Source organism: Epargyreus clarus, unplaced genomic scaffold (assembly GCF_041222505.1).
Source record: "Epargyreus clarus isolate Ecla_fem2 unplaced genomic scaffold, WU_Ecla_fem_2.2 ptg000005l, whole genome shotgun sequence".
NCBI classification, from domain to species: Eukaryota; Metazoa; Arthropoda; class Insecta; order Lepidoptera; family Hesperiidae; genus Epargyreus; species Epargyreus clarus.
Window position 1 is genome coordinate 6,688,025 of NW_027332213.1, and position 72,089 is coordinate 6,760,113.

Genomic DNA, 72,089 nt, shown 5'->3' on the forward strand with positions numbered 1-72,089 from the left:
TACAGTTTCAGAACTGTTTTAACGTTTCAATAATGCATTCATTCTAAAGATTTATGTCTCTTCAATTTATAGCTCTTACATTCCAGAATATCAATGATAGTATCGATATCAACATCAACGTAGAATGTGTGAGACGTCTTAATCTATTCGAATAAAACATTACGAGCGACAATGTTTTAATCGGCCCAGATTATCTACAATACTCTATTTACATATTCTATGGTTGGTTCATTTTATGTATTTTCTGGTAAAGGACAGTAAAATATCGAGACTCCAGTGTAAGAAGCGCTATCTCGTCTCACATGTCCCAAGTTATACCTTTCAAAGGAGTATTGTGTTCGTGTTATGACAGACCAATATTTACTGGTCGTTACCCCCATTGCGAGTGTAGGCACGTCCCGAGCCACCGACATCCGTGTGGCTACTGTATTTCCACACTGATTACAAATGTGCCGAATTTACTTTGTAAATATTCATTTTTATGAAACTTTCATACAATGTACGACGAAATTAGTTTTGAGAGGAAATGCCGAAGCATAAAAATGAGTGTCTTATTGTTCTTGTCACTGTTTGTTATTACATTGTATACAAAGGAAGGTAAGTTATTGTTTAAGTTGTTCTTGCATTGGAAATGCATTGTTTTCAGCTAAACTGCGGGAATAAATGTGCATGCGGGTTTGCGGTTATTAATATTTGTTGTATTATTACGTAAGAATTGCACTTTGAACTGTGTATACTTTAAGAATGATATACTTTTATTAATTTGTGTTATTTTTTACGTAGCACATGCTTAGCACGTGTTTGTGAATGTTTATTGATTCAGCGGATGTAAATCTGTTAAGATTTTTGTCATAAATATTATAGAACTAATGTTAAAATTAAACTTTAATAAGTAAGAAGGTATTCGTTGCTACGTAATAATTGCAGGACTTTTAAGTACCTATAAGATTCAAATACAGGATTATTACGATTATCGAATGATAATCAGAACACATTATATGAATGTAGCGATATTTTTATGTAAATTTACGTGCAATAATTACGATCCACATTAGAATAATAAATTCATATCGAAAGTCCTTTGAATTCCAATCGACAGGAAACCTTATAAAATAATGCGGTTATCTCAAAGAATTAAATTAGTCACGGCCAACCACCCGAACAACTTGCATACAAATGTCTTACTAAAACTCGTCTCTACGTTCTCGATAACGCATAAAACGGTAGAGTGGTAGAGTTCGACAATTAACAGATACCTTTAATTAAAGAGAAATGAGAAGTCTCGGGCCGTTCCATTAGCTTGTCAGAGCTTTTATATTAAATATTAATACGACTTGACGCAATTATCTTTTAATCTCCGCCGTCCCGGCCGGGGTCCTTTCAAAATGTAAATTGAATGACCCAATAATTCTCTTCATTTTGTTAACTCACTGCCGCCATGTTTGTTCTTTCAGCAACTTACACTTTCACTTGTTTCGTGATTTTGTTGTTTCCAGTCCGTTAATTTAATGTACATTGACATTAACTTACGTACCTACTCTTGAATATGTTTTATTAATTTATTGCTTCTTTTTGTATTTTTTGTAAGATATCTATAGTACGCAAACTGCTAGTCCGCTCTGAAGTTTTTGCGAGCAGGTGTAGTCATACAATTTGCTATGGTGACGCGCTTCATTTCTATATTCAGAGCAGACTAGCAGTTTACGCGGACTATACTTAATCTTACAGCTAAATATTTAATGTGCATATGTGTCTTAATAGACTTAAATTAAGTTCGGTTCCTTTATAAATATAAAGAAAAAGAAGTTTCTTAAAATTTGTACTGAATATTGTTTTAAAACCTTGCAATTATATTTTGCTATGCGTAATTTTATTTCTAGCTTCATTTGGATTTACTATTTTTGGTCCACGTTGATCGTTTTATAATGCTACAAAATTGGTTATTGCAAAGAGAATATAAGAATATAGAACAACATCTTCCAGCTCAGAAAGTTTTTTGAGTTCATTTTTACTGGATTTCTGTTGGCCTTATCCAATTAACTGAAGAGCGCTACTCCAGTACAATGTTAATGTCCTGTTCACGTTTTACCTTGGGTCCAGTCATTAGCCCGTCTTGGTTTATTACCAAACAATATTTTATGGGCACAAAATAAAAAAGTTCGAAGCGGCCTGGCTCGCCTATTACACTATGCTGTATGGGTGCTATTGTGCGAACTGTGAATGACCTCTTGAGCATAATAATGGGCAAGGGATGCGCAGGAGCGCGTGCGGTGAGGGGCGACCGGTTTGAAATTAGAACGTTTTTTATTTGAGCAAAGCGCCTTTGTCGGCGCCCGCCCGGTGCGCATGCGCTAACTCGACAAATACGTCAAATGAAATAAGCCGTATTTTGTTTCGTTTCCTTTTCAATGGCCTTTTAAGAAATCCGAGGGATAACGGGCCATACAAAAAGGCCATATGGTGGGAACGACGCAGTGAACGTACGCGATTTCAAAATCAGACGTTCTACATTTAGGATTTAACTCTTATGTAGAGCTTACCACAGGGAAGCTTTTTAAAATTTTGTATAGTCCGCGCCAAACTGCTAGTCTGCTCTGAAGTTGTTGCGAGCCGGTGTAGTCATACAATTTGCTGTGGCGACGCGATTCATTTCTATATTCAAAGCGGACTAGCAGTTTTTAGTAGCAGTTTTACGCGGACTATACCAAGTGGCGTTGGAAATTTTTAAAGTTTAAACATACCTTTCTCACAGTTTGAATGATTTTAAAATATACATGTGAGATTAAGTACGTAACCATATTACGTAAAACATATGAGAGGATTAAGCAACCAAAGTGTCCAACTTGAGGTATGATCAATTAAAGTTCGAGGCCGTGGATATGACATACAAGTTCATTACACTCGAAGTTTATTTACATAAGGTTAAACAGTTGTAATATCCCATAAGATCAGCGTGCCGGCGCCTTTGTATCCCCCCATTTTGGAGAGAGTAAACAGAGATGAAGGAGGGAGGCACGATAGTGCGATCCGAGCCTCGGACTAGGTCGGTCGTGTCCCGGACGGTTCTCGCGCGATGCCGCGTAACGAACTCGCTAACGAATTCAAATTTAAAAATAAAGAATAGAATGACTTTTTCTTTTTAATAACGGACGCAGCTCTCTCCAGCCAGGATTTTAGTGCGAAAAAATAATTTTAGTGCAATGTTAAACATGTAAATGATCGATGGTGTGAAAATTAAGTGTAATTCGGTGGCAGTATGGTGGATGTCGGTGTTAACGAGTGTGATAACACCATAAATGGGAGGAACCAATTTGTACTACTCGTTTTTGTGCATTTGCTTCTGATTGGACTGAACGGCACTAATGGTAAATATTTTATATATTTTGATATAAAAAACTTTTTTGAGAGCATGCTGTTTTTATTTCGCATTTTTTTCTTTCGTAGTTAATTTGAAATTTGGCGTAGAGAAATAGTAGAGAAGTAATTTTGCGGTAGTTAAATACATAAAAGCTTTGGTTGTGCAAAAAGAACAACGGTTACGCGAATTATATATTCAATAGAATCGTGTGCTTTGAAAGTTTCGTGAGCTTTTTAATTTCTGAAGCTTTGATAATTTAATACTTATTGAAGATAAAGTTTAATTCATTTTTAGTTTTTTTGGTTGAAGTGTTTGCTTCGGACAATTAACTAGTGATATTGCATTGATATGATTTACTAGTATTTTAATATTTCAAAAATTACTTCACATATTTATTTTTACAGCTGATAATAGAGTTTTTGAATGTTAGTTACACTATAACTTAAGTTAGTTCACATGAAAAATTCAGCTGTATTGGAGTAGCGTGTTAGAATGTTCATTAGTTATATTTCCCCAATAGTGGGGAGGATCCTATGCCCAGCAGTGGGACTTAAAAAGGTTCCCGCATATAATTATACAATTTCTTAAAACCAAACAGTTTTAAGATTTTTTTAACTCTTTGTAGGCATTCTGCTACATTTTTATGAATAATGGGGAGGAACAAAGCTTGCATTAACCGACATTTAATAATTCATATGCAAGAGCAGATGCCGTTAAATTAAAAGGGTTTTCATGTTAAAACAAACGATCGAACGAATCGAGTGAATAATGCATTTCTTTTATTTCAACTCTATCTCGAATCAAAGCTAATAAGATTGAAATAGACTTATGAATAATACATACGTTTGCTTACAATAGTGAAAATGTTTTTTTTATATAGAAAAGGAAATGTGTTAAGCACACATGCTTGGCATATCTTCATCGAGAAGTCTCTATTACTGCTTTATTTATGTAATACGCTGATATGCATATAGGTTTTAGAAAGTCAATGTTGAAAATATTTTTTTTATTTGTCCGTTTGACTATAAGAAAATTCTCTCCAATTATTATTAAAGGAAGTAATACATTATGTATAGAAATAAATTTCTTGAAATACACAGGATTTATTCTTAATTGTGTTATCAACTTCTGAATATTCCTAGTATTGTAGAGTTATTTTGTTTTGTAGTATGAGTATCCAATAAGCCTATAATTGAAAGTAATAAATTGGTCTTAAACATTTAGCCGAAAGAAACATTCACATCTGGGACAAATTTTTGAAATTAAACGCTTTCTACACTCACAGCCCCACACTAGGATTCCCTGTGTCGTGGGTGCCATGGACACATACATAGACAAATACACAAACACCCAGACCCAGAAACAGAAATCTAAATTCATCATTTAGATATCTGTCTGGCCAGGGATCGAACCCGGGACCCTTTGCGCGTCAGACCGGTATGGTGGCCGCTCCGCCACGCGGGCCGTCAATTAAATGAATTTATTCATTATGGATTATGAAGATGCCTTTAATACCTTGTGTTTTTGGGCGTGACTATAGGCTTCATCCCGATTGATAATGCTAGTAAAAACGTACAAAATTTGATAAGACTAAGCTGTTTGGGATTTATATCATTGGACTCTCACAATCTCATGAGTGTATTTTGTATCCGCTACTTAAATATTAAGTACTAAGTATTAATTAATTTGTTGTAAATAACAGGAATGATTTTAAAACGAAAAATAATTATAACTTATTTTTTACTGTACACAATAATAACAGACCTATATATGTAAGAACGTAAGCAATTTAACTGGGTAGGTAACAATTTCCGTAGCTCACAGTAGCAACGTAATTAAAAGCACCATAGAGCCAATTAACGAAATGTAGTTCTGTTAACGTAACAATGGAGGCTTATTTTTAACTTGTCCTTAATGAGCAAAACTGTTTAAGTGTGCATGAACTTAATCATAGCTATTTATAATTGTGGGTTATTTTTGACAACAATACGATTACAATTTGGGTTATGGTTGGTTAAGCTTTTGGTTTAATTGTATTGTGAAATTTAACTAATTTTGAACGTGATATGTCATAATGAAGATATACATATAATGAAGCTAAAGTAGTGAACAGGCAAACTTTTTGATATGTTGTCATTGGCGCCCATAGACATCTACTGGATTTCAGTCATACTTGAGTTCGGACATATGTATATGAAAAGCTAGTTCAGTATTAGTAGCAATACCCAAACTTAAACAAGTTTTGTCTACCGACGTTCGAAACTAGTCGGTTATTTTCCTACTTAAATTGTAAAATTTTGAAGTATCCGAGAGCCTCGTGTCAATATTTTTTCGTTACAATATCTTTTAATTACAAAAATCGGGTGTGGCGGCAGGGACTCTAGCTACAGAAAGAAGACGTTGAACTATGTAGTACTTATAGTATGGACAATATGAACATGAAAAAGAAGAGATCTACGACTTAGTACGTAATAGGTATTAGTTATTCTGAATTCACACTGGTTTCATTGGGAAGCGGGAAAAATGTTGCCCAAAAATTTGACTATTTGACCAAATGGCCGCACTATTACATAGGAGCTCTATGTAATGTTAATCTTATTGTATAGAAAAGGATTCTTTTTAAATTTCAAAATCTAATTCATAAACACGTTCAAAATAAAAATGCAATTAAATTAAAAATAAACAATAAATTAATTCATTAATTATGTAATGTTGTCGCAAAACGAGGTAAATTTTGTGGTTGAAATATATTCATTTATGCAACCACTTGTCTTTTCCGGTTCTCTTTTACACATACTTTCAAACCGGTCGTTAGTTTTTAAAAATGGTAAAAGTGATACACGACGGAAAGAATGTTTGTTTTAATAATATATTATGAGTTAGGTTCACCTTAATTTGTGACTAAGTTTTTTATAGTTAAGGTTAAACATTATACATTTTGTGAAAAGGTAGAATTTTTGTTAGTACGCAATACTTCAATTGGAAACCTTGATATAAAAGTCATGGATCGATTTTGATGCAAAAAATATTTAGCAATGATAAAATAGACAAAAAAAAAATCGTGAAATCTACTACCGAAAAATGTACCTAATAGATAGAGGAATCTTTTATTCAGTAACATATCAAATGGAAAATTCCAGAACATATTTTCCCTTATTTATCCTTCGTGGTTTGACTCGATAGTCATCACTGTTACACCTATTTCTGCCTTATAACAACAGTATTAATCGCTAGTGCTTTCTGCTTTGAAGAACGTGGTAGAACAGAGACTCCACTTCTATCTAGAGTTATGTACAGATGTCCATGCGTCGTAGCCATCAGCTGGACTGTTTTTTTGTTTGCTATTTCTATATTTAAAAATAGTCAATATTTCTCATATATTAATAAAAAAAGTCTTTTGTGATCATCTGAAGTAAGATTTCTGTTTTATGCATGCTCTCCTGTTTCTCGCTTAGCTGTCAGCTTTGCGACAGTGATCACCTAACGTCAAATGGGATATATACTCTGAAAACCAAAAAATACATGAACTAGCTGTATTAAAACATTATAGTTACCTATTTTATATCCTTCACATCAACTTCATAACGAATTAGATACGAATCAATCAAAAAACCGACGAGTCACTATACAGCAGCTGGTATTTGAAGATTTTATCACGTTTAATTACAACATGTGATTAATTTAGTAACTCTGATTAGATTAGGAACTCTCGCTAAGTTTATTATACGTGTACGTATTATTTTTTCCTATTACATGCCATTAATTTTAATATTTAAATAGTGTACAAATATTACAATAGATACTACGTTTGTGTACTTGTAATTAAAGATTACTTATTAAGCAATCTATGAAATCCTTAAAACATGTTTAATAGGAAATGAATTAATGATTTTGAAAAAACAATGCTCTTGAAATTCCAATAATATGTGTAAAATAGGGTAAAATTGTCGGTGTTCTGTTTTAAAAAAGAAAGTACAAATCTTGACCCAGACAGATAGATCTAAAATAATAATTTAGGTATCTGCCTGACTGAATGTTGAACCCGAAACCTGCGTCAATATCCATCGTGAATGATGATTCTTAATTTGTTTCATTTTTGGGTGAGTTAGGTTGACAGATTACATTGCAATCACAGTGTATATTGTAAACAAAACAAATATAGAACATAAAATAAGGCGTACTAAATACGTTACATATTTATTTTTGTGAACAGTAATTAAAAAACAATATGTGCTACAAATACCATCGGCATGTTTCTTTATTGAACTCAATACATAATGCTATGTATTAAAATTGACTATGAATAATAATGAATTTTAATGTGAATCAGGTTATTAACCTGAAATACAAATGTCGAGCATTGACTTAGAGACTTATTCTTCAAATTTATGTGCGTATTACAAATTAATTATCACTTGCTTTAGCATGTAACGGTGAAGGAAAACATCGTGAGGAGACCTGCATACCTGAGAAGTCTTAAAAAAAGTTTTCAGAGGTATGTCAAGTCTACCAATTTGCACTTGGGCAGCGCGGTGGACTTATGGGCTAATCCTTTTCATTCTGAGAGAAGACTCGTGCCTAGCAGTGTTACAGTAATGAGTTGATAATGATGATGAATTAAAGACGAAGAAGCACTACACTAAGTAGGAACTTAGTATTTCTTCTTATATCTTGGAATTCAAAGGAATTCAAATGTATGAAGAAATCCTAAATGTATGTTTCTGTTTGGATTTAGGTGCTAATTATTAGCAAGTGCATTACCACAAAGTTAATACCTCAACCAACATTTCCACAAGATTGCACAAAGGCTGACTATGTAATGACAGAAAATTAGTATGGGGCTTACCTGGTTTTAGCTGGTCAGTATTGCCCGCGGATATCAGTAACCGAACCGGGTAGTAGGTTCAGGTATTAAATAGAATATTAGTACTACCTACGTTCGATCACATAATATATTGCTGCTCCTAAGAACTAATAATATTCTTTCCACGAACTTCGCCGCCAATGGGAGTTTCCTCCCAAAAAAAGAAATCTAGCCGGAATACACTGCGCGCGTATTTATTCATGCATACCATGAAGCAAGCATGGCCCCGCGGCTTTGCAGATCTAGAAGGCTACAAAGTTAAGCAACATCTTATGTGGTTGGAACGTGGATGGATAAGCGCTAGTGGCTAAATATTATGGAAGATTCCGTATTTTTGGCGGCACATTAAATCTTAGGTCCCGTTTATCATTGCCTAGTAGTCGTTTAATAGTAAACCTTGTTGGAGATATTCTGTCAGAAAAAAATAAAACAAAGTAAATGAAGAACATTAACTTGCACTTTTTCACCCTAGAACAGCATGGTCGAATATTCTCCACGTCTCTCCTATATATTATCTTTCTCTACGATGTCCAGTTGTAGCACACTAAAAGGCTTAAAGTCAAACAATCAACACCTTATTTTAGAAGTATTTTGAGAGTAAAAATGCCTAATGATTACTTGACTTACATTAACTTATATCAGATATTCACCATTGCTTGTCAATAAAGAACTCAAACCTTTAAAATGCTCGACTTTACCTAGTATGCATTACAATCATGCCAGTGCAGCTGCAAAAGCTAATATAACATATTATATTCGTTATTCTTAGTACAATGAAGCATTTATAGCATGTATCAATCTTCGCGATTACTTCACGATGACATTTATGAAGTCCTGCTGACGTAAGTTCAAAGGGACTTGTGGTTTCGTCCTCAATTAGTTATGCAGATATTGTTATGAAGACAGCACTCGAGATTATTGCGAGTGCTCTCTGTGAATATATTTTGCGCTTAGTACAGAGTTCTATGACTTTAATGCTAGGTAAATTAATTATTATTAATAATATAAAGTTGAGGTAAAGAAGATATGAGCATAACATTTGTTATAATTCCGAGAATGGAATTAAGATTAAGGCACTACCACACTTATTAATAATAAAATGTTTCATATAAGTACCTAATATTATTTAAAGTTGACCTGTAATAAGAAAGAGATGACAATGCCAAAGAGTTTATTTAACTTATGAACATTATAATTTAAACAGAATTTATTTATTACATTGTTTTTAAAAGTTGTACTATTATTATTTTTTCACAATACTAGTTTATTAAATAGCATTATTAAATAGTCAAGTAGCCATAAAACAAGTCAGCTAATATATTAAAGTTATAATTATAGTATTAATGAATTACTTCCACAATCAACGTATTCCTAGATTAAATAAACAAAAATATGCCCTACATTTTATATTAACTTTAACTTTACAAATAACAAACATACGATAAATATTTTATTAATTCTCCCGATTACGAGAGCCCGTTCAATGCTCCCGCGGGGTGTACATAAAAAGACAAATACGTCAAGATAACGCGAGTACGAGTACCTGATTATCAGTGACAGAGACAAGTATTAATAAAGGACAACTACCGCGCTTGACCGGTCACGAGGGCCCCAGAATAAAAAATAAATCAAAATTAACACAATACACCGCACGCTTTTATCTGGAGCGATCTAAATGCAGCGAAACGAATAAAGTTTACGTGTCTTATTAAGAGAGAATAACGATGAAGCTGTAGCAATTGAATATTGTAGCATTGAGTCAACCCATAAACTTACATTTTTTCTCTAAACATGATTATAAACCCTTAGTATGAGTTTTTACGTTTTTACAAAAATGACTGTTTTGGTATTTGTTTACGTATTTACCCATACATTTCCAATCAGTACCCTTACCATGAGTTTCCAAAACGTCCCACAATTATACGTTACGTTTACTCAATCCATTATTCTGTTCCGTTTGCTTCAGTAGACTGAGTAAACGTAAGTGTTCAAGCCTCTTTGTCTGCTTCACATGTTCGCAAAAAAGAGAGTCAAAACGTAAAGCGCCATTTTGTCAATTTAGACATTTAATGTTACATTACTGACACTATAGTTCTGATACAATCCGCTAGGGGCGCTGATTGGAATTTGTATGGGCAAATACGTAAACAAATACCAAAACAGTCGTATTTGTCAAAACGTAAAAACTCAATGTAAGGGTACAGGGCCCGTAGCGGATTGTATCGGAACTGTAAAAAAACCTGCTTACATAATTTTACGCTTATCGTTCACGCTATCGCAGTGTGACATTCAAAGTTCTCAGTAATAGAAATCATTGAGACGTTTGTAGATGACTTTTTCGATTTTTTTCAAAGTCCATTTAAAAGGAATTTGCCTTTTGAAAGTGTGGAATAGCGAGCGAAAGCGTTATTTAGTAAAGAATGAATGTTTTTTCTTTTTGATAGGTATTACGATTATTGTAAGCGATTGTTAAGCTTTAAGGTTAAGAAATCGGATTTTTTTTGCCTGGCTTCGAAAGTTTAATAGGTTTGGAAAGTGTTAAACTTTTTAATATTGCACTAGACTACAAATGAATGCAAACTGACTAGCAATTTCAACCATGCCATATACGGTACAGTTACGGTAGAGTCAATACTATCAATTTTAACAAGATTATTTATTCAAAACTAAACACAAGATTATATATCTTCGAGTTACGCATATCAATGCCTAACCTGACATCTTGTTTGCATTATTTTCATTTTTATTTTTGACTAGCTTACAAATTTTTCAATAACTCCATTGTAATCGAATGTATATTGATAAAAAAGTACCATAATTAAATTTTCAAGCATTCCACATACATTTAATCCTACTTGGTTCCTTTGTTAAAAAAATTAATATTTAAATCGGTAACGGCACTAATGACTTATATTCGAAAAAATAAAATGAATACATTCTTTACTTGTATATTACTGTACATAACGTGTACGTTTCAAGTACCTAAATAGCAATAATAGGTGTGACTTCAAGTATATAATACTTACGTTTGTGCACATCAGCGTAGCGAAAGTGCAAACTTGATTAGAACCATGTTACTTACATATCTAATATAATTTATGTATTGTCCGTAGCACAAAACCGAGCGCCACGTATAAAGGAGCATCCATCAAACACAGTGTCGGGTCGCAGCGAGCCCGCCACGTTGCGGTGCGTGGTCGAAGGTCGACCGAAGCCACTCGTGCAGTGGTTCAAGGATGGCACGCTCTTGCTCCCGGCTGAGGACGGTCACCGCGTCCTGTTGGAAGACGGCTTGTTGTTCCTCAGGTGAAGGATTGTTATTTTATTGTTTGTTTCCCAATGAAAGAGCTCGCAACGTTGCGGTGTGTCATCGAAGGTCAGCCGAAGCCATTCGTGTAGAGGTTCAAGGATAGCTCGTCCTTGCCCCCGGCAGAGGACAGTCACCGCGTCCTGTTGGAAGACGGCCTGTTGTTTCTCAGGTGAATAATTGTTGTTTTATTGTTTATTTCCTAATGCGTAAATCAGCTACATCGCGGTGTTTGGCCGAAGGTCGGTCGAAGCCACTCGTGCAGTGGTTCATGGCGATGGCGCGTCCTTGCCCCCGACCGACGGTCACCGCACCCTGTTTTAAGACGGCCTGTTGTGCTCAGGTTGACACTTTGGTCATAATTATTTGGTGATAATTTAATGATTATAATTTGACTGTCTTTGTCTCTTTAGGTAATTGTTTGTTATTTTCAGTACTTAGCGTATAAAGATAAACTTCTTTCTAAAAATCTTCTTTCGAAATATAACATAAGATCTTATTATTTTTTCCATTACATTCAGAGCCATTGTATATTATCAAAGTTACCTGTATATGTATATATTGCATTAGTGTATTAAAATAAAGTATTTATATCGTAGGGTAAACAGAGCTAAGAAGGAAAGCGACGAAGGCATCTATTGGTGTGTAGCACGGAACATCGCAGGCGAGGCTGTCAGTCAGAATGCTTCGTTAAACGTTGCCGGTAAGTTTACTTCTCAAACAATCTACAAACATTGTATAAAGAAGCGTAGTAAAATGTTGTTTTTGTTTAGTCTGGGATACATAATCGATGTAATGTTTTAGTTCTTCGCGATGAATTTAGAGCGGAACCCAGAGATGTTCATGTAGCTGCAGGAGAACCAGCGCTTTTAGAATGTATACCTCCTAAAGGAGTTCCCGATCCTTCCGTACACTGGCTCAAAGATGGATTGCCATATGACGTAGAAATGAATGGAAGGTAAGGAGAAATATTCGACACTATCTAGTACATAAAACATTTATTATAAACGCAAGGACATCAGAATTATGAATGGTGGTCTTACTTTTTTGCTTTTAGGGTAACAATAACAGAGACAGGAGGCTTAAAGATTCTCGAAACGTTACCAAATGATAGTGGATTGTTCCGATGTGTAGCATCAAATATCGCAGGGGAGCGACAATCGAGAGCTGCAGCGTTAATTGTTTTAAGACGACCACATTTCGTCATAAAACCAAACAACGTTACGGCCCTAGTTGGGCAGAACGTTGAATTTAATTGTCAGGTTGGTACAACTTGACTCTATTAATGTTTTGTTTATGTCGTATAAGATAAGGGTAATGTAATAAAACGTGAAGATTTATGATCATACTTTATTGTAGAGTTACGATTCGAATGTAAAAATAACATGGGTGAAGGAGGACGGCGTCCTGCCTACCCATGCAACAATAATCCGGGGATTATTACGGCTGGAACAGGTGTCTGCAACCGACGCTGGTGTCTATTCCTGCCGCGCCGATAGTCACGCCGGAACGAGTATAGCGAGCGCATCCTTAACCGTTTACTGTAAGCGTTATTACTCAGTTTCATTTTATTGCACGATATTTTTGATGTCTGTTGAGAGCTATTTTAATACGGCCATCTGTTTCAGCGTTGCCGCACTTCACACAGATACCATCCAATTTAACCGCATGGGAGGGTGATGTGGTGTCCATTCCCTGCGAGGCTAAGGGCTTGCCCACACCGACGACTTTTTGGATATTAGAAGGGACTGAAGATTCGTTATTATTTCCCGAGTGTACGAAAAGCAATACGAGTTTATTGTACTTGGACGGTGCAAAAGTAGAGCATGGAGGAAGGGTTATCTGTACGGCAGTAAATGCCGCTGGCAGTGTGATGCAAGAAGCTTATCTCAATGTATTGAGGAAAGGCACCAACATTCTAAGGAAACATTCTTTAGAAGAAGACTTCGGTAGCAATTATGAACGAGATACTCACATGACAGAGTACGAACTCGTTCAAGCGAGAAAGTATTTGCAACAGAATGTTTTAGTCTTGCGGAGGGTGGAAACTTTGTCCTCAACTTCGCTCAAAGTTGTTTGGGATGTACGTACTCGTATCTTTGTACTTGGCACAAAATTTTATCGTACACTTTTGTACAGTCTGCTAACATTTTCTTTTAATGTTTTAGGTATTGACCGATTACAACGAATATCTTGAAGGCGTTAAAATCTGGTACAATGGTACATCAGTTAATTGGCGGAATAATACTCTTGAAGAGACTGATATTTTAAATTCTTCACATAGCGAAACTTGTTCCAATGGTTCTCTAACTAATGTAGATAACAGTGGATCATCGAGCTATATACTTTCTGGATTATCAGCGTATACACAGTATGATATATTTTTAATGCCATTCTACAAAATGTTGCTTGGAAAGCCGTCGAATTTAATGACGGGGTATACTGATGAAGATGGTAAGTAGATAACTAAAAACATATATTTTGTTTCGCTGCAGTAGTTATGTTAAGTAACACTTAGCTACTTTGATTGATTTTTGTAGGATTTGTACCTACAATTTAATTTCTCCTATGTAACTTAAATACGAAACAGCTTCCATTTATTTTATATTACTGTACAATATTTTCCCATTTAAAGTAACATAAATGAATTGTAATTTCATTAAGCTATTACGTGTTCAGTGTATGGAACTTAACATGCAAAACTTACCCTTTGTTTACACGACCATAAGTATCGATTACTGAGAACAGATAATTGTTTTAGTGCCATCGGTGCCTCCCCAAAGCGTGACGGCTGGCGTAATTAATGCAACTTCGGCGTGGATACGATGGGAACCGCCACCTGCCAGCTCGTGGAACGGGGAACTCACTGGGTATTTGGTAAGGCCTATTTGTAATTGACATTCGATACGGTTTTACGATAGAAGTAGTGATAGTGTAGCGGTTAGAAACTCAGTCGTTTCGGAGCGTCCATATCACAGGCTCGCATCATTAATGATTTCAGAAGTATGTGCATATTAGAAACTAGCTATCATTTGCAACTATGACGGATGAAAGAAAACGTCGAGAGGAAACATAACGCTAAAGATTTCCAAAAAAAAATACGTTCTAAAGGGCCTCAGGCCTGAAAGTTGAAAAAAAAATTTGGACATTTGGACTATGGCCTCAATTCCTCCGTCTAAGAGGAGACCGTGCCCAGCAGTGGGCAGTAATGGATAGACGACGCTTCATAACGATCACTAGTCTATTAAAATGGTTAAAGTGGGAAGTGTTGATGGAGTATGAAAGCTTGTTATTATTATGTTTCGACGCTGTGTGGCATTTACTTCGTTGGAGCCAAAGCAACTCGATGTTGTCATGTTTAGTCTAGGCTTAGTGAGGCATCAATTTACGAGGAGCCTTTGTTCCTTGTTTGATAACTTTGCTTCGTAATTTTGTAGCGTGAGTAATAACACGATATCGACTGCTTTGTAAAGTAAGTACTGGTATTTCAGGGTATAAGATTTGTATTTTACAAGAGTTAACAAACAATTTAGAAAATTATACGATTCCACATCATCAGCAACCTATTACTATCCCACTGCTGGGCACGGGTCTCCTCTAATAATGAAAAGGATTAGGCCATAGTCCACCGCACTGGCCAAGTGCGAATTGGTAGACTTCACATACCTTTGAAAACTTTTTTTTAACTAACTAACTAACTTTTCACGATACGATTCCTAAACTATAATTTAACGAGAATAAAATACTAATTATAAAAACTTAATAACAAAATGTAATATCACGAATCAATGATCAAAAGTTAATCCTTTTAGGGGATTAAGAATAAGGATTATTTTTTGTACATAAGATTCATATTTTTATGACATCAAGATACGTATTTTTAAATTATTTTCCTGCGCTTTTCATTCCATAAATGATCTCTCATTAACAATACTCTTTTAAATTGCTCTACTATATTCATAAGCTACAACGTATCAAAACAAAAAAGATATACAATCACGCTATATAAAAACAAACAGCGTCCAAATAAATTAGACTAGTCACAAAAAACCACGACAGCTCGCACCCAAAATAAACGTTTTCTTATCACGCGAATACCACGCCGTGCCATCAATTCCACGCTTATCAATATAGAGCTGTCTTGGGACAGTGATGTGAGAATACGATTTAATAACTTAGTTGGTTCAATTTTTTGTGGTATTTTTTTAGGGATCCGTAGCTAAAAGGTGAAAACAGAACCTTTTTACCAAGCCTTCGATGTCTGTCCCTCTGTTACAGGACTCTATATCTTAAACCTAATAATAATAATTTAATATTTTTAATAATAATAATAAATATTAAAAGTTAATAATAATTAATAGTTATTTTTTAATTTTGTATAACGGCGGTTGCTATAACGAAAACTTCTAAAATATATTTTTTTTATAATAATCGCCATACAAAAAACCGACATTTTTCGGCGTTTTTCGTTTTATCTATTGGACTGTAATAAGTAGAGAGTTATATTTTTCCCAGTGCATTTACTTCTATGATACCTGCTATCATACAAAATACTAACAAAATATGGTACAGAACCCTCAGTGTGCAAGTTCGACTCGCACTTGGCCATTTTTTTATTATCAGTCAGCCATACGTCAAAATGCGCCAATCTTTCAGTTTGATCGAATTTGTTTTGTCAGGCAGGCAGAATTCATCATACTAATAAGCTTAGATTCTTAGACTTCCGGTCCGTTATGCTTAGGCTGGATCATAAATAACAGGCCAGTAACCTTAATTCTAATGTATGTCTATTTGCATTTTAATTGTTAATTTTATGGTCATTGCCATCAGTTTGACATCTGTTACCAACTCAATGTACAATAGGGCGTTCTACCTGAAGTCAATTACAGACGCATAACCACTTCTAAAGACAAGGGTAGTCTTCGCATTCTTCCTAACATAAAATGCTATCGAAGCATTTCTAATCGAGTCGTAGAAATACTACGAAATACGGAAAGAAGAGGAAGATAAAGAAAGAAATAAATAAAGAAACTATTCATTTATTTTATTTTCCAAATATTTAATTTAAAATAGTACTTGAATACAAGCTAAAGCTAATATGAAATCCCCGAACAGATCGAGATCCGAGTCGGTACTGGCACAAGCGGTCGAGTGGTAGGGCAGATGTCCTTAGGGCCCCGCACAAGGGCAGCGGCTGCGAGCTCCCTCCGCACCGGCGGAAGGTACAGCGCGCGCGCCGCCGCCGTCACACGGAAAGGACATGGGCCCTTCAGCGCCCCTGCGCAGGTCCACATGATCCCTACGCAATCACAGCGACATTACGTACAGTAAGTAGAAAGGTTTTATTGGTATTGTACTTTAGGCATAAAAGTTTTATAATTTTTATCTTAATATCAGTGGATTTGTTGCTAAAAATTAAAGATGAATTGAATAATCTTTGAATAATAATTACTTACGTTAGCCTTACGAAACTTACGTAATATAGCCTTACGAAAGCATTGGTCAATTTTCACTTCAAGAAAAAATAAAAAATAGCAATTTTCATTAATGAATATGATGGTTTAAAATCAATACATTGGAATTTAAAATAACATCTTGAAAAATTATTATTATTATTATCATTTTAACAAGTAGTAGTATGTAGTTAATTTGTGTAACACAGTCAAATGAAGATTATAGTATTTTTAATTTCCTCTAGGACTGAACCTCCAAAAGATACCAGTATTCCTCACATACTGCAAGAGACATGGCTTTTGGCGCTCGGTCTAACTTTATTCTCCATTATCGTCATTGGTATATTCAGTATTTATTATATTAAACGACGAAACAGCATTCAACGGAAGAAATCTACTGGTAAGTAAAATTCATCTTTGTCTTACGCAATGAAATGAGTTCTTTCTTTAACAATGAAAATGTTAATTAGGAAGCTATAATTATACACATTTTATAGTTAACAAGAAAAATAATACCTAACAAGATAGATAAATCGATAGAAACTAAATCATAAAAAGACAGTGAAAATAAAGTACCGAATGGTGATAATTAGTACGGCATAATAATTAATTAAAATGAAGTAAAGTAAAAAAAGGTAACCTTATTATTTCATCCATAGTATTCTGACTTTATTTTTAGGATGAAACGAATCAATATAAATTTCCATGAAAATGAATCCTTTAACAAGACCTAAAACTTTAAATCAATACTTAGAGTTCTCGCTTGTGTTCCTCTTTTGTGATAACGTACAACTGCCATTCGTACCAGGTAAAGACCCCACTTAAATACGGGCACATATTGATACACTCATAGTTTATGGAGTAGGCGTAATTGAAACGTTGATCTCATTTCTAGGTCAGTCAATTGTCACGGCCCAGCAATGTCTATTGAATAAAGACACTATTTGGTTACGTGACCGGCCCGTGTTTGCTGCGCCGACCGATCCCTCTTTAGACGTAAGCAGCTGTCATCAGAGCCTTTTACAAGGTAAGTTTATGTCAGTGTAAACAGACTATTAATATCATATTGTTAAATATCGGTTTTTAGATGAAAAGGCCGAACCATAGGCAATATTCTCAGATTTTCGGTAGGTATGTTTTCTTGCGCAAATGTTTACGAAAAATCTAGTAATAAACTGGGATTTGATTCTGTGCCCCTAGAGATGCTGAAGTCCGTATTACTGGGCTATTTTTATCATGTAATGTTTTTGGTTTTATAGGTATTTATTAAATAAATAAATGTGTATACCTTTAACATGGTCTTAGTATAATTTGATATTCTTAACATTCACATTATCAGTATGCGTAGCTAGTTTTATTACTGACCCTCCAATACTTCGAACAATTGAAAGTCGTAAATATTGTTATACGTTATACGTAAATATACTTAGATTTACTTAACAAAACACTCTTCGAAAGCTAAAATGGAACGTTTTCTTTTAGGCGGACAATCGACAAACATTTTAAACGTAGAGCCGGAGTACTGTCTGCCGCAGAATTCAATTCAAGGGCTAGATGCATCGAGTGTGGATAGAATGAAGCGAGGCCCGCCGGAACCGTACGCCTCCAGTGCTATTTACACTGAACTCAATTTCAAGGTACTCCCCGATAAGCGATATGAGAATTTCGTTGTTGATTTAAGATAAGCCTCGGTTTGATTTGCGTAAGTTAACGCTATCGCATTTCAAATACTTGGCATCCTCGAGTGTGTGATTGTAACCGTAAATCTGATTCCCGACAGGACAGCAACGACGTCGGGGACCTGAGAAATTGCTCGGAAAGACGATCCCACAACAATAGCATTGTTAGATCGTGCAACGGTAGCATTCAGTACTCGAACGGTGAATGTTCTACTTGTTGCCATAGCACTTCGAGTCGATCGACGAAGGACTACAGGGAGCTAAGACACGAGAATGTACATAATGACATGAACGCTATAGAAGATGATTGCGCGTCTTGTCACACGAATAGGTCCGGCTCTCGTAGCAGACAGGACAAAAGCAAAGTGTGTCCAACAAGTGATTTAGAGTACGATTACCCGCAGTGGCATTGGCTCGGCAGGGAGAATAGTTTCAAAATTCCAATTCCGACCGGCAGACATTCGAACGTAGCGAGATCGGAGCAGGGCTGTCAAATAAATCTGTGTGATATACTGCCGCCACCGCCGTATGAGGTAAATTGAAATTGTTCACGATTTTTATGTAAAACAATGCAAATATAAAAGATCAAATAACTTTTTCTGTCTGTTTTCAAGTACTAATAGATGATAAACAAATATTAAACGTATGTAACATTGAAATATAAAAGTATAGAATAAAAATTAAATTGCAGACTATTTGATATTAAGTGATCATACCTTATACATATTAAAGAATTTAAAACGTGATCTTATTTAAAATTTTCTGAAATATAAGGATAAAATTTAATATTTTCATATTTTTCAGAGTCCTGAAAACAAGAAATGAAGGTTAGTGCCGAAGATGCTAATTCTATAATCTTTAGGGATAAAAACGTAGAGCAATAACTAATATCAACTTTGAAATATTGTTAGTAGTATAGGCAGTGACTTATCCTTCAGTTTTTAGGTAAATATGTTACTTCTATTTGTATTCTATCAGATAATCTATTTCAATCACCTGATTTGCAGGTTTTGTCAACATTTTGATTTACATACACTTTCTTTAATGTATGTAACGAGAGCTTTGTATGTTTTTGACAGGTAACATTACTGTATTTTAAAATAAAATTTTGAATTTCAGTTTTGCAGCAATAACTTTCGTGAATTGATGTATTATACCTATAGGAACAAAATATCTTTATTTAAATGTTGTCATACCATTATAAATCTTTTCTTAATTTCAATTTGAGACTAACTTAAAACTTAATAGCGTTACTGTAGTTGAATAATAGACAACCCTAGGTGTTAATAAATGTGTTTACCTAAAAATTAAGCCATAAACCTGTAGTCAAATCCAGTAGTAGTCGTGCTTGTAACGTAGGTAACCAACTTTTGTAATTATTGTACTCACTGTGTGGTCGATGAAAAGGTACATAACTAGTATTACCCTACAACTGTGTGAAATTTTGTATCTATTTGTTTAATTCAATGATATGTCATAATTCATATAACATGACAAATTTGTTCCAAGTGTTATAATACGCTCTTAACCGACAGTTTGTCTATGATCATTAATTATTTATAATAGGGACGGGCGTCGCACCCCACAAATAGGGCACATATATACATATTGAGCACATAAAATATATAAAAAAAAACAAAAACTCTGATTAACTAAAGAAATTTGTGCACAAAGACGAATGCACAGACGCCAAATTAATTTTTTTAAATTTACTTGACCGGGGAACGAACTTGACGCTCTGTACGTGACAGATGCGTCATGTTAAAACCATGAAGCCGTTAATACACTGAATAAAAACTATAATTATTTTTAATCATTTATTTATTTTTACTAAAATACTGAAGTATTCTTTTCATCGGCAATACAGTATATTTATTCCTAATTCTAGTCACAGTGTATAGACTAGCTTCACCTTTTTGATAGACATTTTATGGAAACTATTCCTATAACATTAACTAGAATACTTGTAACTAAACTTTTATACGATAGATCTTCGCATAAATTTCAGATAATCTCAATATAAGTTGTGAATTATAGCCTGCATTTCACTGCCATTTACACATAGAAATATGGTTTTAATGTATTGTCTTACCGCCAGCGATAGAGCGGCAATTGATCAAAATCATCTAATAATAAGTAAATAAAACAGAAATACTTTATTAAATTTGTTTATTATCTTACTTAGATTACTTAGTAACTTTATTGTAAACAATATATTATATTCCCGGCATTATTATGTCCTATTTTAACTTTTCATTTGCTCCCAATTTGCCTGTCTAATAAATATATTCTTGAATAAAAATTTACGTGAAAAATTATATAAAAATCTTTAAAAGATTCAATTTGTTATTTTTATCTATCATTCTTGTAAGCTCTTCTTTCACATTATTTATTTTCTTGTCGATGTTGTTTCATCGATTTGTATAGTTCATCGCTGGCGGTGAGACAACTTCTTTAGTTGTATAATCTTCGACTGTGATACTTATATTAAATTGTGTATTAGATGTAAATGTAAATTAGTGTAATTTATGCCACGATTTCAAAATTTTAAACTGTTTAAAACTCACGTATTTAAACCATGTAAAGGAAGATACTTTTTGTTTTTGCCATCGAAATATTTTCAGAGCCAGTTGTGTTGTATAAAATGAAATATAGCTATTTATAAGATTATGGTTGTTTTATTGAATATACCTCAACTTGTATACTTTATCATAATGTCGTAGGGATTCCAAAGCATTATTATCCATTTATGATTCTCATAATACATAATTATAACCTCATGGCTGTAACGCCCTACGTAATGTTTGGCAGTTACAGATCGAAATTTGTTAATTTCTAGTAAAAACATTCGATAAATTCATTATTTATTAAAAACAGGCATAACTCTACTGTAAGAGAAATAATAAATTGAACACACATTTTTTTAAAGTAAATACTAGCCAGTGCTATGGTGGTTATTCTATATAATCTTGGAAACGAAAGTATTGATGTAAAAGAATTAGGCATGGTAAATGTCTTTATATATGTCAGGATGTTTATCAAAAAATAGTTACATAAAAAAAATAACACAAAAATAGAACCGACTTTTATGCAAATAATAATTCAAATAAACGTTGGTTTAAAACATAGTTCTGAAGTCGGTTCTCAATATATTTCGTTGGATAACAACGTAAACAGCGGGTCCAATATGAGCGAACTTAATAAACATAATGAGAACTAAATTTTAATATAAAGTCATAAAACACGATCAAACATATTAAAAACCTACAAATTAATTAGCTTAAGTAATCCCAGGGCACTAGGCCATTAAAAGATAAGCGTAAATACAGATTTCGCGTGTCTACTAAAGTTTATATAGTGTATTAAAGCAATGTTAGAACGACATAAATAACACAGTGCTTAGTAGAGTTGGTAATGAAACACGTCGTTACTTCACTGTACCGCGCCGACTCATAAACCAAAAACCACTTAGGAACGCCGCACACTCCACGTTTAAGTATTTTGGTAAACAAAGAATGTTCTGTCGTAAGCGTATCATACGTATCGTATCATATAGGTAGGACAAGTATTTTTTTCGATGTTATTTCTGTAAGGTAACTAGAAATGCCACTGTTCAGTACAGTACGATAATGATTAACATAAAATTACTTACCAAAATGTCAAATATTTTACTTTTGAAATGTATCAGTAGTAGGTGTATTACCTAAATAAATGGCATTGATTGGTAATGGTATGGTGATATTATAAATGGTTTAGTCCGCATAAAACTGCTAGTCTGCTCTAGCTGACTATAGAATATAGAAATGAATCGCGTCGCCATAGCAAATTGTGTGACTACACCTGTACCCTTACCAGGAGTTTTTACGTTTTGACAAATATGACTGTTTTGGCATTTGTTTACGTATGGGCCAATATGATTTCCTAGTTCTGACACAATCCGCTAGGGGCGCTGATTGGAATTTGTATGGGCAAATACGTAAACAAATACCAAAACAGTCATATTTGTCGAAACGTAAAAACTCCTGGTAAGGGTACTGTTCGCAATTACTTCAGAGCGGACTAACAGTTTGACGCGGACTATAATTGGTATTACCTAATTGCTCTATCGTTTTGTATGGAAACCTGGAAAGTAGTTTTCTTAACATACCTAGATTGCTTTTACCAAAATGATATTAGCATATGCCCAAAACCACAAAGTAGTATGTCTGCCGTAACCCTCATAACCGTCTAGACCTCTAGACTAATGAAATGCGTACTAAGCGTTAATTTTAATAATAAGTTAAGATTCTTCGTGCTAATGTCTCCATAATCGTATATAATCATTTATTCTGTAGCGAAAGTAAGAGTCGTGAACTAGCGGTTAAAATTAATCACCAGACATTTAACCAGTTAGCTTAAATAAGACATAAAACTTCAACTATTTACTAACGAATTTCAGCAAGAGGTTACTTTGAATATTATAAGCTATAATTGATGATACATGACGGTTCTTTTATTTAAATAGTAAGGTATTATCTAAAGGTAGTAATCACTTAGCGTGCGTAGTTGTCTAACAATAGGAGCCGAGGTTTAGATTCTAGGTAGCACCATTAATTTTAGTTTTAGACTTTGATGAATAAAGATATTTCGCTGTCTTGAAATTGAATGAAGCCGCAAAAGACTGATTTGTCAGTTATTTTTTTCAATTTTTGTCAATAAAAATCATTTTAGAGAAAATTTACTAATAAGTAACTAATACTTACGCAGTATTAGTTATTTATTATTAAATTTACATAATAAATAAATATTTCAAATATTTTAGGGACATTTTAGAACGGTGACGTGGCGTAACTTTTTTAAAACTGGTTACATTTTTTTGTTAGGAGTGAGTAATCTTTACTAATCTATGGTTTTAGATATAAACTATAGTTTGCTTTTATAGTGAAAAAATATGGTGAAAAGTACATATTTGCAAGTTCTTTACAAAATTGTCAAAGGTGTCTGACTTCTATAAATCTGCATATTGCCAAAATCTGTGAGGAAACCGGTGCACAATTAGTGTAACAATTATAGGTTAAAGATAAAGTAACATACATAAAGAGTTAGATACTCGTATATTTACTAATCTTAAACATGACTAGGTGTATCACAGATCATAAATTCTAATCCTACTTACAGATTAAGCTGATTACTAAAATGATTACTAAAACACCTTATACCTTCTAATAGCCCTTCCATAAATTCCTTCCTATTATAAAAATTGTTCAATTAAAATGTTCTCCAACGACACTTTTGCTTTTAGCTTATAACTTTGTAGTAATAAATTAATACCTGTAGCTGTCGTCTTAGTGAAGTAAGTTCACTAAGTCGACAGGGATTACAAGTTGGGTGTGTTAAATAAATATTTAGCACATTTTAAGGCCATACAAATTACACCAAATAATTTCCCATAAAATGGTGTAGCACGTATTATTAGAATGTTTTAATAATAATACTGAGTTTGTTTTATACTTTCAAACGTCTGAAATTAATGTTTTAAAAGTTACAAAATACTGTTCATCATGCGTAATTGTGAGAATAAAATCATTTTCCTTAATTCAAGTTATTCATACTATTATTATCTGCTTATTTCCAACATAGATAACGGAGATACAGAGAGATTAAATTTTAATTTTGGAATTTTACTCTTTAGAAAAACTGTACTACTTATTTTATACTTTTTGTATTAATAGAACATAATAACTATTTTATGTTAATACTTAATTATATATACAAGTTATAAGAAAAATATTTAGTCTGTAACGGTTTCCTTAGTATTATTTTGGATTTATTTGTCCTAACCGGTCTACAACGTTTACTCAGAGCGGACTCATTTCCTACAGTAGATTGGGTTTTGTGTACAAAAACAGTAAATGTTCAGTAAATACGCGATCCTAATATGGATCTGTTACATCGCCGCCTTAATAAGTTAAGCAAACTAAATATAAAATGACCTTATTACGTAATCATACAGCTTCAGTCATTATTTTTTATTTTCTTGCTATTATTAATTTAACTTTTTTTATTTAGGATAAACAGCCATACACATTTGTTATCGATCCACATGATAGAGATTAACATTAAATCAACTACAAATGCGTTGCTATTACTAAAATTAAATTGACTGATATGGCCACGACACTTATAAAAAATATTTTTATGCGTTTTTACGACTATCAGACTAATTTCCATGCATTTGCTAGATTTACATAGCTATATAATAATTCAAATTGTATTTTTATTTTACATTTTATTACTATTTTATACTTATTTTTTATTATTATTAGTTTATTTTTTAATTTACTATTATTTTACCGCTTATCGCGCACATATCTCGGTAAAACAAGTGAAAAATCCATGAGCTTACGAGCATTATCCTTAGTCCATTCCGACTAAAGAGCATTTAGGTCTTACGGTAAAATACAGCAAAGCAGATTCCATCCCGTATAATGAACATCTCGTGTAATGAAGCCTGAACAAACACCTATCTTAAGGCGCTCGTTTCAGCGTTGGAATCTTGACTTGAGTGGGAAATGCAATACCCGTATGTGTACGTATAAATGTAAGTATGAACTTAGAGCTGAGACTATTTGAATTTGGCCTCTTAATCTGGGGGTCCGAGTTTGAATCTCAGTCATCTCAGATTTTATGTTTGAAGCGTGTTAGAAATTATTTATCACTTGTTTTAACGGTGAAGAAACACCACGAATAAATTTACACGTCTGAGTTCACATATAGCTAATTAATACTTGAGCAACAAGATAGACTAAACTCCTCACACTCTGAGCGGAGACCCGTGACCAGAAGTAGTGGGTTGATGACGAATATACCTACTTATATCCATTATATACTTACATAAGACATGTGTATTTGTGAATGTGTGGGATTTTTAAATATTCGTAATTGGAAGGTAGTAGTACTAAGTGTAAACTTTTATAAGTTTCCAAGTTTCTTAATAAATTGTACACATAAAACTATGTTGTAACGTAGCTTAACATTGCTCTGTTATAATAATTCTCGTTGAACATTATCCCATGCTTTCAATAGATTTAAGCGAAACATCCTTAAAACATAACAATATATATCGTATAAGATAAACACAAGAGCGTTAATCCCGAGCTCATTTGTATTAACTGTATTAAGGTGCTTAAATCCGAGTCATTAGGGACTGCAGCTTTATCCTGTAGTCTAGAAACAAATGTGCATACTTAGCTAGTGCCTAAGAAAATAGATTTTCTGCTTCACGCTAACGATTAACGAATAATGACGAATATATTTAGTACGTTACTATAGTTGTAATATAAAACTTAGTTTACTGTAGTTTTTATTTCAGCTTAAAATAATAAAGTTGTAGTACCTAACTTACAATATCCATACGTCATTATTTGTTTCACAATTGAGTTGTAGTAATAACTTAGTGGTATGAAAAACAGCTTTTCACTGAGAATACGAGGTTTGATTTTTTTTTTAATAGTGATGGTGAGTGGCTACTGCCTCCCATAGACATCTGTAGTCGACCCCAGATAGGGTTAAATATTCGTACGGATGCGTCGCTACCCCTGAGGACTAAGCTGGAACGCCTCGTAAAAAGTATGTCTCCCTTACCACACCTTTCAAACAAGAACACAGCAACGCTTAACACTGCTGTTATGAGGTAGAAGTAGGTGTAGCGGTGGTGCCGCCGTAGTCGAACCACCAAGGGTTCTTACACTTTTGAATCCTTGGCATGTCTCATTTTACGAAGTTACGTGTCATTGTACGTATTAAAAGTGAATCATCCCTTTGCTTCAAGAGTGGAGAAAAACAATGTGAGGATACCTACATGTTTCACTCGTAAAACACTAAATATATGTGAAGTCACAAATTCGTACTTTGTCACTGTGATGCACTGTTGCTTAAACCTTCACACATAGACTGTGCCCAGTATCACTACACAAATTACACTTCATAAGTAAATGTATATGTTACAACGTATTTAAAATATCCTCTCAACCCTGGTCGGCGCTGCTTAAAATGGATTAAAAAACTTAACTTCCTACCAGCCACAAATAAATCCAATTAACAAACCCTAAACGGTTTTCGCAATCCATTCCGTTCGTATTCCATTTTCTTATTCCAACAAAAATATCAGTCCAATTGTACATCCAATCCTTCCAAGTTTGAAGTCGTGATTTATCCTAATTAATGGATCTGTCGGGTAGCAATAAAGAAAATGAAAACATTTTACCAAATCTCTTCCAAAGCTTCGGGTTAAGAGCATTCGGTAATAAATCGTGGAGCCCAATTTATTTCCGTCTCTATCAACTACCTAGATACCTTTTCCGTACAAAATGAGATTTCCCTTTATTCGAATATTTAACGAACAAAGAACCATTCGATTCAAATTACATTCGAATTTGAATTTGAATTTAGCGAGCTAGAGCAAAGCTTAGGTAGTTTGTTCACGTGGCATATTTTTATTATATATAGGAGTAGCAAACGAGCATGCAGTCCACCTAAGTGGATACTGCCGCCCATGAATATGTGTAATCAACAATGAAAACGTCATATTTAAGCAAAGCTGCATTATTTTTTAAGCAGAATACAATAGCGTTATTAGAAATAATACTGTGAAGATAATCTCGTCCATGTGCCTGTGACGTAGACGCTTCACTTTGCAGTTAAAAATATACGAGTATTGTAGTGAAGTTTCGTTTTAATTAACGCTACAAAAGAGTTTGTTCAAGTGAAGCTAAGCTGGATAAAACCCCGTATAATTTATTTTCGTATCTTTTAAAAGAATTTAATGAATTCACTAAACCTAATGACTATTTAGTGTGTAATTAAGCGACGTATTACGTTGAGATCTACAGTTACGGTGCAATCTCACTTTAACGTTTAACGTAGGTACTACACAATATTGGTTTTTGGTAAACGTATGGTGTGTTTTTAAGTAAATTTTATTGTATACTAAAAATAAAACTACCTACTTACACAAACAATTGAGGAAAATAATAATTATTTAATTAAATTATTTAATTTGCCCAAAATTAATTCAATAAAATATTTTTGTGTGACAGTTGACACGTTAAATTAATTATTATATTATTCCTACTCTAGATCTATGCATCATCAACCCATTACTGTCCCACTGTTGGGCACGGGTCTCCTCTCAGAATGAGAAGGATTAGGCCATAATCCACTGCGCTGGCCAAGTGCGTATTGGTAGACTTCACATGCCCTCTTAGGTATGCAGGTTTCCTCACGATTTCACCTTTCACCTCACAGTTTTACCAAGTGATAATTAACTTCTAATACGCACATAATATTGAAAAATCAGAGGTCTGAGAGCGTGCCTGGGATTTAAACCTCAACCCCTCGATCAACGTCCCGCGTTTCTTAACCACTAGGCTATCACTCATATTTTATGCGTAACACCACTCTTTATCTATACATAAAATACACGTCAAAACGGTGATAAAAATCCACGAGTAGCAAGCTTTCTCACTGCAACATTACGTAAAAAATAAATAAACTAAGTCACCTGACCTTACAATCGCAACGGTAGAAATCACGAAACGGGACCATACGTAGATAAAATCGTAAATTTGCAAGACTCATTGCTTATTAATATATCACGAATGCAAATGTACTTAGTAAGTTAAAGCTCCATCTGTGAGTATAATTTATGTTAATATTTATCGACTCCTGGTACATTTCCATCGTAGCTACATTTATCACGAGATGAAGATCGGTGTAGGACCAGCTTGCAAATAGTTATACTGGTTGTCATCTTGACTTAACTAAATTACATACTACAGTCTAAAGTTACTTGGATCCTGTCGCTTAGAGTGCAGCACTCGGATAAGATATTGTTGCATAAGATTGACATAAACTATTTGTGTAAAGGAAAAGGAATTAATCGCTGTCGAAAGCGGAAGAAATGTGGGCAAATAAATTTAAATACGTAAACCCTGAGTTATAGAAAATAAGTAGAAGCTTGCTTTCATTCATGAAATGCTTTCATTTTTTTTTATAATAGGAGAAGCAGACGAGCATTTAGTCCATCTTTTGTTATAATGGCTACTGCCGCCCGCGTTCATCTGCAACTAATCCCAGATAGGATTAGTCCTACCTGAGGTCGGTCACAGATGCATCGCTACTCCTGAAGACTAAACTGGAATGCCTCGCAAAAGTATCTTTCCTTTACTTTACTTCTGCAATTATAATGTTTTTTAGGTTTTTTTTTTCTGTGTGGCGGCGTTGCTCCCGGAATCGAACCACAAATAGCACCACATTTACCACCTTCAAATAGATGTTGAAGTAATTTAACTAGTATCGAAATAATCATAGACAAAACGTCTGACGACAAAATTACTTCGTCTTATCGTATTAATTCTCTGTGTTAAGTTTCGTCTGCGATAATGCTATTATTATCTATTTTTATATTATACAAAATGAGTTAAACATTCAAAAACGCATTAATAACTCATTGATAAATGGGGCGAGATTTTCTTAATTAAATTTAGCTTATGTCATTTAGGTTATTCACGCTTAAGACTGTTTGTCCACTGCACACCGTCATCGAGCTGATACCGAGAACGAGATTATTACGGGCCGATTTTAATTATGTCGTGACGGTGATAGTTTGTCCACTGCGACCGATATCGGCGGTTTATTTTGTTCCAGCTGTCACTCGTGTGACGGCTGTGTATGGACAAGTTCCAATATGTTATACATTGCCGGCACATCGGCATGTCAAAAACTCGGTGCCGATCTAGCGGTCACGCTGATCTACTCGGAATATCGGCGGCCGGGATGACGGTGCTCGGGTGACGGACATTCGGTGGACAAGTTGCTATAGTAAATGTATGTACGCTACTTCGGCGCCGTCATTAATTATCGGTATCGGCTCGGTATCGGTGGTTGGTGGACAGCGTAAGAGTCATTTTAAGTTATTATTTTGTCAAATTTAAAAGGTCAAATTAAAACATTACGACACGATGCACGATTAGGTGCACCACGATTCGAGCTTTGTTCGCAAATGCCAGAAAACGTAATAGTCATTTACTGGTATTGTTTTAATATTTATTAACGGGAATTTCAAAACAAAATTCTGGGTAAAGATCAAACAAACGTTGTATTGTCACGATCGACCTACGTATTCATAGGTTTCGGTGTCCTTTACAATATACGACCATGTCCTAACGACTTGCATTCGATGATCTGTCGCATTAGTAAACTGTTCTTATTGTAATGTATGACATTTCGGTAAAATTCGTTCAATATTACGTGCAAATTATTTCTCCTGTGATCTTATAATTATTAATGGTAAGTTTTTTGTTGGTGTGGAATAATGCGTAATGAGATACGAGCTACCAGACAAACATAACAATGAACAATTGCTTAACCGGTGAATGAAAATATCGTGTGGAAACCTATACATCTGAGATTCCTTAAAATGTTCTCAATCGTGTGTGAAGTCTACCAATCTGCACTTGTCCAGCGCGTCCACTATGGCCTTAACCCTGAAAGGGTTCTAAGAGGACCCATGTTCATCAGTAGGACAGTACTAAGTTTGTCCCTGTAGTTCCGGGACCAGAATAGGGCTACGGTATCCCCTGCCTGTCGTAAGAGGCGACTAAAAGGGGCTTCCGGGGTTGCGGGCGGCAAGAGTGGGAGCTCAAACCGCCCGGCCAGCAACCCCGAGAAGGACGGCGGTATGTGTGGTCGCATACCGTCGTGCACAACAGACGGTGCGGCGAGCGGCATGCTCACCTGGACGGAGCCCGACGGGGCAACGCGCTAAGAGGACTCCGGTTGCGTTCCTCTGGAGATCCCGGAGTCCTTTACGCAGCGCCGAGGACGGCCACCGGGGGGGTTTTAGTGCGGTAAGAATCCCACATAACTCTGTGTCGCTCCCACGGCACCGGGTACCTTTCGAAGGTTTCCCCCTCGAAAACAAAAAAAAAAAAAAAAGGACAGTACTAAGTTGACGACAAATCGTGTCATAAAAGTCTACAGGTGTGTTTTAATATGGAACGTATACGCATATCGTAAGTACCCGTAACGTATAAAATGTCTCAATATTATTAGGCTTAAATCATAATATACTCGTATGTTGCAGAAAATCGTACCGCACACGTCACGTACCCGTAAGGCGCACTACACACGAACTACAGGAACGTCCATTCCCCCACAGACCGAGACGGCTTTAATCCATTAGCTTTACATGAAAAGTTAATACACAAATGCCAATAAAACCGTCAGGACAGGTATTATGGAGCACCCCGAGCTTGGGGTGCAGTTCTTGCTTATCGAGAGATATGTTATCATTGATTGATATTGAGCCTTACGAAACCTTGGTTTGTTATTTAGATACGTGCGTTATCTCGTATTTTATTTTGGATTTCTTGGTAAATATTAAAAAGATTATTATGGTATAAGTATAAAAAGGAGTAGAAATGCCTTTTCCTCATAGCTTAGAAAGTAATGGGATTTTCTCCGTTTCTTATTTTATAAATGGTTTGTTATTTAATTAGATCAGGTGGTTAGATTACTTTACTAATTTATCAATCTTCATTATTTAATTAAATAATTATGTTCATCTCACCTTTCTACCACTTTTCAATCGTTGTATCGTTTGAAAAGTGGTAGAAAGCTTGTGGTTTGACAGCGGCACCACGGCAACACCTATTCTTGCCTAATGACAGTGTTGAGCACTGCTGTGTTCTAGATTTAAGGGAATGGTAAGAGGGACATTATTCTCCGTTCCAGCTTAGTCCTTATGGACAGCGACGCATCTGTGACCGATCTCAGATAGGGAACTAGTTATCCGGGATTAATCATAGATGTCCCTGGGCGGCAGTAGCCAATAGCCACTTACCATCAGGTAGCATGCTCGTCCGTTACTCCTATATTATAAACATTATGAAGGTTTATTTGTGCTGTTTCCATAAAATAAAATTTCGGGTACATTACTGAAACGGTAGTGAATGGTATTAACTTCATTCTGCACTTAGAAAATTATTGTTCCTAAGTGTAATTTTTAATTTCAGCCACACCTTTCGTGTTGAAGCACTTTGTTTTTAGCTGGACTGAAAGCGTTCGGGAAATGCACTTTACTTATACAGAGAGACATAGTATAACGTAATAATTTTTGCTATATTATATTAGCAATGGAAACTTTTGTACATAAAAGTTTAAGTTTTAAAACTTACTTAAGTTAGTTAATTTATCTAAGTTTAATGGCTTAGGAGCCTCAGTGCGATGTAGCTCAAAGAACAGTGTGGTTTTTATGAAAGGGTAATTTCGTAGTACGTTGCTAGTACATTGCGGTAGTAGGTACAGCGAGGGCATGCGAATTATGGGAAAATCACATTTGATTTACACAGGACGAGGCCTCTAGTGAGAGATTTGATATTAAAATATATCTTTAGTGTATTTATTTCGAATAGAAGAGTCCCATTATTTTTAATTCGTGATGGATAAAATTGAAGTAAGTACATTAAAATAAGCGTTAAACATGTACCTAATCTTCTTCATTTTAATGAATTTCTATGTCAACTTCTGCCGTGATATTCTTACTCAAATTTGGTCAGACGCACTAGCCGACAGCCGTGAATTTAAATTGAGGAAATTCGAAAAAATATTTCAAAAAACAAAACATTGCAGCACAACAACAAAAAGTGAAAGCATATGTAAGTAAATAATGGATACTTTAAACTGGGATCAGACATCTAAAATTTCACTGCGACTTACCCCGACCGACCCTTCTTGATAGTGCTTAACCTTTGTTACGTCCGCTAGTTACGTTCCACGAAACAATTTAGCTTGATGATTATACGAATATCGAGTTACGGACAACCCTAGGCCGTGTCAGTATTTTAGAGAGGTGTAGTGTATGAGCGATAGCGTATTGCGAATACTAAGTGTTTTTAATGCTAAGTGTATATTTATCTCCCTGTAGTTCCGGGACCAGAATAGAGCTAGGGTATCCCCTGCCTGTTGTAAGAAGCGAGTAAAAAGTGGCTTCAGGGTTGTGGGCGGCACGAGTGGCAGCTTGAACCACCTGGCCAGCGACTGGAGGTATGTGTGGCCGCATGATGTTGTACACACCAGACGGTGTGGCGAGCTGATGCTCAACTGGGAGGAGCCCGGAGATCCCGAAGTCGTTACCGCAGCGCCGAGGACGTCCACCGGGGTTTAGTGTGGTATAAAATCCCGTTTTCCCCTAGAAAAAAAGTAGGTATAATTCGGAATTTCTATCTTTTAACTACTAACACTACCAAATAATATATAGTTTTCACAACATTTTCATACCAAAAATATATACCAATCAATAACCAATCCTAGACTTCCGCTATCTCTTATCAAGAAAACCGCTTCCTTATAGAGGAATCCCATGAAAGGCTAGGGGGAGTGAAGCCTCGTTGTTACCGTGAATTTCGTAATTAAACGCCTCGTCTAATTGCGACCTTCGCACGGTCTTCCTTTACACTCCGTTACACTTTGATCCCTGTACAGAGTGGCTATTCAAGAGACAGAGACAGCCTTTGTGTTTTAAATAGACCGCCTAAATGGGATACGGAAGGCTTTTGGTAAGAAATTTCAAAAAAGTTTAATAGTAGTGATGATGATGACACAGGGTGAATTTTTCAAATAAGCCTTCAGGGCCAAATCTGAAAAATGCTCTTGATGATGATGAAAAATGAAAATGTTCGATTCCCGGGTAGGGAAAAAGATACTTTAAATAACTAATTATGCAGTCTGTAGCAAAATTGGCCTCGTAACTCCTTTCAGCATTTTTCGCTAATCCTTATAGATTCGGATTTGACCCTGAAGGCACATTTGAAAAATTCACCCTGTATAATATGTTTACATGTTTTATTTGAAAAAGTAAATTCCCCTTCAATTTTAATTGGATAGAAAATTTCTTAGCTTATTGTTTCCTGTTCAACTCGCCATCATCAACCCATTACTGTCCCACTGCTGGGTACGGGTCTCCTCTCATAATCAGAAGGCCATAGTCTACCGCGCTGGCTTTTTTTAAATATAAATCTCTCAGATATGCACGCTTCCTCACAATGTTTTCCTTCACAGTTTAGCAAGTGATAATTAATTTCTAATACGCACATAACTTTGAAAAATCAGAGGCCGAGTCTCTTAGCCACTAAGCTATCACTGATATTACTCAATCTTCTTCATCAGTGCATCTTCTTGCAGCAAATCTTGCAGCAAAGTAGTCAAATAAGATGTGTAGGACTTGGAATATATTGTAAAGAACTGTCAGACAAATAATGATAATACGATTACATTTTCAATGATGATATATTACATACCTACCTTAAAAAAGGCGCTGCCATACCAAAATAATACGTATAAATTATATCGATTATCGACTATGTTGAAGTGCCTCTACAAGGTCTTAATAATTATGCACTGAATATTTTGAAAATATAACATCATAGTCCATTTGTTACTTCATAATAAGATCGTAAAAGTGTTTTCTGTCATAACGGCTCTCCTTCATTAAACTCTTGACTTATACTGACCGAACAAGACTTTTGTTTTAGGGTTATAACCACTTACTAAAGTAGGGTAAATTTTTCATAATTTTTAAGAAGTGTTAAGTTTACACCTGATAACCCGTTTTTAAGTAACGAGACCTGTTATAACGTTTTAGCACCCTCTACTCCCATTTTAGGGTTAATATTTAGCTGTCTTTGAAGTTTTGAGAGCTATCAAATTATCTTTTTAATATTTAGGGATTTTGTACGTAGGATACTTCTTTTTACTAGTTTATATTTATTTCACTTTAACTTACGGCTTTGTATAGTAATAATAAAGATGGTGCACTAAATACTAAGTCCCTGTTAGTGTGTGAGGAGATTAGTGCCCAATAATGGGACAATAATGAGTTAATGATGGTGCAGAAAGAGTACATGTAAGTACTTTTAAAGCTAGTAAATATTTTATATACTTACTTTATTATACTTACCTTTACTATAATTTTACTATTATTAATATTGATATTGACATGTATTATGTAAGTACCGAAAGGTACACCCTATTAAACTTTAATGTTTATAATATACCACGTTTAAGCATCTGTATAACAGGAAAGGCGTAGAGACGGCGTTTATGTAAATTGCTTCCGTTCGAATTTCGCAAGATTTATGCCTCGACGTCAACAAAAATTAAATTTGGACCATGGGTCCTCATGGTGAATAAATTACCCGTGTTCACCCATTAGCATAGCCTGATAAGGCTGGCCTAACGCTGACGGAATACGAATCTACGATCGATAAATAATTTACTATGTTACAATGATAACGGTTCTTTACTGTGACTTTTTAATGAAACCTCCAAAAAATGCATTTATATCACGGCGTGCGTAAATGGACGTTTTACGCACGCTTCGCGTGCGCAAAACCCCCATTTCCGACCCCGTAATATAAAATTTTATACAACACGCGGACGAAAAATGTTTTTCTGACTCGTGTGATTGCAGTCCTCGCCTGCGGCTCGGCCTGCAAACTCACACTTGTCAGAAAAAAATTTTTCGTCCTCGTATTGTAATGTACTATTATTTTACTAGTTATGAAACCGGGACTTTTGTAGCGAATTTCGCTGTAGTGATAATGCCTTTAAACAACATAGCCTTTAAATAGGGTAATTATTACAAAAACAAAAAGTTGTAATGTTTAATTTGAAGAAAATATATAGCCTAAGTTATTCTTACAATTGAGACGTATTTTAAAATCCGTCAAGCCATTTGGGTTGCAGTGCTGCAAACGTACATACATACATCCAAATGTTCGAATAACATTACCCTCCTCAATCGGGTAAAAATATCTTATAGAAATATCATTTTTTTATCCACTAGTACTCACTTTTCTTGCACATTTTGACAATGAATAATATTAAATATACGGTTATTACTCGTATCATGCACAGTAGGAAAATAGCATAGGAACTAACTTGAGATGATTGATCTTACTTATTTGATGATTGTATCTATTATAATTACTATAAGAAGCAATCAATTAAACTTTGATTCATCACTCGTAAAATTCCTAACTGCTAATAAATCTAAATTCGGATTCAATTAACTTCTTTGTGCGGCAATAAAATTCGCAATAAATTGTTTATAAGATAGAATTAAGCTTAGTAATAAAGTTTGTGCAAGAAAAATATTAAGAACTGCAATAAAATTTTGAGTGCAATGTATGCAGTCTGGTTTTATGTGCAGGCCAGATGGCTACCACGTGGGTCTGCGTTGAAATTTCTTGGTATAAATTCCAAACGATTTGTATGCAAAGAAAGTAAATATTTTAATAAGAAAAATAACAAAAGAACGAAAGTGTTTTAATTAAGTTTTTTAGTACTTTGCTAAAACGGTTTTATGTTAAAGAGTTATTGTCTTTATATGTAATAAAATATCTCTTCTTCACTATTTACAGTAGTGGGGAGGAATGACTTCAGGCTGTCATTTGCGAAAGGCATTTATAGCCGCTAAAATTCAATATAAGAAGTGTCAGAAATATGGATTTACATTAAGTAAAAATAATTTTAGTAAGTAGTTCGTATAATACAAAACGTTCTAATTGTTAAGTTCAAAACAGTGCAAAGACAGAAAAGGCATTCTAAAGCTTAGTGCATAAGTAGGCTTCTATCATACCTACGGTTATTTTATAATTTAATACTCAGCAGTAGCTTAATAATAGTTACCATCAATATATTGTTAGAAATCTATTGAAATTATTTTATGATCGTATTACTTTAATTAATTATATTGTGCTATTTTCATGAAGTATTTTTTTAACACGCTTTTATTTTATAATAATAACTTCTCATTTATATTGTCGCTGGCTGGTACGATTGTAAGAGTTAGCATTAAAAAAGAACTGTGGTATTTTGCGCAGGAAAAATAAAAGTTGTAAATTTGATTAAAAAATAGTTTCAATATGTAGATTTGATCGTAACTGTCCCGTATAGCTAGATTGCCACTTCTACATATATAAGGATAGATGTGGTAGGGGAAGTAGTTAATTACTTAATATTCGTGATTGCAGCTGTAAATTATTACAAATGTTACCGACAACAATATCCATCGCGTTTAATCACATCGTAATGACTTTTATTTTTAGTTAATTTATCCAACACCATAAAATAACCTTAAACTGTTATTGCTATCCATTCAATCTTCTAATATCTTGCCCGTCAACTATAGACTCATCAAAATATTAATCCACGATATTACGTCCGAAAATTATCCCTTAGAGTCGATTGTTGCGTCGAAAATTGTAATTTTAATAACATTATGATAAAATAAACACGAGATTGGATTTTAATAAACGCCCCGATGGGTGTTACTTTACCGTGGTATGTTATTATGAACGCTGCTTTAATACGTTCTTTATAGTCATTTAAAATGCGTATAACCATGATTTTAACTTTGATGCAATTATTAAAAAACCTTTATATTATTAGTATCTACCTTCTCATTTCGTACGTATAATTTTACTTTGAATACTTATATACCTACGTACAATATACAGGGTGAATTTTTAAAACGGGCCTTCAGGGCCAAATCCGAAACTATAAGGATTAGCGAAAAATGCTGAAAGGAGTTACGAGACCGATTTTGATAAAAACTAAAACTGCATCATTACTTTTTTAAAATATTTTTTTCCTTAGCCGGGAATCGAACGAGTTCATTTTGAAAAAAATGACACCTCTATATTATTCCACTATCTGATAGTGTCGCTTATAAGGATCAAATTCTGGGAAGTAATGTTATGTGACAAATTAAAGGAAAAGGAAAGTTTTGAAGAAAATACGTATTTTTCCATACATTGGCATACTAATCCTTAAGGATTATACATAACAAATGATTTATGTATAATTCTTTAGAAACAGACATAAGTCATACCATTGAAGAATTTGTTGGTTAATCAACTAATTATTCGATGTTATGACTATGACATACGGCTTAGTATAAGAAAGTAATAGTTTGGCAAATAAGTTACCGCCGTTTTATTTTTTAATGAAAATAGATAACTGAATAAATAGTAAATTCTTATTGTTTGTTGTTTACAACTTCGTTTCAACGTTAAATATGATTTTCTATATCTCTTTTTTTAGCAATCACTCGGATTTGACTCTAAAAAGTAATTCTCGCAAATTGTCAACTTTACATCTGTATTAAACGAAACTCCGCCCATAGCAAGTAAATCTATTATAATGGTCCTAAAAATAACCTTTGCTAAAACGGACATAAAAATATAAATTATTGGGAAACAAAACGTCCATATCGAATGATTAGAAACATTGAGCCAAAAAAAAAATGTTTATACACGAAATGTTTAAATTAATGAATGGCGGGAACTTAACTGCCAAATTAACATGAAAAAATATGTATTTTCTTAAAATTGAGGCTTTTCCTTTAGTTTGTCATTTATCATTACTTTCCAGATTTTGATCCTTATAAGCAACACTATCAGATAGTGGAATAATATAGAGGGTGCATTTTTTTTCAAAATGAACTCGTTCGATTCCCGGCTAGGGAAAAAGTTATTTTAAAAAAGTAATGATGCAGTTTTAGTTTTTATCAAAATCGGCCTCGTAACTCCTTTCAGCATTTTTTGCTAATCCTTATAGTTTCGGATTTGGCCCTGAAGGCCCGTTTTAAAAATTCACCCTGTATAAAAGAGAAGTCATGTACTCGTATTTATTTCTTTTTTCCTTTTAAAAAAATCTCTCAGTGATAGGGAAGAGATGTCTTAAATAGTGGGATTTTCAGGAATGTAACAGCATTTATTTATATATTATAATTTATTTTAGTTTACTTTTACGGCGGCTTAAGCACTTTATGTATGGTGGTACTTTATCCCACATATGGGTTTAAAGAATTTATTTTTTTCTCATGAATACTAACATTCACTTAAATGAGAACAATTATTTAATTCACATCTACATATATTAGTCGTTCGTTTAATGAACGGCAGCTGCTACCCTCATTTAATGCATTTTATTACTATCCCATTGATAAGCAGTTTCCACTCGTATGTGGTCTTATAAAAATCCTAAAGTATCATCTAAGTAACCAACACCTTTATAAATAAATATGAATAACGAAAGTTACCCAAATTGAAACATCACGTGTTATCGCGTTATCTAAAGAAGCGTCATACGTCGGAGGCAGTTCATAAATCATCGCATTTTTAATTTCGCCGAAAGACATTCACCGTACATTTAACGTCGTGACAGAATTTCTTCCCTTTCATTTTCTATTCGCTTCCCCTCGACGTCATAAAACATAGGCCGTGACGTCTATACCTAAATATAGCTTGTCTTTGAATAGGGATTTTCTTTAAAATAAAGGACATTTTGGGAATCTATGAAAATTTTAATGCTTTTTACATTTAACATATTGCGGTTTTTAGACGTTTTAGACAGGTGTTTTAGGTTTTGAGACGATAAAAATCGCTTACCAAGCTTATGAATTTTTGATATACTCAAGAATTGTAAACTTGGTAAAACCCTTCTATATTAATGTATTATACCTTCCTACTTATTGTACAGCAAATTAAATGCTTAAGAAATCAATACATAACCGCCGTTAAAATATAACCTTATCGTTATAATAATGTATGAGATGACTTAAATTTAAAACTTTAACGACTTACAAAATATTTTATAATAATAATTGCGTGTAATATATTTCAAAAACTCTCATTTAAACGTTTAAAGGTACACTTTAAAACCTGATTGCCTACAAATCCGAAACAAAATGTATTTTTAAAGCATAATTTGCCATTTCTACAGTCCACTCACGTTATGGCCGCTATAACTCCAGCCTATTACACACCTCACAATTAACATATCCAAGGGTGTAATTTAGATGATTTCACGCCGTCGATTGCCGCAATCTGTGGGGTTGTCAAAGCAGTTTATTTTCAGCGAAGAACACCATAAAACTTGTCCGCGTGGGCGGCTACAGATAACACTGGCCTTAAAGGATCTTAAGCGTTATTTGTTACTTGTTACTAACATAAAAATAGTGTTATCATCGACATTTGTTCTACAACTGGATATGGGCCTCCTCTGGGCCTCTTTCCCAGTTTAAGGTCATAAGGTTCAGGTTAAGTTCGGATTGGTAGATTTTGCACGCAATTTGTTTACGAAAGCAACTATATTCTCACATTATGCATGTATGTAATACTGATATTTTTTTTAAGAAACAGCAAAATGATAATGATAAGAACTTCGATACGTACATAACTTTGAAAAAAATATATGTTTGTTTTAAGAACTTTAACTATTTCACATAAATGCTATAAAACGACGTAGGTATCGTTCTCTGAAATTCCGGTCTTAGCCACTCTAGTTTTACATAATCAGGTAGACAAAAATAATAAAACAATATTATTTTTCATATAGCCATAATAAAAAATATGTATAAGGGCATTAGCTTAAAAATCTGCAGTTATTTTTCAACAAACTGACACATACATTTTTATTGGTAAATAGGTATTGCTGTGGAGTTTTGTAATGGTACCCTGGATAAAGGGTCCTGGCTTCGGATATATAGAACACCATAAACTCGTTCGCGTGGGCGTTAGATAACACAGAGCTAAGGATATCTGTTAAGCGGTAATTTGTTAGCCTATCCTCTGATAAAAAAAAGAAATACGGATCGCTCGACTTGGATAAAAAGTTCAAGGTAAGCTCTGTTTAATGTCGAGAGCTTTTTATGCCTCATTTACTCGTAAATATAAGTTAGAACGACAACTTGAGATAGGTAGTGGTATTAACTTGGTAATTTAAGTTCAGTATTTCTAGACGTTAAATACTTATTAAATTTCTATTTCTGTCCTATTGAAAACTTACAGGTACATTAAGTAGTTTGGATGCATATATCATCATCATCATCAACCCATTACTGTCCCACTGCTGGGCACGGGTCTCCTCTCATAATGAGAAGGATTAGGCCATAGACCATCGCGCGTATGGTAGTGCGTATTGGTAGACTTCACATACCTTTGAGTTTTTTTTTGTATAAATCTCTCAGGTATGTAGGTTTCCTCACGATGTTTTCCTTCACTGTTAAGCAAGTGATAATTAATTTCTAATACGCACATAACTTTGAGAAATCAGAGGTGCGTGCCTGGGATTTGAAACCTCGGACCCCTCGATCGAGAGGCCGAGTTTCTTAACCACTAGGCTAGGATGCATATATATTTCAATTTTTTTATTAGCTCTGAGAATGAATCTCAAAAGCTTTTTGTTATTTTGACTGACATTCTGAATGAATAAAAGAGGTAGAATAATATTAAATTTGTAGCATAGTTTTTTTTTTATAATTTAACAGAAGATGCAAAATAGCGTGCAGTCCACGGAATAGTAGGTAATCTGTAATCAAACCCAAATAAGATTGTAGTCTGACCTGAGGTTTGCCGCATATGTAATGGTACCACTGAGCTTTAGAAGCGGCACTGAACGTAAGTGTCAATTCATCGATGGTAATGCCCTTAGTGGTTCAACTTCGGAGGTACCACCACACCGTACACCACATCGATTTCTGCTGAATAACATCAGTGTTGAGCGCTACTGTGTTCCAGTTTTAAGGTGTACTTGAATGGAATTGGGTGAAGGAGTCATACTTATTCGTGGCGTTATAACTTAGTCCTCAGGGATAGCGATATTGGTAGCCTACGTAGGACTATTATATTAGGGGTTGCTTGTAGACGTCCAAATGTGTAGCCACTGACCATCAGTGATCAAATAGACTGCGTGCTCGTTTGATACTCTTACATTACAAAAGCTGCAGTAACTATTTAATATCAGAAGAACTTCCGTTTTTCATAAATAAATATATCACGTTCTATACTCAAACAAACTAAAATTGTAACAAGTAACACGAATAAGTGACAAAAACTCAGCCGTTTGATAAATATCTTAAAACATAGTCGTGTACCATGAATACAAATTGCAGTACGACGAATGACTTTGTGACAAAAATTAACCGTGAAGGCATAACCTTATCTGTTGGGCTGTTAGAAACACGTTTTCTTTTTGTCGCCAAATGTGATCTTACTGGCTTGTTTGATGACAACTGGGTAGGCGACGACTTTTTCGTTTTGTGTCAAGTAATGTTTTTTGAGAACTCTTGTTTAATATACGAACATAGTTTAGTTTCTGAGCCAAGTGTCTTTACGAACTATGTACCAAACATATCATTAGCATTTCAGTCCACCTGATGCTAAGTGGCTACCCACAGTGGCGGCTATGGGTGGCTAGTGGGCGGCCCATGGACATCTGTAATCAACCCCAGATAGGATTAGATATTCCTACCTGAGGTCGGTCACAGATGTGCCGCTATTCCTGAGGACTAAGATGGAACGCCTCGGAAAAGTATGTCTCCCTTACCACACCCTTAAAACCAGAACACAGCAGCGCTTAACATTGCTGTTATAAGTTAGAAATAGGTGTGGCTGTGGTGCCGCCAGAGTCGAACCACAAAGGGTTCAAAGCATGTTTTAGATATTGTTAATTTCAGGCGACTATAAACTACTTGTTTAAAATAATTTTAAGGAAAATTTATGGGTCTTACAATTATTAAGATCCTAAAAACACTATACTCAAAAATCCTTTTAAGAAACTATTTATACGATCTTCAGAAAAATCGATTAAGAAAATCTTCGTTAAGCATACAGTGTTATATAACAAGAAGTTTTGTAGGATTGTTAATCTTGATTTAGTATAGTTTAACCTACTTAATCGTGTATTGTTATTCCTTAGGAATCCGTTAATAATGACAATAAGTCTTTAACTATTGATTCAAGCCTTAATTTCCCTTAAAACTTCGTAACTATACGTAACGTGCAAGTTTTTTTAAATATAGTTCGTTATCGCTCGGCGTCGGTGAAACAAGTTCCTAATACACAGGTTTCTAAACGTGCTCTTATTTAGTGATAAGCAAAACGTCGGAAACGAGAACAAAAAACAATAAAGTGTCATGTGTCCACGAAAGAGCAGTCATTAAACAGAACAATACTTCAAAAGTCCAAATAAAGCATACGGTGAAGATTGTTCCCGAAAATATTCGCTATACTTCTGAAATGCGGTTCGCAATAAGAAATCAACATCAAAGCGCTGAGGCGATCCGGTGGGGACGTGATAGGTTTAGAAATAACTAGTCGACTATAGGGATGTCGATCTGAAGAATTAGGAATTAATTTTCTTAGATCAAATATATTGATGTTTTTAATCGATATCCAACAATGAATCGATGTAGCAAATGCATCTTAGATACCTAGAGATCGATATTCGATTTTTACAGTTGCAAAAACATATAAATTCATTTCAAAATCGATCCTCCAGTCGTCAACATTTTTGCCAATCGATCTTCAGTGTTCGATTTCAATCGATTTCAAAACCGATCTTTTTAGGAAATAATCCACATCCCTAGTCAAAACAGAGTGAGCGAAGACAGGCCTCACAATGTTCGTGTCGAATTGACTGTGAATTATTTCAGACACCACGTACCGTTTCAGTAAGTTGTGCTTTTAAATAAATTCATGATCTCTCGGCTGTCTGCGCGAATTCGTTCGACCCTCGCCTCATTAAAATGACGCATGTTTTTACTTCCACGCCGCTTTCGTTTGTTTTTATGAAACGCTAAGTTATGAATGTTATTTTTTTGTAAAAGACCAAATAAGTACTTCGTGTTGTAATGATTTTTATTAGAGAGCATTGCGAACTTTTCTGCAAGCTCCATTTTAGTTGATAGTAGAATTTTATTTCTTTCTGAATATCATATCAGTAGAATTTGATTTCTTTTTGAATATCTACACTTAAATTACTGGCACAGAATTATTTATATGCATTTTAAAAGGATTGTCATACTCGTAATTTTAAATCACTTTTATACTTAATACCTTTTTACTTTTATTTAAAACTTACACCGTTTTCAACCCAAAAACTTGAAATATTCCAACAGAAAATCAAAATATAACATTATTTCGAAATTATTCATTAATTCACATACCGTGGCCACTATGTCGTTTAGCCAAGTACGATATGTTACGCTTAACTCTTTTTCAATTCAATTTATACACCTGAATTTGTTTAAAACTTCAATGTAAACGTTTATAGCAAATTTACCTACCTTACGAAATAGTTCAATTTATCAATATCTGCGTAATTACACAGTAAACTAAGCTCATACATTTTCATGTGCCGCACGCACGAACTAGATTGGTTGACTATTTAAATCGCGTAATTAGAATTCCCGACGCATACAAATACGCTACGGTTAGCCTATTGACGGCTTTTCTGAAATAATTACACGTTACGCGAGTTCCGAAATTACTGTTTCCGTGGGTGCGATCGCATAGAGGATGCAACGGGTACGGTGGTTCAACTTGGTATTAAACTACGGATTGTTTTCACATCGAAATTCAATAAAAAGCATTTCATTGGATAATTTGAATAATGTTGTTTCAGTATCCACCAGTTTTTATTTTTGCCTTAGGAACAACCTTATTATGGTTAAGTTTTTGAACGGATGAGTTTTGCTTACTGAATGGAGTACCGTGCTTATTAACTCGAACTGAACGATTATCTATTTAAAAGGATTTAGTGTCATATTTTGACCATTAATATAAAAAAAACTGTCACAACTAACTGTGTTGCATTATGTATTAAAGACTCGTATTTTTGTTCGATTTGATTATAAAATAAAATACTTGAGATGTTCCAGAAACTTTTTGAGCTTCGTCTATAAAAATAAACAGTTTAGTTGCCAAAAAATAATCCTTCCCACTGAAAAAAAGTGTCGGTAAAACGCCAAGTATGAAAGATCTGTTCTTACACCTTATTTTATTTCCACATATAGTTTTGTACAAATTTGAAGTACTGCTCAAACGTTGACTGCGGCTACAGCGAGCGTAATGGCTCGTTAAAGTTGATGAGAGGCTTGCCGCCTCAGCGCCTGGTAGGGCTTTGATATTTCGACAGCTCTCAACGCACATAATATTTGTATCATAATTCTGTATTACAGTTAGTGTGTATGCTTGGCGAAATAAAAATTAAGTGTCTGTAAATATTTAAAAAATCGATTTGTTTAACGAACGTTGCATGTATTTCTAAGGTTATAATTATAATCAATAATTAGTTATTTAAATCCCCGTTTCCTTCTTTGTCCATCCGTCTATTTATGAACACTCCTACTACATGATGTAGAGGTGAAGTTACTCCAGTAGATTTGACTAATTTTTATTAGATATATTCAAATTCAGGAGCAAATTTTATTATGATTTTTATAAATTAAGAAATGTCTTACTTGCCACGTTTATTCTCGTATACAAAATCTTCGTGTCACAATGTTAGTTACCGTACTCCTCCAAAACGGCTTTATCGATTTTCACCAAATTTTATATTCAGTATATTCAGCATATTCAGTAGATCTGAGAATCGGCTACTATCTATTTTTCATACCCCTGAGTGATAAGGGTTGTTCAACCTTAACATTTTTTTATTTATATGGCAACACAACGTTTGCCGGGTCAGCTAGTATTTATATAAAATTCCTTTTACCATTATTAGTAATATAACATCGCTTAGTAAAATATCCAGTAGTGTTACGGCTGGTATATTTAAAGTTTGTCTACCACACAGAAGCGTCTATTGTTTCAACAACCCAGATTGACTCATTGCACGCTCTTTTTATTAGAACTTTATTTATAGTCTTGCTCTAATGGAAAGATCAAACGCATGTGCAGTTAATTTTAATGTCTCGGTGTAGAGCAAAGCCCGTTAGATATAATTAGAGGCATCGGTAGAAGCCGCCGCAGATATTTTGATCTTGCTGACATTTATTATGTCACCGACAGAGCACCATAATGAACAGGCTTTAAGTACGTTTGATATTTGCGTCCTGACTTTCGTACCTCTTGTTAATGGTGTTTGTATATAAGCATAGATATACGAAAGAGGGTATCAAAGTAGATCTTTTTATATCAAGGAAATAGCAAACAACATGCAGGCTACACGATAGCACAGATTAATAAATAGCTACTACAAATAGTCAAAGGAAACTGCCACCCGTGGACGTTAGATGTGTTGGTACCACTGAGGATTAAGTTAGAACGTCTCTTATTAGTGTTTCTCTTTTACCACACACTTTAAAGCAGAACATAGCAGTGCTTGACAGTAGTTGTTACAAGGCAGTAATAAGTATGGCAGCGAAGTCTCGAGGCGAACCACGAAGAGTTCGACCACATTCCAAGTGAGAACACTTTAAACGAAATTCTAAATTCTAAAGTATAAAGTATAAAATTGCGCCCTCATTTAATGAAATTGAAAATGATTTAACCACTCCTTATTTTGAGAGAAACTGGGTAAAGTAATAGGTAATTTTAAACTAAAGGCCTATTCTGATTCACTATCACTGTCTATGTTATTGCCTACATCTAAACAGGAATTTTGCCAGAAGATACAAGAAACATGTAAAAATGAAAACCAGTCCAGTTAGAATGGAATTTCTTCTATTCCGATTTCAGTAGCTAATTTTAAGACAAAATCTTTGACTATTATAAGCCAAATCGCCGAGTTTAGGGTCGTGGAATGAAATATAACGCTCCCAAAGTAGTAAAAGAAACTTCCCGATAATCCATTGGTGCGATAGAAGTTATTAACTCGGAACGACCAGATTATACAATCGAACGTTCAACTTCGACCGTTCACTTTGTTCTTTCCAACTTTGTTACTTCGAAAATTGTGAATGCCAAAGTATCTTTGCTTGATCCTATTGAACGTGAGCTTTTATTCGGGACTGTCTACTTACATGAGTTTTGTATGAAGAAATTTGCAACGGTTATAACTTAAGTTGGTTCATATTTTGAATCCTTACTAGGTAATAACCTTTTTTAAGTGCTATAATTGTAATGTATTAAAATTTAAGCAAGTTTCAATAACGGCTCTCGGAGGTTGTACTGTATAGGTACTAGCATCACATTTCTCTCTGTCTTATAACAGCAATGTTAAGCACTGTGTTGTTCTAGTTTAATATGCGCAGTACTGACCACTAACTATACGTGGATTATATGTTCCGCTTAAATTTCATAAAAAATTTTGCACGTGCATTGTAAAATCAAAAGAGAAATGCACCAGGTAAAATTGTATTTCATAGAACCATTACTTCCCGGATAGCAATTTCACGGTACAAAAATCAGCAAAGCAAGCTGCAATTGGACTAGTTTAATAAATTGGCGATAAGAAAGAACGAAGAAAGGAAAACAAAAATGCGAAGGAAAAGCAAAAACGCGACACGATTCGTTTGTTCCAGTCGAGATAAAACTCGCACGCGTTGCATTGTTCTAGAAATGGCGAACAAAAACGCAAAATAAAAACAAAAGATGGCGTGGCGTTCACGGGCCCGACATTGGTCATTATTAATTATAGCCTTGACGTTGCAGAGAAATAGAAAATATCCGTTTAGTAATCCAGTCTAGCGTGTTCATTTAATATCATAGAACTCCGAGATATTTCTTTTGTAATATAGGAGTAGCAGACGAGCATGCAGTCCACCTGATGGTAACTGGATACTGCCGCCAATGGACATCTGTAATCAACCCCAAATAGGATTTGATATTCCTACCTGAGGTCGGCCACAGATGGGCCGCTACCCCTCAGGACTATGCTGGAACGCCTCGGAAAAGTATGTGTCCCTTACCACACCCTTCAAACCAGAACACGATAGCGCTTAATGCTTCTGATATGAGGCGGAAATAAGTGTGGCGATGGTGCCGCTGGAGTCGAACTACGAAGGGTTCTACCACCTTCAAAATGGTTGCAGAGATTTTTTTTTAATCATTTTTTTTATTCAAAATAGGTTTTTTACAGAGCACTTTTTATTCGTTTAGTAAGTCAGTCTAGCGTGTTCATTTAATATAATAGAACTCTGAGACATTTAATTAAGTCATTTAATTATGTGAAGCATTTGAACTTCTCAGGACCTCTGTTTTATTTGTAGTTGGTTACAAATTTATTGGTCGTAGTGACCACTTAATATCAAGAGAACAGCTTGCCCTTTCCAACTTCTATTACGCAAAATATCGTAATCCTAATGTATTTGAAATACCTTACAAATTTAAGAAATTACTTAAAATAGCAATTGTTACAATCAAATGCTTTCAATTATATCGTAATTGTTAAGTGACAAACTTTCATTGTGAAATAAATAACTTTACATCATTATTTTCATTAAGTATTTCCTCATATGTAAATTGATATATTTATGATGATACATATAGTTGGCCCGGTATTTTAGTATCCTTTTAGTAATTTTGAGTATCTGGACACTTATACCATCAAAATTAAACATGCTTAGACTTACAATGAACCAGAAGATTTAAAGGTACGTCTAGATATAATGTTGAGTAACGAAAGTCAGATATGAACTCACCTTTCTAAGAAATCATTAGCATTACACAGTACACAAGCACCGCCTGGTGAAATGACGTTTTATCACCCGTCGCGGTATTCATAAATAAATTTTAATATCAATAACGTTGCCGCGACGGAAATGTCCCATTCGCGGCCGTAAACACTGGTGACGACTTTAAGACAGAATAATTAAGGCACTTACTTATACGTCATCCGATCCGATAACCGTATCGGAACACCATTTGATGCAAGGATCAATGTAGACAAAAAGTATGTCAAGGAATAGGAAAATTGTGAAGCAAATACTGAGTGTAATCCAAAGGGACTGTAATGAATCTGTGATCCAATTCTGATAGAACTCTTCTTTTATTTGAGTTACAAATGTCAGTTGACTGTACTGTCTACTTATAGTCGGACACACTACACTAAAATTCTGCTTTTATGAAATAAAGAATAAATATTTGAAAATATTTCTGAGACGATTCATTAAATGTCAAGTCATACTAAATATTTCTGCCGTAATATTAGCAAATGTAACGTGTAGGATTTAGAATGTAAAAATGTAGCTCCAATAATGTCACTATCCGATATCGTTTGAAAATAGAAAATCTCCCTTATACTTAAGCAAGAAAGTCGACTTAAGAGAACTTAATAAAATGGCATGAGAATAAAATTATGGGCAATGCATTCTAAGAAGGTGGAAAATTCATTTTCGCGTCGTGTGTCACGTGAAATGGAACTTTTGAATTACTTTAGGATCCGCTAGACTTCATGAATTAGAACTGAAAATTCTGAGTAAGATTTTTAAAATTTTCGCTTCTAAAATCTTCTTCGCGTGGCCACGCCTCCGTGCCCAGGATGCACGCCATTCCATCTCTTTTACACATATTAGGTATATTAGTATAGTACCCAACGGTATTTTAAGTAAATTCCTCATATTTAGTTGATAAGTTTCTTTGAAATCAATCCAATACGTATTGGATTGATTTCAAAGGCTATCGCCTAGCGGTTAAGAAACTCGTCCTCTTGATCGAGGCATTCGAGGTTCAACTCCCAGGCAAGCACCACTGATTTATCAAAGTTATGTATGTATTAGAAACTAGTTATAACTCTCTTAAACATCTTGAGGAAACGTGTATACCTAAGAAATTCCTCATATTTAGTTGATAACTTCCTTTCAAATCAGTCCAATACCTACTTTCAATTTAACTTTTATTTTAAAGACTCATATTTGCATTACACAATAAATAAGCATACTTATTGAGCTTTTGAAACAGCAGTCATTTTGAACTTACTACTTAAGCGACCAACATTTAAATTTGATTAATTTCAATTAATCTTATGTATTACCTGTGTTTTACAAGTTCGATTTCCTACTCATAATAAACAATGTGAAAAAAAGGCATTTTTATAGAATTTGCCTATAATAAACAACCTCCTGAAACAAAAATATAACATTATCAATTTTAAATCAACATAAACCAAAGCCACATGGAGCTGAAACCGCATCACACATGAGGGTTTGCGGCGAGGAATGGATTGAAACTGTCGAGTTTGCGTTTTCTATTAATACTGTTTTGTCGACTGTCGTTCCATAATTCAATTTATTACGCAACATCCACCAGTACTTGTGATTTATTGTTTGAATGTGAACTGACTGTTGAATATTAAATATATAGAGTAACGGCGGGTATAAAAATGGTGAGTAGTTTTCAGAGTAACAATTTAAAAATAGTATGTTGGTTTTGTTTTAGCTATGAAAACAGTAATAGTTTAGAGAAGTAACCCCTTTGTGGTTCGACTCCGGCGGCACCACCGCCACACCTATTTCTACCTAATAACAACAATGTTAGGCGCTGCTGTGTTCCGGTTTGAAGGGTGTGGTAAGGGAGACAGACTTTTCCGAGGCGTTCCAGCTTAGTCCTCAGGGGTAGCGGCGCATCTGTGGCCGACGTTAGGTAGGAATATCTAATCCTATCTGGGGTTGATTACAGATATCCATGGGCGGCAGTAGCCACTTACCATCAGGTGGACTGAATTCTCGTCTGCTATTCTTATATTTTAAAAAAAAGAAAGACGGCGAAGATTGGCGCCACTCGCTGGCAACAGTTGACGAACGGCGAAATGAGTTGTTGCTCATACATTAGCTCCTAATTATAAAATTCGCCTGACATAATTCAAAAACTTCCACTGTCTATCCTAGTGATATATTTTAAAATTAAAACGAAATAATAATATCAAAGTTCTTTCAATTTCAATGTCTGTTGGCATCGTAATACTACGTCGCAGTAATATAACACAGCACAAAAACAAATACATTCAATCGTTTCTTAACGTACCTTAAAACATGAAACAAAAGAATTACAAGAGCAATGATACACGAACATAATAGTCTAGATACGAGCTCTCTTAATACAATAAGGACTCCGTTACAGTTATCGACTTGGCCAATGGTCCCGTGTCTATGAAGTGCCAGAAAATTATTCGATCATAAAACAATAGCTACAAAACTCGTTCGGGTAACTTAATTTACTATCAGTGAGTATTTGATATCGCTACATAAATAAGTTAGAAATAGATCGGAGATTTGTAACGTAATAAAGTCGATTGATTTACTTTGGATTTATATTACGTGATAAATATAACGTTTAGTTGCTATTATTACTTTTACTTTTCAGTTTACTTGATACGTTTATACGAGTATCGCGCAAAAAATGGAGGAGATGATGAGAGTTTTTTTTATTTTTATTTTATTTTATAGTATTGATTTGGTTTAAATTGTATGTAAAGATGAGATTAATTATAAGTGTATGTTCATGAAACGTAAAGTTAATTACAAGTATGAGTATGTTAAGGCAGACATTTAAATTTATGTTCACGAGACATTATTTACATTAAATTGTATATTATTAAATTATAATTATTAATTAAACCTGCAATTAACTATTGATAATTTAATAGATAGTGAATTGGCTTTAATTATTATGTGACGTTTTAACCTTCGTCATCAGGGGAGGCCTTCGTGTAGTAATTGTACTGTATACGAGTATCTTTACGAACATTAATATTTTAATATCACAACTTCCGTTTAACATTACCACTGTACTTAAATCAAGGCATCGTAATTATTAACTTCATGAGCCACTCAGATTAAATTCACTTTATTACCCTGAAACAATGTTGCAAACTTATTATTAGTATTTGATTCCAGTAATGCAGATTCATTTGCCTATAAAAGCTCGTTTCGTTCCCGTTTATCGTCATGGACTGCGCTTCCAAGTAGAGCGTTCAATGTTAGCTCTCGAATTATATTACCTCTCAAATATCCGAAGTGCCGTGGCCTCATAGTCTCCTAGTAATTGAGCTCGTAAAAGTCCAGTTTTTGAGTACAATATAACTAAGTATTATTACTATGAAAGCAATACACATATTTTTAGGTTATGTATCAAATACTTTACTTTAATATATTTATCATTAAAAATTAATTTATTAGGATAAAGATATATTTATTAAGAGAATTATTATGAAAACAAAAACTGTTAAACTGTTTAAAAATATGTCCTATGTCACTTCTACAATTTATACGAATCCACTAACACCGCATAGTACGTTGAAACCCGTCAAGCTGTAAGCTGCATGGCTTCCAAAGAGTGAGACAAATATACATAAATATTTGATAAATATATAAAGGTTTGATAAACATTACCCGATACAGTCAGTTCAAAAGTAGAGGCCATTGTTACTTTGATTATTCACATTTTTTAAGTTAAAAAGTTCATCACCATTATAATCTGGTGACCGTCTGCACTGAACCAAAAAAACAAAATAGCAAAAATACAAGCATCGTGTTAGCACGCCAAGTCGTAAAAGAAAATCTAATAAGTATCACTCGTGCTAGTCCTCGTCGCATAGTCTGCTCGTAATTGAGCTAATAAAACTCGTAGACCCATCAAGTCTACACGATTTGCGGTTCAAGTGCATTTCGATCGAACCGGTTCTTTAACAGCGCAGTTTGTTCTGTTTGCAAGAATTAACTTGACTTTAGATCTATTTATAGCTCTATTTAATGTTGGCGACAAGAAACAGTGTCTTTTTGTTAAAGATCAATAAATTACGAAGAGGTTAATTTTTTATGTGTTATTGTTTCACTGCTGGGTACGGATCTCTCTTAGAGTTTAAAGCATAATGTACCGTGCAAGTACAAATTCGCATATCTTTGGTAGCTTATTTTTTTTCTAAGACACACAGGTACAGCAAGTGATAAATACATAATTTCTAATATGCACATCACTTGAAATCAACATAAAATATGATTTTCAATTTTGAAGTTCCAACCTCAGGTTCAAACCTAGGTGCCCCTGATATAGACGTCGAGATTCCACCGCTAAACTATTACTGCAAATACGTACTTGCGTATACCAACATCCAAGACAGAGTTATCACGTTGCTAATTATGTAGTCTTAATGCTGGAAATAATTTACGTTTAACATGTGTTTTTAATGTCAAATTTATTCAAATCATCATAGGTATTTGAATAACGAAGCTCAAAAACAATCGAAAGTCTAATTTGTATTTTGTTCTTGAAATTATCTAAGATAATAATATATTCAGAGTCTATGGTTAAAACAACTATTTGCGAGACATTTTTTTAAATATATGCGATAACTTTTACTAACAAATATTTACGTACAGCAAAAAAACAAGCCAATAAAAATATAGACTATATATACAGAATTGTTACAGTCACGTATTCTCTCCGCTCCGGGATTGTTTGCGCCCAATATTTCGTTGTTCATATTTATAGCTCGGCATTTTTGTTCCCGTTGACCTAATTTCTTTAGGAATGTCACGGGAAAAATCGCTCCGTGACTAAGGGGCGGCATTCAAGGTATGATGCAACGCGATTGTAGTAAGAAATGCCGTGGCATACTCTAGATAAAGCTAATTTCCATTGTAAAAAGAGTTAGGTGTACTTTGTATATATTTTACTTGTATATATTGTACTTTTAGATTTTACTATGTTTAGTTGGTTTTCATATTGTGACAATTGTTAGTAGTGTGTGTCATTTTAGTAGTTTAATTTAAGTTTTGTAACATTTTTGACAAAATAATTTTATAAAGAAATAATAGGATCGTTACAAAATCATTGATTCAGTTCAGATCAGAGCACAAAAAACCTTATTCAAGTAAGCGGTTTTATATTTACTAAAAATATCGTTATATTAAAAAAAAAAATTTGCTTGACATCAATAAATCAATGTAAGCAAAAATACAAAAATAAAAGTCTAAAAATTGCTTTGTACCAATAGATAAATCTAAGCAAAAAATAATCTCAAAATCTAAAAATCGCTTGGTAGCGTTACCGTGAATACGCACCTTTACGAAAAAAAACCTCCATATCGCTAATGTGACTTTTGTACTATTAATCATATTTGCACAATGCATGTCAGACAGGCCGTGTGGGGGCCCACATAAAGGATTCAGGTATTATACGACAAAAATGTTTCGCATTATAACGTTTTTGTTGTCGTGTAGCAACTACAAAGTGCAAATGTGATAGCCTCCTTACTTTTCTTGTCACATGTCTTGTAATAAAGAAATTGAAAATTAAAAAAGGAAGCTTAAAGGGACGTTTTGCTACTGGTGTCTTGATTTGTCTTTTTGTTTTTTTAATTTCAAATATTAAGCTAGGCATTGTTTTCGTGTACCACAAATTTATGTAGTAGATATAAATCATGGAGCTAAGGTACTGTTTTTTATCCCACCGAATGTTTATCGAGAGTAAGTAGATATGTTTCATTTTTGGCACGGCCTGCAGCCCGAACAGCTTGACGAATTTTAACATTATGTGTTAGATATACAGTGTAAACTCTATTTAACGGCACTGAAGGGACTGGGCATTTTATGGCGTTATAGAGAGTGGTCGTTAAATGGAGAGAAGAAAAATCAGAATTAGAAAAAGAAAAAGTTTATTTCAGTCTAGTGTTAGAAGTTATGTACATAAACATATTAACCTGTAGAATCCACTCTGGAAGGTCGTCGTCGCTATCAAACTGAGGTTCTGTTTCCACCTCATCAATCGTAGAATTGGTACAAAGTCCGAAATTAAACAAACGTAAACAAAAGAACGAATTTCTTAGAAAGTTTCGTAGGCATGATGCCGACAGTAGAGTTTATTGCGGGCTAGAATAATAAAGCGACAAAAGAACGTACACAGGTGCGCAGTTTTTACTAATTTTAGCAACTTAAAAGGTACTTTTTGTTACTCAATTGTGGTCGTTATTGAGAGTGGGTGTAATGCTATGTAGAGTGTATCATTGTATGGAATACAAGCTAAACCAACTAAGCCAATTGTTTTCGACGCTTTAGAGAGTTTGTCGTTAAGGGCTCGAACACAAAACTGCGATGCGACGCGATGCGAATTGCTGCGATGCGATATCGTGCGGCGTAGCGTCTCTCAGGGTGACCAACAACAACAACCACTGTGCGATGCGAATCAATTCGCAAGTTCTTGCGATGCGTCGAGGGAGCTCGCAGATTTTTGCGATGCGACGTCGCATCGCAGTTTTGTGTACGAACCCTAAATCGAGTGACGTTTACACTGTATATTTAAATTATATAATTATAGTATTATTTTAATTAATTATTTTGTGTTATTTTCATAATGTGTTATTTTTATAATAATAAGTGCCCAAAAGTGCATAAAAAGGAAAAAGAACGCTCTTGACATTTGAGTCGTATTTTTCGCGGGAATAATAAAAGTTGTAAATTGGTCGAAGAATTAGTTTTATTTTATTTAATGTTTAGTGTCGTTGAATTCATCTTAATTGTGGAAATAACAAATGCTATATTATTAACAGCCGGATTTTCTGTTGTTGTAATAATTCTTTGGTTAATATTTAATATAGTTTCTTGAAATGAACTATAAAAACTTCACTTCCATTATGAACTTCCAAGTTCTCATATTATCGTACTCCGAGTACAGTACCCTTACCAGGAGTTTTTACGTTTCGACAAATATGACTGTTTTGGTATTTGTTTACGTATTTGCCCGTACAAATTCCAATCAGCGCCCCTAGCGGATTATGTCAAAACTAGGAAATCCTATGGGCCAATACGTAAACAAATACCAAAACAGTCATATTTGTCGAAACGTAAAAACTCCTGGTAAGGGTACAGAACAACAATTCCGTTACGTTGAACAAAAGTTTAACAAGTTTTCAGGTATGCAATGAAAATATGAACTGAAGTCGACCGTGAACTATCGCTGTATTATGCGGTAAAAACTAAGTTCCGTTGAAACTTTGATAAGTAAAATAGAAAGATACTTACTTAATTGCCTTGCGATTGAATGAAGCTACAAAATGATGATTTTATCATTTATTGTTTAGATTCTTGATAAATTAAAAACATTTTTAGAGAAACTTGACATATAAATAACTAATACTAAGTAATTTACGCAATAAATAAATATTTCAAACTTATCAAGGACATTTTAGACGTGGCAACACTTTATTTACGCAACAATTTCAATTCTTAAAACTGGTTACTGATCAATCTATATATTTTACTCATCTAAGTTGATAAGAAAGAAACTGCAACCCGACTATTGTTACAAAGTTATAACTTTAACGTCTACACTATCTTCAAGTAATTTGTTTTGTGCAATGGTTTAGGACCATTGACCATTGTTAAGCTTTGTTAATGCTGTGAAATATTTTCTCATTGTTGTTCTTGGTCTACCGCTGGTCTAGGAATTTATAATTTTCTTACGTGACCGCGCATTTCTGACGTGTGGGTTATGAGGTTGGTAAGACATACATAAATAATGCCTTTCATTCTGAATTTAAAACTTTTTACGACAAAATAAACGTAATATTTATTACTATGGCGTGATTCATCATCAACAACAAGCTTAGGCTGATCAGTTATTATCAACTTATGAATGGATTAAACTTATAGATGCTAGGTGATGCTGGATTTAAATTTATAGATATTAGGTAGTTATTATATTCAGAAATTCTAGACAGTCACGTCTCATGTTTTAAAGTTATGGTCGTAGAGAAATTAATGTTCAATTGCAATATTGGTATATGAAAAAATTGTGAGGAAATCTATACTTCTGAGAATGAAAGAAAGGTTTTAAAAGATGTGTGAAATTACCAATTCTCACTTGGCCAACAAGTTCGACTTCTAGATCTAAGATTACACCCAGTAGAGGTAGAGTAATGGGTTGATGACGAAAAGCTGATCATTTATAAAACACTAGTATTTTGAGCCTATTGATTTACAATTTATAATCCTTTAAGGCAGGAACTTATGTGGAGGTAGGTTTAAAGCTCCTATCATATCCCAGATTGATTTAGAATATTAATAGCGTGCAAAGAGTACTTAACATCAGGTAGAGCGCGTGCCATTTACTTGGTTATTAAAAAAGAACTGCCCACTATGAATGTTTCTACTAGATCGAAATCGATAAAGTCTTAAATTAACCTATTGTATTTTGGAAAACAGTTTAACACCGTATTAACAGTTATTGTCATTTTAATCCAAGCGCAAAGGTTACACAAGATACCGACTATATTCGTCACAATACAACACAATACAAATCGCGTAACAATCGCTGACTCATAAAGATAAAGCGAACTCCGCGACTGCGGTGACGGAAGGGTGAAAGGTGTAAGACGAGCATGGTATCATCGAACGCGAAAATGGTTATCGCGAAATTACGTATTGAAATATATACAACGCCAACTTTGTAGCAGTTGACGTGGATACGCACGATTGTTTTGACTGATGTAAAAATAGGCAATAAGTGCGTTGTATTAATATTTGTATGCAACAGTTACATTTGGTTTTTAAGTAAGGTAATGATGTATGCCTATAAAACAAGTGTTAAATACTCTACCTATAATACATTTTATCAATAATTTTTATATGAATTTTTACTTAAATATTGCTTTCTACTTAAACTTAGCTTAGCGAGAGGAGTTTTAAATAACTGTAATACAAAGCTCGTTATTTTGAAACATTTTGTAATATACTTAATATGTGACTGCTACGGGACTAATGAGATATCTATAAAAATATTTTTTCCACAACTCAATTTATATACCTACAATTTATATATGTACATACAATTTCTATACATAAGCAAAAACAAAACACAAACTTTCCTAATATTTAATAGGAACCCAAATCAAAGCATCATTCATATTTTCTTCATCTTACTACGGTATATCCGAGCTGTAAATGTAACTAATAAAGCACCGTAAGTTATCGAAGATCCCTCGTGCTTGTCGTAAAATATGTAAAACAGCGCATTATGCGTGTCGCGGGCGTCGTACTGCTTGCAACAGCTCAATTATATGCGCACCTCGAAATAACCGTGCTTGGGTGGTCCTTACCCGGAATAGACAAGCCCAAACCAGCCCAAACGCAAGCGCATCTCCGCGATACGCCGGATGGAGTCATGGCGATTTTATTGATCGATTCCTACGTTGAAGGAAAGCTTTTAACTTTGATAAATTAGTTATTAATGAGTTTGTTTGAGTGTACGTTTTTAACTCAGTAGTAGACATGTGCGATTGCTTCCGTTTTTCTGCCTATATGATAGCTCTTTATAACAAAATAGTGTCTTGTTCACTTTTTATTGTGCAACAGATTTTTAAAGTGGTACCTAGTAACTACTGATTAGTAAAGGAGTAAGCACCCAAACTGATGCTAAGTAATAGTGCCGCCCATAATCATGTGTAACCAGCCCCGAATAAGCAGTATATGAAACCGATAACAGATACGTTCTGCCTCTGATGACTAAGTTGGTACGCCTCATTACATCCAGACTGAGATGAGAAATCGAACTTTAATAATACAGATTATTATGAAAATAAGAATTAAACTCTAAATAAGCAGTATTCGTCAATTATTCTAATAGTTTAGTTTACAAACCTTTAACAGAGTCTATAGTAAAAACATTTACAATCACTATAAAAGCAACACAAATTGAACCTGTTCTAGTAACTCGCCAAAACAACTGTCGCGCAACCACGCACATTGTCTGTACGCGAAATTTATTTGTCGGCGAGTAGACAGACTCGACTAGTGGGAAGTACTAAAATGTTTGTTAGCGACGTAAATAAAGGACTACGTGCTAGCTCTGTAGCGTTGCCGAATGGGAAACGATTCGCCGAGGTAAGCAACGCCGAATCGCATACTTCGGTTTTGGTTTGGTCTAGTTCTTGGCTTGACGCATGGGGATTTCTAGGAAACCATGTTAAGCAGTTAGAGTCAATTAATATATCGTTTTCTAATAATACTTAGTTGAAACTTATTAAGACTTTCTCGTGCTGTTAAAAAAGTTACAGACTTCTCAACTACAAGTTGTTCACTCGCCTCCAATACAAAGAAAAGAAAAATTGTAATAATTAGCCAAATTAAAATTCGATCGTCCGCTGCTAACAGATTGCTGGATACAGCGGTAAGGAATTGATCGAAAACTATTCCAGTGCTTTAAAACTGTAATTAATACAATTTATACGTCTAATAATAAATGTAGCAACATCAATACCTAGAGAAACAAATAAGACCATTACAAAAGCGTTGACTTTGTTGGGCGAGCGTCATGCGCTTGAAATGGACTTCCTGTCGTCGACCTTTGGTGTTTGTTTAATTTTCTAACTGTTTGTTTAGACGAAAAAAACTTTGGCTCCGAGCGCAAACTGACGCAAGTCATGCATGATACGTATTTTTGATGTACAAGTATTTTCTTTCTAAATAACACACAACCACTTTTGATTTCATTCAATGTCTTAAAAGCTTCGGACGTTTAAATTTTATTTGCCTCGGACGGATATATTTCAAGTTTATTTTGTCCACAAAGTTTCGAGCGTGACAAGTGTCGTCTTTTTGTGTTACAACCCCAGTTGGGTAGAAAATTACGAAACGTAACGAATTTACGCGCGAACGACAGTCCATAGTCATAAAATAATTTAGCTAAACAAATCGACATGCGCTGTGCGGTGATGGTTGTAAAATAAAATCGGATCGCACGAGAGGAGAGCACGAAGCTGTCGGCGGACGATTTATTCGCCACTGATTCATTCCACTGTTGACAGTTATAGCTCCAGCCTCGGATATTGCACTTTTGCACCGCATTCCCACTCTTGAATTTATGTGTATAATAACCGAGGCTTCTTCCGCAAACGCTGACCAAGTTTTAATGTTCTCGCCAAGGTTATGAGGACGCCCGTAAATTGCACGAAATGATTTAAACTTTCTATCGGTTTAGAACTTTCTATAGACTCTTTATAGTTTCATGATTTATGTGCCAGGAGAATTTCGCAATTAACTGCTGGTTTCAATAACGCCGTTAACTGGACACTGTTGGCGTATACGTTTGAGTTATCGAACATTGTATTGTATGAACTAGCTTGGGTCTCAAACTCGTATATTTCGAGCTTCTTAAGGTTAAAATTATTTATTTCATTGAAACTATCCAGTTACTGAGCTTAAAACTTTTTATTTCTCTAGTACACTTTAATTTCTTGTATGAAATATTTATTCAGGGCTAACAGGTAGAAGTTTTTACGATGTGTGTTTAGTGGTATCCCCCACACACCTGTTTCTAACTAAGAGCTTCACTATTTAGCGTGTTAATTTTACTACTGTATTTTTGGTTTAAAATGTGTGTCATGATACTAGAAACGTTGTAGGTCAATTTTTGTGCAATTTGAGGTAAGACTCTTTTAAAATTTAGAGTAACGTATTGGTGAATTAACGTTTCTCTTTCTAAGGGCGCGTGATCCCAAATATTACAGCACAGAAGGAACTAGTTGTATATTTAATTTTTAGAACATATTATGCTTAATATCCCAGAAATTTCCTTATACAGAACATAAACATAAGTATAATAATAATATAAAACACGAACGAGAGAGCCTAACAACCTACTAAATGGCCCTCAATTTTTTGTTCTCAAGCATGTAATCCCAAACACAGGCCTCTTAAGGAACAAAGTGCCACATTTAAGTACACTACGAAGATAGTAAACATAATTTACAGCTCAGCGTTGTTTTTATATTTATTTATATTCCGTTTAGTACTATGCTAGTGCCATAAAAGTTCCGTAAATTTCTATCGGAACGGACACTTCTGGGACTGATCGCTCATCCGACGATATTTATAGCTCTTTGATTTATTTTGTTATCTCTTTATTGCTGGGCTAACGACAGGCATTCTACTTCGAAGATTAATCACTTGCGTCAACGTGATTTAGCAGAGCAACCGATATTTAATGTCGGCTGTTTAGATAGAATGCGATACCTATTTATATTTAGACGATCCTAAGCGGTTAAGTATCCAATTATCGTAGATTTGTTAGAATAAATGCGACTATGTAAATAACCACAATTTACATTCGATTTACTTGTAAGTCTGGAATAATTCTAGAGCTGATTATGTACCGTATGTAAACATGTTTACAAGTTTTGTATTCTAAGAATATATATTTTTTTCCATTCTTAAGAAAATGTAACTATGTACACATATTATTTATTGTAAGCATTCCCCTGAGAATTTTAGAAAGACCAAAGAATTATTAATTACTTACATAGAATACTACTATATTGTTCTTTATGAAAAGGAAACCAATCAAACTGATTGTAAATGCTAATTGCTGCCTTATTTCTTTTAATAGCTAAAAAATAAAATGTTGTTTCAAAAACAATGAGTAACAAAATGACTTCGCCCATTTTCAAAAATTCACTACCCCGTAGTTAAAAAGTTAAAATTCTCATCAACTTCCTACAGCTATGTTACTCGCTTTCTGTACGAGTATTTGCAAGCTGTCTTCACCTATAATTGTAATGACACTTACCTCTTTTCTCAGTATTTATGATCGTTGCTTTTATTTAGTGATAAATAAATAAACTTTTAAAAATTTTGAGAGCGCTCGAATCGTCAAATATTTTCTTTCATAACAAAGTATTAACCTCTATGACTTTTTTTAAGGACATAGGTATATATCTAAAGGTTGTTTGTATAAATGTGTGTTCTTTTCCACATTTTTCATTCTGTGTGTGCCACTTCTATTTATTTTTGTAATGTAACTACACTGTAATTTTACTATACCGTTGTAAGTTTTACGATTCATTGTAAATGTCTAGGTACATTAAAATTACATGTACATGATGGTGAAAGTCTTCAAGTCTTTATAATTTATGAACAGATAGATAGAAGTACAGATAGATGTTCTATCTTTAGACATAAGCTCCGTTTTGACCAGTCGGTTACAGAACGCTAACAATATCTGTTATAAATCGAATTAAACTATATTGAGATAGCTTAGTCCTACGTGGCTTACAGTAATCATACCTATCTTTATGAGCGACCAAATCGGTGGACAAAATCTTCGTTTATAACTCTGCCATTAGTCCTTTAACGTTGTTCGACAAAGTGCGACGCGTGTAGAGTTGCCAACCGTCCAGTCCCCTCAAGACATGTCCTGCTTTTTTGTCCTGAATATATTTTCGATAGCGTTCTGTATATTTTCTTAAATGTTATTCACTTTTATGGTCGTGTCCCAGTGTCGATTCTAATTAATATCTCACATTTTATTTGATCTCCCTGCAGGTCTCTTTAATTTTTTGAATTATTCATTAATTACATCAATTAATTCTATAATAAACAAGTACAAATAAATTATTAAGTAAAATGTACTAGTTACTCTTTCATTCTGTTTTCATTGCGTTTTTTGCTAATTTTAAATTTTTAAACTAAAATGTCCTGAAATTATCACATTCAGTCCCTAATTTACAATTGGATGGTAACCCTAGTTGCGTGGGCCAAAGTATTCGTATGGTGTAGCGACAAACCGGTAACAATACGCGTTATTCTGGCACCACACTACGCTGTCCAAGCATTGTGATTTACAAGGGACTTAGTGCCATATTTGTGTCTACAACTTCACATAGAGATTTTCCGCTCGGCAAGCGTGTAAAATGTCACAGGGTATTATGGTAAGCTAATGTTACTGCTTTGCATACGTTCGAAGCGAGTTAGTTTGATGCGTTTCGGTGTTACCTGGTTTATTTATGGGGGAATTTTCTTCGGTTAGTCTTGGTTTGAAAGTTCTGGTGTAAAATGATTTAAGCGTAGTTTCTAGGTTTAAGTTTAAGGTTTTTTAGGTAAGAGTATTTATTACTGAAGTTTATTGGTTTATAATTATCGAGGAAACCCAGAACTGAAATGTAAATTCATTATTTAGATATCAGTCTGATTGAACCCGGAACCTTCTGCACATCAGACCGATATGGAGACCGCTCCACGTAACCGTTCGGTTGTCACAAGAAAATAAAGATATTTATTTAACTTATACAGTAATACAGCCGTGAACAATTATGAAAAGGTGCAGAATGTCCAAAATGTCCATTATTTATCAAAAAAAATCTACCTAATTTACTATAACACAATTTGAGTTAAAACCACCTTTTAAAACTGTTCCATTAATTCACAATACTAACAAATTACACAGCGCTTAACCCGTAAACAAGAACAATTACAACATTATATTTTGTTCACAAGCCTCGATGAAACCACCTACACGGCTCAAGCCGAAGTTTATTGACAGAAAGAAATATTGCCGATGGTGCATCTAACATCAAAGGCTCGTGGCGTGATTGGTGTTTAATTTATGAACGAAGAGTCATCAGTTACACGTAAAACTGTTTAACATACACCCGCCCACGCTTGTCGTATATTTACGTCGCTAGGTACTTGCGAATTTAGGGAAAACTAATTTTGATGTCAAATCAATATTGTTTTGTTTCTTTTTTTAAGTCAAAGGAGAATAATAGTAAATAATCAGTAAATACATAACACATATATAAAATTCTCGTGTCACAATGTTAGTTACCGTACTCCTCCGAAATGGCTTTACCGATTTTCACCAAATTTTATATGCATATTCAGTAGGTCTGAGAATCGGCTACTATCTATTTTTCAAACCCCTAAGTGATCACCCTAATAAATACCCTGATAGTGAGTGTAAGTGGGTTGTTCACCCTTAATTTTAGTTATTTATATGGTAACACAACGTTTGCCGGGTCAGCTAGTTACACATAAAATCGTTTTACAGATATTCGCCCATTCTTGTCGTATATTTGCGTTATTCTTACTTGCGAAAGACCATAATTTAAAGAAAAAAATTTTTGATGTTAAATATAATTTAATGTTTTGTTTCTTAATTTTCATAGTAAAAGGAGAACTTAGAATACTCATTAAATACATAACACGTAAAACCATTTTACAGACACCCGCCCACTCTCGTCGTATATTTGCGTCGCTAGTTATCTGTGTCAAGTAACTTGCGAAAGACCATAAGTTAAAGAATACTCATTTAAGTGTCTAATTAATTTCAATATTTATTTTATTTTAACAGTAAAAGAATATAGATTTATGGCTTTACGAAAACTATGGGCAAGTTCAAGAAATATTTTGACTTTACTGTTATAAATCTGTGTTTATCATGAGCCATTGAACGTACCTAACTCTCTGTTTACATCGTTACAAAATCTATACGGGCGTGAAAACTAATATTAATTGTAGCATAAAATCTTAGATGCAAGAGAGCCATCACTCACTTTGACTTTATGTTCTATCCATTACATAACCAATTTCCTAAACGGTTCTAATAAAATATAGCGGCTATTACGACAGAAATAGTGAAAGATAAAGCTGTCGTGCCATCGCATTAGTTCGTGTCTATCGTTGAAACGGTTACCGATTAAATTATTGCCATCAAGTCATTCGTTGGCAATAAAACGCTAAAGTGTTAATCTGTTATTAAGGCTGAATATCTTCGCGGCATCAGAAGCACTTAGCAAGAGGTCTTATTACGGGGTATTAGTATTCCGTATGACGATAGCATCGTGTAGGAAATTAAAAGGATATGCCTTCCCACGCACTGGCGCGACAGGTCCGGGGTTGCACCGTAGGCCGTGTAAATTCTAAATCAGTTAAGTAAGGTGCGTTCATACAAATTGCAGTTTGTGTGCCGCTTTTGTCTTTGGAAACAAATGGTAAATGTAGTAAGGCTTATAAATATTGAGGAGCAATCGTTATGAGAATTGAATGTACTGAAGGCAAGAGTATAAATATTGATTTGCTGAAAATTAAGTTATACAATTTATAGAGTAAAAGTATATGTAACATAAAATATTGACAATATTCCTATACCTATTAGAAAATTTCCTAAAAATCCCATACGTACATTTACATGGAATAAATATGGAGAAACAACTCCAAAAGAGTTGAAAAGAGGAAAAAAACTTGACATAAGTTTAAAGTCAAGTTTAAGTATAAGTCTAACGTAGTTTGTTTGTTTTGCCGTGATATCGAAAACACTTCCGAAGTTATAATGAAGTTTGTTTACTTGTAAAAGATACTTCTGTTTACAACTTTTGGTGTCATTTTACCTGTTTAAATCATAAACTACCCGTGAAGGTATAATTCGGTATACTGAAATTATAAAGCAGAATGTTAAGTTAGAAAACTTTAATATTAAGAGCGAGTTATTATTGAAGTTACATGAAAAAGTTCAATTGTTTTGTAGCTTATGCTGTGTTCTATATAGCACATGATAAAATTTATATTTCACCTTATGTAATAATTTTTGTTGCCATAATATTTCCGACATAGTCATTACGATACCCAAGTACGTAGTGACCAATGATATTTTTATACAGAACTCTCAGACTTTAATTAATATTCCTTCATGACGTTTTACTCGACTGTGAAAGCCACTAATTTTAGTAACGAAGCATAGTTACTCACTATATTTCCAAAACTTGCAGATAGAATTCAAAATCTGGACTTCAAAGTACTATCATTGCTTTAGCATCACTTCAAATTGACTTATACTAAAATGTACAGTATGGAAATATATACTAATAACTACAAGAAAATAATGCATAAATTAGCTTTTAGTGTGAAAGTCTGTTAAAAGCAGTACTAGTAGTTGTAGTAATAGCTCTTGCAATAGTGGACTGAGACTGGCCGTGGGCGGTGGCGCCACGGCTGCTTCGATAGCACAAACTTACTAACCACAGGTAATGTACTGGACAGTAGTTAAACGTCGAAATTTGGCAGAAGATGGTAGAACCCTTGATTGACTCCGGCGGCACCACCGCCACACCTATTAATAGTAGTGTTAAGTGCCACTGTTTTCAGGTTAGAAGAGTGTGATAAGGATGACATACTTTTCTCAGGCGTTCCAGCTTAGTCCTCAGAAGTAGCGGCTGGTCGAATTTCTTATCCCATCTGGAGTCGATTACAGTTGTCTGTGGGCGGCAGTAGCCACTCACCATCAGGTGGACTGCATGCTCGTCGAAATAACAGACAACTTTTTTCACATATTTATGTTTATAATTATGGACTACTCAAAGAGATATTAAAACTTATCGTAGTTAGGCCTGGCTCTTCAATTCAAACCAATGCACGCTACTAATAACTGTTTACTTATTATTTATAAAATTAAAAATTAATCCAAACTTATAAGACAAAAATACTATAAAGTCCTATAAAAAGTAGCAATGAATTTATGAATACCATTTAAATCTGCGTACAGATTATTCCGCGTACTAAACCAAGGGTCCGAGTGCGAAACCATGTACTTGAATCACTGTTAATTTATATTTACTCTGGCAATACCGTTCAAGCTATCAGCTACAAATAGCGATTACGTCGGTGTTGCCAGCCTGTAATTACTTCACTGTATATCTCTAGTGTTACAACCGTAAAAACCATTGTGCATAATTAATTTTATTTGCCTTTCCAAGTAGCCGCTATCGACTCGCTAAATCCATTAGAGGGATATAAATTAATGTATTTAAAGTACAGGATGCATGGCTTAATTATGCACTGAGCATGTAGGAGGTACACTTAGATGTGGATGTAAATTTTATGCACATAATACATGCTGGCACTTTAGGATGTTTTAGTTTAATCGATTGCTTAAGTCGCTTTAGATCAGCATTATGTCGTCATCAACCCATTACTGTCCCACTGCTGGGTATGAATTTCATTTCGGGGTGAGTCGGATTTCATAGTTCTGTAGATTTTGAAAACTTTTTAGGAAGTCTCGGTAGTGTTAGTTTAGGTTTCTTTACGATGTCATCCTTAGCCATTTAAGTGATGAAAATCAGAGGTGATCAGATCAGATCATGGTCAGAGGTGCATACCAGAGCGTGATTCAAGTACCACGCTCTCCCCGATTAAGAGTTTCTAACTACTAGACTATCACTGCTATTTCTAATATGTACTTTTCTTATAGAGATTCAATGACGTTAGACACTTTTACCACTTACCTGCAAACATTGTGTGTTACTCCTTGAAAAGCTTTATAGTTGGAACATTCAATCCATTATATGTTACCTACATTTCTATATCGTCGATTCGTCGTAAATACTAAGCCTCATAATATATTATGTACACAAAGGTTAATCAAAGCGGGCGCTGCGAATCATTAAAACGGCTGTTTCTGTCGACAGGCATATTTCACGGGCTTTGTTCCGTTGTTTATTGAAATGAATATTTAATTTCCATGTCGGATATCATCACGCGAAATTTTTACCCTTTCACAGTAATGCTTTTGAACGCTTTTCTATACAACGGTTAGAGGTTTTAATGAAGAGCGTTTTGAAGAATTGATATTACTTAATATAAAATTATATACTATTATAAAATTGTTCTTCAACATATTATTTTGATCGTCGCATCAATTCAACAAAAAAAAAAACAAAAGTACGTTTTTATCTATAGTATAGTATCATCGTTGTACATTAAAAAAGTAATGTTGTCTTGTAAGCCTCGACTACAATTTTTTACATTTTATGAGTCTAGCGCACAACTCTACTACACCACGCTGATCCAGTGCGGAATGGTAGAAATAAATAATCTTCTCCATAACGAAACACCTTGTGAAGTGGTGGTAGATGTAATGACATCCAAAAATGCCCCGTAATGAACCTATTTTTAAAAAAACTAAATGATTTGATTTAATTTAATTAAACATGTAAACTTAGTATTTTCGAGTCTACATCGCACACCACACCTTATTTCAGTTCAGTTCAGATTATGTTTGGTAGGTTACATTCAAAATAACACCACCGTTTTATGTCGCTAGTATGAAAGAACTGTTACGGTGGCCTAAAATTTTCGCAGCGTGCGTGTTAATTTGACGGTGATGGACAACTCAGAAACGGCCTTTTACACGTGTACACACAATATCCATATTTAAATGAAATGTTCAGCCTTTGTTTATTCCCAAGGCGTCCTGAGTAAATCCACTTCACGTTCATTGTCCCGTTTTGAAACAATGTTATTGTAATTTACATATTACATTACAGTTGTTTCAGGGAAATGGGTTAATTTGTATAACAATAATTAGTTTTTACCAATTATCGGGTCTGGCGGTATTTTCACGCCCATTTTCGTAGTATAGTTCATGCTGTTTTAATTTTAATGATGATGTGGTATAGCATAGTTATAGTTTAGGAACTTAGCCCTCAAGATTGGTAGTGGACTTTCTACTGACAGGTTTCTATTTCAGGTTACAATATTTTTATATGCGAAACGATAGTTTTAAATCTGGCAGTTGAAACTTAAAAGAACGTGGAGACTACCATTACCATTTACAAATACCATTTTTAATTTACGAAAACATTGTAGATTAACCAGTAATGTATTTTGATTTGAAATATGACATAGAGATACTTGGACGAGGCGTTACAACTCAGTCCTCAGAGGATCCATTTATGACCGCATATTTCGGTGTGCTACCAAACCGATTATGATGAACCTTATGTATATATATATACCTATAAAATCGTTAAAACGTTTAGTCACATTTACAATGTTTTTTTGGAATCCCACAAAAATTGAAATTCATGCAACCGATGTCAACAAGTTTGACTTTAATCAGATTTTTTTATAATATAATGCAGACGAGCATGCAGTTCACCTGATAGTAAGTGGCTACTGCCGCCCATGGACATCTGTAATCAACCAAATAGGATTAAATATTCCTACCTAAGGTCGGTCACAGATGCACCGCTACTCCTGAGGACTAAAGAACGCCTCGGAAAAGTATGTCTCCTTTATCACCCTTAAAACCAGAAGACAGCTGCGTTTAACACTGCTGTTATAAGGCAGAAATGTGCATGGCGGTGTTGCCGCCGGAATCGAACCTCAGAGGGTCCTACCTTTAACTTTATTTAAATTCAACGTAAACATTTTGTAGTCACAATTTTTCCTTATAAATCGCACCGTCGCCCCTGACGAGATACTTCATATTCATCGCGGTTGCATCATTAAGGCTCGCACTCGCCAGGATTTGCCGCCCGCCCCGTTGCCACTATTTGCATAATAATTTTCACTTATGAATAGGTATTAAGGCGTTATTGCACTTATAAATATTTATTTATCCTACTCACTTGTGGAAGTGGGAGGAGCTACAACGTGTTTAGCGATTTTCTTGTCAAGCGATGACAGCGGAATCGGAGAGCAAGATGAATGATAGCTGTAATTCCACTTTAATGAGCGTTTTGTTGAGTGCGAACAACTTCAATTTTGTATAGGTGAATTGTTGATTGAACTGTGCTGTTGTAACCTTATGTTTACATCTATGTTGCAATAAAAATGAGTTTTGTTATCATTGTAAAATCTTTACAATATTCTAAATTACTTAATCTTACGGATAGTAAGAATACTAGTTGTTACATTTTTATTTCAAAATTTGAATAAAGTAAGCACCTATCGTTAAGTTCATCAGATTTTATATTAAGACTAATTAAATTATTCAACCACCTGACGCATGTCATGATTCTAATTCTGCCAATTAAACGTCATAATTTTTACAACCAAGTCTTTTAAAGATTTATGAGTAATTGACTTCGATCACTAATAAGGACGTAATTGACCTCATATTTACTTCAACAATACATTTATACTAATTCAAATACTAATTGTGTATTGTCACGTTAACTAAATTCACAATTACAATCACTATAATATGAAATTACCAACTACAAAATTCTATGATTCAACAATGAAGCAAATATGATGAATCGTATGCGTATTATAAGCTAATAGACAAACGCATAAATACGTCTGTCTGTGTGACTAATTTAACTTCAATTTAAGCGCTCGAGACACAATGCGCATCGCATGAAATATGGCTGGAGATTGCATCGGGAATACATCGATGTATGACTTTAATAAATCTACTTCCCGGGTATGCGAAGATGACAATGATATTTGCGGAGATAGAGATTTTCATTATTATGAATAAGCATTTAGTATGAATTTTATATAGATTTGTATTATACTAGCTCTATCATTTGCATTTTTTTTAAGATGAATCGCTATATGCTCATTTGAGATTGCATAGAAAACTTGTAGGAGTACATAAAATACGTCGGGATCACAAAGTTCAAAAATATATTTATAGATTCTGACTAATAAAATATCGCGTTCGAGTTTTCACAAGAAAAATATTTTTGTTACTCAACGGAAATGCCTGTAACGTATCGTAAGGAAATAGAAGGGATTGGTTCTCCACGAATACTGACTGACTAAATCTAAAAGCTAGCTCTGGATTTAATGTCCTTTGTCCTTTAACTTTTTTTACACGGCCGTCATTATGATAAAGGTAATTTAAAACTGAAATTTTAGGAGGTTTCTGAAAGTAGAATTTGAAGTAGGAATTTTTGAAAGTGGAACCCTTTGTGGTTCGATTCCGGTGGCACCACCGCTACACCTTTTTGCTTAACAACAGCAGTGTTAAGTGCTGCTGTGTTCTGGTTTGAAGGGTGTGGTAAGGGAGACTTAATTCACGCGTCACTTATATCGGAAGTTATATGGAGTATACCCAGGATATCCGTTGCTGTATCCCACCTTGTTCATCCTAGGCATGACAGGTTACAGCAAATTAGAAGTGAGGAGAGAAGTGTTCCTTGCCAAGTACCTTTTCAAGCTACTGAGGGGGGAAACTGTTTGTCCAAGAATCTTGGAAGGACTACAACTGTGCGTCCCTGATAACAGCGCCTCACGGCGGCGACGTCCGCAGCTGCTGTCGGTGCCGCACGCGCGTACCAACCTGTTGCGTGAGGCACCGCTTACGCGCGCGCTGCGCACACTCAATAAGGTATCAGTTAGAATTGATTTATTCAATTGCTCGCTGACCGAGTTCACAAAGGTTGTAACACAAGTTATATGTTACGAATGACAATTGGAAATACTAAATTTTTACAAATAATATTATATAAATTTATTGTAAGCCTGACATTATTATTATTGACATCTTTGATTATTATTGTATTAGTTATTATTATTATTATGTACGATTATTGTGTTATTATTATTATTATGTAACTACACTAACGAATTAGGCTATAAACCTGTAATGTTAGATGTAAGAATTATGAATAAATAAATAAATAAATAAATAAATAAATTTTCCGAGACGTTTCAGCTTAGTCCTCAGGGATATCTGGTATTGATTACAGATGTTCATGGGCGGCAGGAGTCACTAACCATCAGGTGGACTGCATGATCGTCTGCTACTCCTTATTTATATAAAAAGGAGGATATCTAGATCACAAATGCATTACAAAAAATATCTGGAAGGTTTTAATTGTATTTTTTGTTTCATAGCCTAGTATTTTCGAATAAGCTCAAAATTAAAAAAAATATTATGTGACTTATTATTCCTACTTCTATTATATATAACAGTACTGTTAAGTGCTGTATTTTCGTTTAAAGGGTATGGTAAGGCAGATTAAATTACACGAGGTTCCAACTTACAAATGAAGACTGACCGCATCAGGTTTTCTATTTCATTACTTCAATTCAAAATAACCTTTGCTTATGAAATCCCCAAAATATATACAAGGCGCCACACAAAATATAAACATATCTTACGACAAATAATGATGATACCGCAATATTCTATTGGCCGAATCTCTAATGCCGGGAGTCTGGCCGAGCGTTCGATGAGGGATATTATTCATATTTTACGATATTCGCCCTCACGCAGTCTGCTCACGACTTGTACTTTTTCAATAAAACATCCCCCGACCCATCAAGAGTGCGGTCACGCAGAGGGATTTTACAACTTTATAGCAGTACCTACCTGTTCGATATTCCGATACCGAAAATCTAAAGTTCACTTATTGAAATACTGTTTTGGAATTTTTGTGTATCAATTTCTCTTTTAGATGTGCCCTACTACCCCTCATCACGTGAATGTTATGAATGTAGTTCTTACTTTCCGATGATAGGGTATGGATACCGACTAACTTATATATGAACTGTTGTCCTCAGGAATGGTAGCGCACATGTGATCAGCTTCAAGTACCTGTTTTATACTAATTTGGTTGCAGATATTGGGCGAAACCGACGGACGAACGAATTAAATTCTTCATCGTTATCCCATGAAATTGTTATTTAATTTCCAAATCAAGATATACCTTTATGTAATTTTCACACAAATCCCATAACACTCATAACAATACGACAACGCTAGTTAAACTTGAAACACAATTAACAACGTTGAAGGTAACCAATTAAAATGCCTAACGTTACTTACTGAATCTGTCGTGCCATGGTTTCTAGATTTAGATTATAGGTGTAGCAACAGTTGTCTGAACGGCTTAAGCCCGCAATTGGACTTCAGATTTAGTGCCTGTAATTGTTTGTCAAATGCTATTATAGGATACCACTAACAGGTTTAACGGCTTGAATTAAATCAATTGATCAATGTTTACTGTTAATGGCACACTCGACTGGTTAATGGTTTCTTTGGATCGTTGTTGCTTAGTACTGAAACATTTCTGTTAGTTGCTATAAAGTAGTATCAATTGATTGGTAAATTTATTTTGTCACTATATTATCTAGACCTCGTTTCCGTATTATTTA

At 34.4% G+C, this 72,089-nt stretch overlaps 1 protein-coding gene across 1 annotated transcript; it reads left to right on the top strand.

Moving 5' to 3' along the window:
- Positions 1-3,033: 3,033 nt before the first annotated feature.
- On the top strand, positions 3,034-20,431 carry LOC140758006 (neogenin). The gene is made up of 15 exons (XM_073093944.1): positions 3,034-3,365; positions 11,336-11,528; positions 12,129-12,232; positions 12,334-12,487; positions 12,587-12,791; positions 12,889-13,072; positions 13,158-13,612; positions 13,698-13,983; positions 14,291-14,406; positions 16,645-16,856; positions 17,228-17,382; positions 17,878-18,009; positions 18,465-18,619; positions 18,763-19,194; positions 19,466-20,431. The coding sequence occupies exons 1-15, from the start codon at positions 3,257-3,259 to the stop codon at positions 19,484-19,486; spliced, it is 2,913 nt and encodes a 970-aa protein (XP_072950045.1). The 5' UTR covers positions 3,034-3,256; the 3' UTR covers positions 19,487-20,431.
- The last annotated feature ends 51,658 nt before the right edge of the window (positions 20,432-72,089 follow it).

Bases quoted from the DNA above. Each gene is read 5' to 3' on its own strand.
- LOC140758006 (XM_073093944.1), top strand. From the start codon at position 3,257: ATGGTGGATGTCGGTGTTAACGAGTGTGATAACACCATAAATGGGAGG. The intron at 14,407-16,644 runs GTAAGGCCTATT...ATCCCCGAACAG, and splicing joins GGGAACTCACTGGGTATTTG to ATCGAGATCCGAGTCGGTAC. The intron at 18,010-18,464 runs GTAAGTTTATGT...GTTTTCTTTTAG, and splicing joins TCATCAGAGCCTTTTACAAG to GCGGACAATCGACAAACATT.